General features: G+C 46.0%; 2 long non-coding RNA genes across 2 annotated transcripts; one reads left to right on the top strand and one right to left on the bottom strand.

Moving 5' to 3' along the window:
* Positions 1–11,695: 11,695 nt before the first annotated feature.
* On the bottom strand, positions 11,696–24,393 carry LOC149460071 (uncharacterized). The gene is made up of 2 exons (XR_016313142.1): positions 24,300–24,393; positions 11,696–11,982 (listed from the first exon to the last, which is right to left on the bottom strand). It is a non-coding gene; the product is annotated as an uncharacterized LOC149460071 (long non-coding RNA).
* On the top strand, positions 24,382–35,388 carry LOC149460070 (uncharacterized). The gene is made up of 5 exons (XR_016313141.1): positions 24,382–24,497; positions 27,842–27,874; positions 28,205–28,350; positions 34,370–34,438; positions 34,547–35,388. It is a non-coding gene; the product is annotated as an uncharacterized LOC149460070 (long non-coding RNA).
* Positions 35,389–72,089: the final 36,701 nt, after the last annotated feature.

Here is a 72,089-nt window from a genome sequence, read left to right as displayed (position 1 = left end):
GTCGTGTCCTCCGCGGAGTTACAATACCTCCTGCCGCACTAAACACGCGCTCCGATGCCACGCTACTGGCCGGGCATGACAGCCTTTCAAGGGCAAATTCAGCTAGTTGGGGCCAAAGGTCAAGTTTCGTTGCCCAGTAGTCAAGGGGATTGTCTACCTCGGTTGGCAGGGTGCTGTCCAAGTAGGCCCAAGCCTGTTGTTTGAGGTCCTGCTCCAGGTCCACCTGATGCTGCTGCTGCTGCTGCTGCGGCTGGTTAGTAGTTTCCTCACTGCGGTGGTGAAGAAAGCTACTCATCATCGACTGAAGACTGAGGCAGCCGCTGCTGGTGGAGCTGCCACTGCTCCTACCACCCCACCCCTCCCCTGCTGCCATGGCAGCGGAACGCGAGCGCACAGGGCCCACAGTGTCTGAGGATGGACGTTGGCGCACAAAGGCAGAGACCAACTGACTACATAGGTGGTTTTTATAGTACGTTATTTTGGCCTCCCTCTCAGCAGGTGTGAAAAAGGCCACCATTTTGGAACGGTACCGAGGGTCCAACAAGGTGGACAGCCAAAAGTCATCCCTCTGTCTGATGGTTATTATTCGGCTGTCGCTACGCAAGCAACCGAGCATGCTATGGGCCATTTGTGCCAAGGAATGCGAGGGACTCCCTGCCTCCATCTCCACAGCATACTGCCACGGTGCGTCTGGGTCCTCTGTCTCCTCCTCCTCCTCCTCTACCAGATGCTCCTGCTCCTCCACTCCTGTCCGCTGAGTGGAAAAACCACCCATTTCACTCAATAATTCCTGAGCACAAATGTCCTCCTCTACCTCCTCCTCTTCTTCCTGTCCTGCCCCCACAGGGGTCATGTGGTGTTGAGATCTGTGCGCCACGTCTACCGCACCCTGACCAGCCATTGTTAACAGCATTTGTTCAAGGACGTGCAACAGAGGAATGACGTCGTTCATCCCATAGTCCTGCCGACTCACGAATAGCGTGGCCTCCTCAAAGGGCCTGAGCAAGCGGCAGGTGTCACGCATGAGCTGCCAATGGCTGACATCGAAGTTACACAGGGGAGTACCTTTATCCGCTTGTAACATCAGGAAATCGGTGATGGCCTTTCGCTGCTCGTAAAGGCGGTCTAACATGTGTAGGGTTGAATTCCACCTTGTTGCAACGTCGCAGATCAGGCGATGATGTGGAATTCCGTTCTGCCGCTGCAGCTCAATGAGGGTGTGCTTTGCGGTGTAGGAATGGCTGAAATGCATGCAAAGTTTACGTGACATTTTAAGGATGTCTTGCAGTGGGATGGTGGATTTTAGGAACCGCTTGACAACCAGATTGAACACGTGAGCCATGCATGGCGCATGGCACAACCTTCCTTGACGCAGAGCAGACACCATGTTCTTTCGGTTGTCGGTCAACATGGTTCCGATTCTCAGTTTGCGCGGAGACAGCCATCTGTCGATTTCTCTGTTCATTACACTGAGAAGTTCCTCTCCTGTGTGACTACGTTCGCCAAGGCATACCAGGTGCAGAACAGCGTGACACCGTTGCGCCCTGCACATGTGATATGCCGGTCGGGTAATGAGACTTGGCACGGGGGTGGCGGCTGAGGACACGGCGGAAGAAGAGGTGGTAGAGGCGGACATCTTTTGTGGACCAAGGACGTGCAAACGTGGAGGCAAAAGCGGCGTGACCTGTCCAAGTTGCTGGTGCGGCTGTGACGGCACCACGTTCACCCAGTGGGCCGTAAATGACATGTACTGTCCCTGACCGTAGTTACAGCTCCACACGTCGGCGCTGCCGTGCACTTTGGCAGAGACCGACATGCTCAAAGACTGGCCCACCATGTCTTCTACATGTGAATGCAGGGCTGGCACTGCCTTTTTGGCGAAGAAATGACGGCTTGGCACTCTCCACCGCGGCGCGGCACAAGCCATCATTTCTCGGAAAGGTGCTGAGTCCACCACTTGGAAAGGGAGGGACTGCAGCACCAGCAACTTGGACAGGAGGACGTTCAGCTTTTGCACCGTCGGGTGCGTGCTCGCAAACTGTTGTCTCTTGGAAACGGATTCCAAGAAAGACTGCTGACGGAATCCGTGAAGAGGAGTAGCAGGAGAAGGAGCATCTGAACGAGCGGAAGATGCCAACGAGCGACAACTCCCCTCAGCAGAGGTGTTGGAGCCTTGACTGGCTGATGGAGGGCGATTGACGTCGGGTGACGGAGCAAGTAACGGAGCGGGTGATGGAGCGGGGGCTGGGGCGGGCAGAACCGCCGTATCTTTATCACGGTTTTCCCAGGCCACCAAATGGCGACGCTGCATATGCTGCCGCAACGCTGTAGTCCCAACATGGGCCCCCTGGCCACGCTTGACTTTCTGGCCACATAGTCGACATACGGCTACGTTTACTTCCTCGGGCGGCTTGACGAAAAATTGCCACACCGCCGAGTAGGAAACTTTGCCCCCGATACTCCTCACTGGCTGACTGCTGCTTCCTCCGTGCACACCGGCACCACTACTGGCCGTGGTGGTAGGCTGCAGTGGAGCTGGTGCTCTACTCCGTGGCCGTTTGGCTCCACTGACACTGCTGCGACCCTGCTGCTGTCTCCTGGGCAACCCACCGACTGTTTCGCTCACTGCCAAGCTGCCACCCTCTTCTCCTGATGATGCGGAAGAAATTGCCTGATGACGACGAGGCTGCCAAGTGCGATCAACCTCCTCATCATCAAGTAGGGTCTCCGCCTCACTACTAGCCCCCTCGGCTGCATCTGGGTCAGGAGACAGACCTGTCTCTAGACCGGCTACCGGGCCACTCTCCTCGCCACTACTTCATCGCCTGGCTGCTGAAAAGGCGGATGTCTCCCCCCGTTCCTGACCGCCCTCTGTTAGCTCTTCCTCACTGTACAGTGGGGCTGAGCCCACAGCATGCGATACTTCGCTTGGTGAGGGAACACCAAAGGACAGGGGCAGGTAGAGGACACGTGATTTCAGTGGGCTTGGTCCCGGGCCATGCCAACTAACGGTTGTGTCTGACGTACCCACCGACCGTTGGCTGTAGGTGTCAGAGGTGACCTGGGAAGAGGAAGACGACCGAGCCAACCAATCGATGACGGCAGGGTTGTCGGTGGAGACACGACCGCTGGATGACACCGGGAGCACTGGCCTCTGGCTGCGAATAGTGCTGCCTCGACCCTTTCCTCTGCTGCCACGTCTGCTCGCTCCTAAAACATTGCCTCCTCTGCCACTACTCTGCATGTTGTCTGACATACTCTTTAATTCAACGATTCTGTGTCCCTGAGTAACAATTCTGTGTCCCTGAGTAACAATTCTGTGTCTGTCCCTGAGTAACAATTCTGTGGCCCTAAGTAACGGTTCTGTGTCCCTCAGTAACAATTCTGTGTCCCTCAGTAACAATTCTGTGTCTGTCCCTGAGTAACAATTATGTGGCCCTAAGTAACGTTTCTGTGGCCCTCAGTAACAATTCTGTGTCCCCCTGATTAACGTTTATGTGGCCCTAAGTAACGGTTCTGTGGCCCTCAGTAACAATTCTGTGTCCATCAGTAACAATTCTGTGTCTGTCCCTGATTAACGTTTACGTGGCCCTAAGTAACGGTTCTGTGGCCCTCAGTAACAATTCTGTGTCCCTGATTAACGTTTCTGTGGCCCTAAGTAACGGTTCTGTGGCTCTCAGTAAAAATTCTGTGTCTGTCCGTGAGTAACAATTCTGTGGCCCTAAGTAACAGTTCTGTGGCCCTCAGTAACAATTCTGTGTCCCTGATTAACGTTTATGTGGCCCTAAGTAACGGTTCTGTGGCCCTCAGTAACAATTCTGTGTCCCTGATTAACGTTTATGTGGCCCTAAGTAACGGTTCTGTGGCCCTCAGTAACAATTCTGTGTCCCTGATTAACGTTTCTGTGGCACTAAGTAACGGTTCTGTGGCCCTCAGTAACAATTCTCTGTCCCTGAGTAACAATTCTGTGTCTGTCCGAGTAACAATTCTGTGGCCCTAAGTAACAGTTCTGTGGCCCTCAGTAACAATTCTGTGTCCCTGAGTAACAATTCTGTGGCCCTAAGTAACGGTTTTGTGGCCCTCAGTAACAATTCTGTGTCCCTGATTAACGTTTCTGTGGCCCTAAGTAACGGTTCTGTGGCCCTCAGTAACAATTCTGTGTCCCTCAAGAAACAATTCTGTGTCTGTCCGTGAGTAACAATTCTGTGGCCCTAAGTAACGGTTCTGTGGCCCTCAGTAACAATTCTGTGTCCCTGATTAACGTTTCTGTGGCCCTAAGTAACGGTTCTGTGTCCCTCAGTAACAATTCTGTGTCCCTCAGTAACAATTCTGTGTCTGTCCCTGAGTAACAATTCTGTGGCCCTAAGTAACGGTTCTGTGGCCCTCAGTAACAATTCTGTGTCCCTGATTAACGTTTATGTGGCCCTAAGTAACGGTTCTGTGGCCCTCAGTAACAATTCTGTGTCCCTGATTAACGTTTCTGTGGCACTAAGTAACGGTTCTGTGGCCCTCAGTAACAATTCTGTGTCCCTGAGTAACAATTCTGTGTCTGTCCGAGTAACAATTCTGTGGCCCTAAGTAACAGTTCTGTGGCCCTCAGTAACAATTCTGTGTCCCTGATTAACGTTTATGTGGCCCTAAGTAACGGTTCTGTGGCCCTCAGTAACAATTCTGTGGCCCTCAAGAAACAATTCTGTGTCTGTCCGTGAGTAACAATTCTGTGGCCCTAAGTAACGGTTCTGTGGCCCTCAGTAACAATTCTGTGTCCCTGATTAACGTTTATGTGGCCCTAAGTAACGGTTCTGTGGCCCTCAGTAACAATTCTGTGTCCCTCAGTAACAATTCTGTGTCTGTCCCTGAGTAACAATTCTGTGGCCCTAAGTAACGGTTCTGTGGCCCTCAGTAACAATTCTGTGGCCCTAAGTAACGGTTCTGTGGCCCTCAGTAACAATTCTGTGTCCCTGAGTAACAATTCTGTGGCCCTAAGTAACGGTTGTGGCCCTCAGTAACAATTCTGTGTCCCTCAGTAACAATTCTGTGTCTGTCCCTGAGTAACAATTATGTGGCCCTAAGTAACGGTTATGTGGCCCTCAGTAACAATTCTGTGTCCCTGAGTAACGTTTCTGTGGCCCTAAGTAACGGTTCTGTGGCCCTCAGTAACAATTCTGTGTCCCTGAGTAACAATTCTGTGTCTGTCCCTGAGTAACAATTCTGTGGCCCTAAGTAACGGTTCGGTGGCCCTCAGTAACAATTCTGTGTCCCTGAGTAATGTTTCTGTGGCCCTAAGTAACAGTTCTGTGGCCCTCAGTAACAATTCTGTGTCCCTGAGTAACAATTCTGTGTCTGTCCCTGAGTAACAATTATGTGGCCCTAAGTAACGGTTCTGTGGCCCTCAGTAACAATTCTGTGTCCCTGAGTAATGTTTCTGTGGCCCTAAGTAACAATTCTGTGGCCCTCAGTAACAATTCTGTGTCTGTCCCTGAGTAACAATTCTGTGGCCCTAAGTAACGTTTCTGTGGCCCTAAGTAACAGTTCTGTGGCCCTCAGTAACAATTCTGTGTCTGTCCCTGAGTAACAATTCTGTGGCCCTAACTAACGTTTCTGTGGCCCTAAGTAACAATTCTCTGGCACTCAGTAACAATTCTGTCTGTCCCTGAGTAACAATTCTGTGGCCCTAATAACGTTTCTGTGGCCCTAAGTAACAGTTCTGTGGCCCTCAGTAACAATTCTGTGTCTGTCCCTGAGTAACAATTCTGTGGCCCTAAATAACGTTTCTGTGGCCCTAAGTAAGAATTCTCTGGCACTCAGTAACAATTCTGTCTGTCCCTGAGTAACAATTCTGTGGCCCTAATAACGTTTCTGTGGCCCTAAGTAACAGTTCTGTGGCCCTCAGTAACAATTCTGTGTCTGTCCCTGAGTAACAATTCTGTGGCCCTAAGTAACAATTCTCTGGCACTCAGTAACAATTCTGTCTGTCCCTGAGTAACAATTCTGTGGCCCTAATAACGTTTCTGTGGCCCTAAGTAACAGTTCTGTGGCCCTCAGTAACAATTCTGTGTCTGTCCCTGAGTAACAAATCTGTGGCCCTAAGTAACGTTTCTGTGGCCCTAAGTAACAGTTCTGTGGCCCTAAGTAACAGTTCTGTGTCTGACCCTGAGTAACAATTCTGTGGCCCTAACTAACGTTTCTGTGGCCCTAAGTAACAGTTCTGTGGCCCTCAGTAACAATTCTGTGTCTGTCCCTGAGTAACAATTCTGTGGCCCTAAGTAACGTTTCTGTGGCCCTAAGTAACAGTTCTGTGGCCCTAAGTAACAGTTCTGTGGCCCTAAGTAACAGTTCTGTGGCCCTAAGTAACAGTTCTGTGTCTGACCCTGAGTAACAATTCTGTGGCCCTAACTAACGTTTCTGTGGCCCTAAGTAACAGTTCTGTGGCCCTCAGTAACAATTCTGTGTCTGTCCCTGAGTAACAATTCTGTGGCCCTAAGTAACGTTTCTGTGGCCCTAAGTAACAGTTCTGTGGCCCTAAGTAACAGTTCTGTGTCTGACCCTGAGTAACAATTCTGTGGCCCTAACTAACGTTTCTGTGGCCCTAACTAACGTTTCTGTGGCCCTAAGTAACAATTCTCTGGCACTCAGTAACAATTCTGTCTGTCCCTGAGTAACAATTCTGTGGCCCTAATAACGTTTCTGTGGCCCTAAGTAACAGTTCTGTGGCCCTCAGTAACAATTCTGTGTCTGTCCCTGAGTAACAATTCTGTGGCCCTAAGTAACAATTCTCTGGCACTCAGTAACAATTCTGTCTGTCCCTGAGTAACAATTCTGTGGCCCTAATAACGTTTCTGTGGCCCTAAGTAACAGTTCTCTGGCACTCAGTAACAATTCTGTCTATCCCTGAGTAACAATTCTGTGGCCCTAATAACGTTTCTGTGGCCCTAAGTAACAGTTCTGTGGCCCTCAGTAACAATTCTGTGTCTGTCCCTGAGTAACAATTCTGTGGCCCTAACTAACGTTTCTGTGGCCCTAAGTAACAATTCTCTGGCACTCAGTAACAATTCTGTCTGTCCCTGAGTAACAATTCTGTGGCCCTAACTAGCGTTTCTTTGGCCCTAAGTAACGATTCTGTGGCCCTCATTAACAATTCTGTGTCCCTGAGTAATGTTTCTCTGTCCCTAAGTAACGTTTCTCTGTCCCCAAGTAACGTTTCTGTGGCCCTAACTCTGTCCCTAATACAGAGCGGTCTGCCTCTCTTGAATGACTGGAGGCAAATGAAGAATTCTAAAATGGCCGCTATTTATAGCTCGACCATTACACAGTGCTGGCTGGCTGGCTGTTGATTGGCTAATGCGATCACATGTCATTAAGGAATGCATTATGGGTCAGCGTGCCTTGTCTGCGCGCCTTCCCAGACATCCCCGCTCCGTCGCCGCATATGTCCGCCGCCATTTTAGGAAAAATTTCGATTCGCGCGTCCGAAGTAGGCTATTTTTCGGATTCGGCTCGAATTCCACTTCGCCTACTTCGATTCGCTCATCTCTAGTTAGGACGTATAAATCTGATAAAAATGATAATCGTACCCAAAGTCCTGTATAAATTTCAGATGATCCCAATTAGACTCCCAGAGGCCTTTTTTAAAGAAATTAAAAAGATGATAACAAAATTTATATGGAAAAATAAAAAACCTAGAATATCATATGACCTGATGACTAGAAGTAAAGAGAGAGGGGGATTGGGAGTGTCAGACCTTAAAAGATATTATAATGCTGTAGTTCTAACAAGAATTTATGATTGGACACACAATGTAGAGGGGAAAAGATGGGTCAAGATAGAGGAAGATTTGAGTGGTGTGGATTTGAGTAGAAGCATATGGGCACCTTCACAATACAGAGGTTTAAAAGACACCACGAGTGTATATACACTGAATGTTTTAAAAGTTTGGGATAATTTACATAAATATATGAAATGGGATTTTAATTCACAATTAATGTCACTAAGGAATATGGAATATTTTCCACCAGGTATAGAGGGAAATGTAGGAAAATGGATTAAAAAGGAAGATATTCAATTGAGAGATATTATGGACGGACAGAAATTGAAAACACTGAAGGATTTAAAGAAAGGTGGAGGGGAACTTTTTATTAAGATTGATGAGTGGAAATATCACCAATTAATACACTTTGTAGAAGGGCTTCCGAAACCTATGAGAGGAAAAAAGGAGTGGAATTTGTTTGAGAGGTTGTTGGAATCACGGGGAGATGGGAAACGGGGTACGGCAAAAATCTATAAGATTCTCACTGAGTTAGTCATGGAAGTAAAACCAATCTATATAGATAAATGGGAAAAATACCTGGGGATAGAGATAGATGAAGATAAACAGAGGAAAATATATAGACTTACACATGAAAATGTCAGTATGAGAGAGGTGGAGGTAAATTATAAATGTTTGGCAAGATGGCACATTACACCGAGTGTTGAACATAAAATAGATGTAGAAAAAACACAGGCGTGTTGGCGGGGATGTGGAGGGATTGGTACGTGGTTTCATATGTGGTGGGAGTGTCCAAAAATCCAAAGGTACTGGGAGACAATAGTCAACTTAATAAGGAAAATCTCAGGGATAAAGATAGGACTAGATCCAGAAGCGTGCCTGTTACATAGTACGGATTTACCAGTGAATAAATATAAAGACTTGGGTATATGGTACTATGTGAATGCAGCAAAGGGTTTGATACCTAAATTCTGGCATAGTCCAGAGGTGCCGAGAGAAAAGGATTGGGTAGAGAGAGTAAATCAGATTAGTAGGATGGAGAAATTGTATTATATCCAAGAAGACAAGATGGAGATTTACAATAGGAGATGGAGACAATGGGAAGATTTTATACATCAAACGAGTATATGTGAAGCAATGGGAAGTTATAAGTGAAATTTCTTTTTGACTCTTTAGGAAAGAATGTAAGAGAGGAAAGCTTAGTGGGAGGGTGGCGGGATGTGGTAGGGAATAGGGGTAGAGGGAAGGGAAATAAAAAGGAGGAAATAGAAGGGATAAGAATTGTATATGATATATGAGATTGTTGGGGAAATGTTTTGTCACGTCCTTTTTTCCTTCTTCCCTTTTTATATGTATTTATAAATATGAAAAATCAATAAATATTTGAATTAAAAAAAAAAAAAAAAAAGCACCACCAAAAGACTATATTTGTGTTTTTTAAAAAAATTATATAAATTTAACTTGGGTTTAGTGTTGCATGACCAAGAAATTGCCAGTTAAAGTAGCACAGTGCTGAATAGCAAAAAATGGCCTGGTCAGGAAGGGGGTAAAACCTTCTGAAGGTCAAGTGGTTAAAACCTTTTTATACCCAGGTATATGTGCGCAATTTCACCAGGACTCCTATCAGGACCTTTACTGATATTACCTGTGAGTTAAAGGGATTCTAAAGTTTGAATTTTTTAAAAAATAACATACATGTTATACTTACCTGCTCATTGCAATGGTTTTGCATAGAGCAGCTCTGGTCCTCCTTTTCTCAGGTCCCCCAACAGCGGTCCTGGCTCCTCCCCCCAGCCGAGTGCCCCCAATAGCAAGCCCTCCTGAACCTCACTCCTGTCAATAGACATTGTCTATTCACACACACAGCGCAGTTCAGCCCTACCCCATGCTCTCTCCTCAATGGCTCACTGGCTGTGATTGACAGCAGCAGGAGTCAGTGGTTTCCGCTGTGAGCCAGTAAGGAGGCAAAGACCTGAGAGAGCCGCTGCTCTCATGCACATCGCTGGATCAAGATGGGGCTCTGGTAAGTATAAGGGGAGGGGGAGTTGCACCCAGAAGCTTTTTTTTTACCTTAATGCATAGAATGCATCAAGGTAAAAAAAACCCTTCTGCCTTTAGAACCACTTTAATCTTTTCTTATTTAAAGCTTGTATTTTTTCCATAATGATGCACATGTACATGCTTTTGGTTAATGTTATATGCTGGTTGCTGTAGTTCCTCTGCTCCAAATTTCTTTAACTAGATTATTGGTTAATTTCCTAGAAAGGCAATCCCCTCTGTTCAGAGTCCCTGTCCTTGGTGGAGGGACTGTCGACTTTATTATCAAACCCACTCTTCCACTTAGGTTCTCTTAGAAAGAACAGAGAGGTAAGTGGGAGCTTAAAAACGACTGAGCTGCTGAAAACACCAAAAAGGTACCAAAAGACCCTCCAAAGCATTAATATACAAAATGGGTGCAGCGCTAAATGCAAAACATAATACAAAGTGTCAAAGTGCTAAAATCATAAATAAAATCAATGATGAATATATATATCAATATTCAACTCAAAATAAAGTAACCAGTGACGTGTAACAAAGTGACATTGTAACAACAATAAAGTGACTTTGTGGCAACATACAACCTTGTCACTATATAGTGACCAATGGTGCTTAATAAAGTGCTAGTATAATTATTGCAATGTCCAAAGGAGTGATGTACGGAATATCCAATGATGATCTTTAATTGCTGGTGATCTATAACATCTATCCAATATTATGGTGATGTGTCCGGTAATGGATTGTGCACTCACCAGATGCGCAATCAAATAGCGCATGTAGAGATAACACTCTCAGTAGATTAACTGAAGACCCATCTAAAGGTAAGTATGATCTGGTCAGGAGTTCCCTCACTGCTTCCTCTGCTGTCAGCAATGGCTCTGCCGTTCTCCTAATGCAGCTCTGTGGGTTGTAAAAGCTCACGGAGAGCCCAAAAAAAGGAGGCCAATAGCGTGATACTGCTTAAATGATGTATATTTATTCCAAATATTGCAGATACATAGAGAACAAAAACCACTGACCATGTGTGGAAATCCAAGATGGCCGCCGGGACCCACGTGGTGCTGGCGGCGTGACGTCAAAACGTTGTAGCTTCTCCCTGGCACGTTTCGTGCTATTGCACATAATCATAGGGGGTGTGCCTACAAGGTCCGACGTCTTACAGCTCATATTTATAGTGAAAACGGCGCATGCGGATTTCGCACACGCCATTTTGTTGAAGACCAAAATCTCTGTCCCATGCGCCATTTTGTTGTGGAACAAGTATCCATCGGTGCATGCACCGGTGCCATTTTCACGGAGAATAACAAAGTCAGTGCCATATAGATCACCAGGGAGAAAATATGTATAATAATCACCCGAAATGGGTTACATTCCACATCTCAACTTAAATAGATTACCCATGGGAAATAACCACAGCACGTGTGCGCTGGATCCCAGGTACCTATATAAGTAAGGCTGAATATAAAAAGTGCCTTACATATAAATATAAATCAATCAGTAAATCTTGCATCAAAGTGGATGCATACAAATTTATATAGAGTCAAATAATAATCTATAAAACCGGTGAAAATACTGTCATAGACATTTAAACATTAATGGTGAATATCAAAATGGTCAATATCAATATATATAAAAAAGCAAACACATAAATAATGAATAATAAATGGTCAGATGGATAAAAGTATATACATATATACCACAAAAATAGAGCAGAGAGAAGCCACCTGAAGTGACACAGATAATTTGTGTCCTAGTACTATCTCCGACTCACTTATCATAGAAGTGTAGATTTATAAACCGGAAAATGCATAACAGAAAATATGGTAGTGTGACAAGAGCAACACCACCCAAAAGGAAAGTGGTTACGTAGAAATCCACGCGGAGTAATATAAGTTTAGTAATTACAAAGAGTACTTTATTTGATCACATAGATCATAGGGAGGTTAAGCATAAGCACGGTGAACATATCAAACAAATAAAATCATTTAAAAGCACTTGGCGTCCTCATTTCTGGGTGATTTTGTCACATAGGGAACCATATAGGGCAATGGGGTATTCTCTAGTTATGTGATCCTAGATTTCCATATAATTCAGTCTTGTATTTAGATTAGCCATGTATTTTTCAGATGTATTCTTGGTATAAGCCAGGGTATGTAGAATAGCTTCCTGGTAACTGGAAACTGGAACAAAAAAACATGGTGATAAAAAAGCTTAAATAGTACATAGATCACACCATAGCTGCCCCGTACAGAGATAAACTAGTACTTTAATCACCTTCTCAGTAACTTGGCTGTCATACCAGCATGATGGATGTAGAGACTTCCTAGGTAACCACCCCAGGTGAAACAAAGTCCACAGTAACAAGTGATTCTAGAACAGTGGTTCTTAACCTTTTTGGAGGTACTGAACCCCACCAGTTTCATATGCGCATTCACCGAACCCTTCTTAATTGGAAAAATAAAATATGATTTTTAAAACTCAAAACATAGGTATATATTTATACATAGGTGCACAAAATGAACAAAACCATTAAGAACAAAGAACAAATATAGAGTCTACAAACTAATATATGGTATACAGTATATATTTCAAAACTGATATATATATATATAAATTAGAACTAGACATTCCCAATTATTTAAGATATAAGTGTGAAAAGGTTTGACAATTGAAAATATACATATAGTAATTCATCCCCCATAGTAATTCATCCCCCCTATAGTAATTCATCCCCCATAGTAATTCATCCCCCATATAGTAATTCATCCCCCATAGTAATTCATCCCCCATATAATAATTCATCCCCTATAGTAATTCATCCCCCATAGTACAGTTGCAAGAAAAAGTATGTGAACCCCTTGGGATTACGTGGAGTTTTGCATGAATTGGGCATAAAATGTGCTCTGAACGTCATCTAAGTCACAACAATAGAAAACCACAGTCTGCTGAACATAATACTACACAAACATTAGATGTTGCCATGGTTTAATTGCACATAACATGTAAATATTCACAGTGCAGGGAGGAAAAAGTACGTGAACCTTTGGACTTAATAACTGGTTGACCCTCCTTTGGCAGCAATAACCTCAACCAAACGTTTCCTGTAGTTGCAGATCAGACCTGCACAACGATCTGGAGTAATTTTGGACCACTCCTCTTCATAAAACTGTTTCAGTGTCGCAATATTCTTGGGATGTCTGGTGTGAATCACTCTCTTAAGGTCATGCCACAGCATTTCAATCGGGTTGAGGTCAGGACTCTGACTGAGCCACTCCAGAAGGCGTATTCTGTGCTGTTGCAGCCATTGTTTTGTTGAATTACTTGTATGCTTTGGGTCATTGTCCTGTTGCATCACCCATCCTCTGCGGAGCTTCAGTTGGCGGACAGATGGTCGTACATTTTCCTGCAAAATGTCTTGATAAACTCTGGAATTCATTTTCCCATCAATGACAACAATCCGTCCAGGCCCTGAGGCAGCAAAGCAGCCCCAAACCATGATGCTCCCTCCGCCATGTTTTACAGTGGGGATGAGGTTTTGATGTTGGTGTGCTGTGCCTTTTTTTCTCCACACATAGTGTTGTGTGTTCTTCCCAAACAACTCAATCTTGGTTTCATCTGTCTACAGTATATTTTGCCAGTAGTGCTGTGGAACATCCAGGTGCTCTTTTGCAAACTTCAAACTTGCTGCAATATTCTTTTTGGACAGCAATGGCTTCCTCCGTGGTGTCCTCCCATGTACTCCATTCTTGTTTAATGTTTTCCTTATTGTAGATGTGTCAACAAAAATGTTAGCTTGGGCCAGAGATTTCTGTAGGTCTTTAGCTGACAATCTGGGATTCTTCTTTACCTTATGCAGCATTCTGCACTGTGCTCTTGCAGTCATTTTTACAGGACGACCACGCCTAGGGAGAGTAGCAACAGTGCTAAACTTTCTCCATTTGTAGACAGTCTGTCTTACCGTGGACACATGAACATCAAGGCTTTTGTAACCCTTTCCAGCTTCATGCAAGTCAACAATTCTTGAACGTAGGTCTTCTGAGAGCTCTTTTCTGCGAGTCATGCTTCACATCAGACAGTGCTTCTTGAAACCAGTAAACCCAAAACAGGTGTGTGTTTTTTAAGGGCAGGACAGCTGTCAGCAACACATCCAATATCATCACACTGATTGGAGTCAAGGTTGGCTCATTCCTGGCTCCAATTAGCTCTGGGAGAAGTCATTAAGCTAGGGCTTCACATACTTTTTCCTCCCTGCACTGTGAATGTTTACATGTTATGTGCAATTAAACCATGGCAACATCTAATGTTTGTGTAGTATTATATTCAGCAGACTGTGTTCTTCAATTGTTGTGACTTGAATGACGTTCAGAGCACATTTTATGCCCAATTCATGCAAAACTCCACGTAATCCCAAGGGGTTCACATACTTTTTCTTGCAACTGTAATTCATCCCCCATATAGTAATTCATCCCCCATAGTAATTCATCCCCCATAGTAATTCACCCCCCATAGTAATTCATCCCCCATATAGTAATTCATCCCCCATAGTAATTCATCCCCCATATAGTAATTCATCCCCCATAGTAATTCATCCCCCATATAGTAATTCATCCCCCATATAGTAATTCATCCCCCATAGTAACTCATCCCTCATAGTAATTCATCCCCCATATAGTAATTCATCCCCCATAGTAATTCATCCCCCATATAGTAATTCATCCCCCATATAGTAATTCATCCCCCATAGTAATTCATCCCCCATATAGTAATTCATCCCCCATATAGTAATTCATCCCCCATAGTAATTCATCCCCCATAGTAATTCATCCCCCATAGTAATTCATCCCCCATATAGTAATTCATCCCCCATATAGTAATTCATCCCCCATAGTAATACATCCCCCATATAGTAATTCATCCCCCATAGTAATTCATCCCCCATATAGTAATTCATCCCCCCATAGTAATACATCCCCCATATAGTAATTCATCCCCCATATAGTAATTAATCCCCCCTATAGTAATTCATCCCCCCTATAGTAATTCATCCCCCATATTAATTCATCCCTTATATAGTAGTAGTAAGTAAGTAGCAAGTAGTAAGCCAAGTCCCCCCTGTGTCAATTCACTTACCTTTGCTCCGCGCGTTCCTCTCGCCGTATTCCCGCACCGTTCCGGTCTTCAGGGCGGACTGTGAGAGGAGCCTAGCTCCTCTCACGTTCGTCACACTGCCCCGCCTACACACATCCTGACAGCCAATCACTGGCTATCAGGATGTGAGTGGCAGCGAGACTGGCCAATCATTGCATTTGAGCGCGCTGCCCTGGCTGTTTTTTTTTTTGGATCGCGCTGCAGAGTCCCTGCCGCCCGAGAGGAGGGAGGGGAGCGGGCGCCGGCACACAAGAGCCGCATTAAAGCGTGTAAAGAGCCGCATGTGGCTCGCGAGCCGCGGCTTGCCGACCACTGGGCTAAGCGATGTTGCGTGACCACCTGCAGCCAATGATGGACAAGCGGGGCATGTCATCACGAATCATATGAGTCGGGTGTGGGTCTTCACCTCCGCCGAACCCGCGAGACTGACTCACCGAACCCCTGGGGTTCGATCGAACCCAGGTTAAGAACCACTGTTCTAGAAATATATATAAAAATATATAGATCATAAGCATCAAGCAGAGTCCCTGAATAATAAAAAACAACAAAATAAAGGTATATATTACCATCAGTGAAGATCAAGAGGACACACGTCGACTTGAAATAGGATCAGGTCCTTACTGCTTGTTCAGTAGTGTATATACAGGTGGGAAGCCAGGTAGTCTCAATACATGAATTTCAAAAAGAGTATTATATATATAGCAGGCACTGTATACCTGAATCTATATACCCAATGAAGGGTTTCCAAAAATTGCTCAAACTGAGATAGTAAAGCGGTTCCTTAGGGATAAGTTGTCAGGGCTCCCAGGTATGACCAGAGGTGTGTGACTGATGCAGGGAAACGCAGACTTCAGATATGTGATAAACAATACAATTTATTAACACTAACAATACAAACATAAACGCAGTGCAATACTAAAACATAACACAGTGCAAACAAACCAAACCAACCACCCACAGATAACAGTATATACAAGCAAGCGTCGTCAGGCAGGCCGGGTCAATATCAATAGGGCAGGTAGGTACAGGGGGAGCAAGCAGAGAATGGTCGGGGTCACAGGCCAGGTTCAGCAGGTAGCAAGCAGCGTAGTACAGAGGGTCAAGCAGAGAGATGGTCAGGGTCACAAGCCAGGGATCAGGACAGGTAGCAGAGAATCAGACAGGAACAGAGAGCAGGAACAGGATACAGGGCCAAGAGAAACACAACACCAAGGCAGAGTCTGTGGGTCTGGCCATCCCTTAAATACCCCAGCATCATCAGTTCCAGGTGTTTAGCTGGCTGAAAGGTTGAGTCTCTGATTGCTGGGAGCACCCGCTGGCCAGCCCTGGTACTGCAGATCAAAAGGCAGGTGAGTCCCACCATTGCTGGCCAGTCCATTCCTAACAGTACCCCCCCCCCCCAAGGAGCGGCCTCAGGACGCTCCAAACAGTCCTAGCTGGGCAAAATGTTCCACCGCCCGGGTCTGGTAACTGGCGGGATATCAAAGACTGGCACACCGGGCTGGACTCCGGGCAGAGGCACACCGGGCTGGACTCCGGGCAGAGGCACACCGGGCTGGACTCCGGGCAGAGGCACACCGGGCTGGACTCCGGGCAGAGGCACACCGGGCTGGAATCCGGGCAGAGGCACACCGGGCTGGAATCCGGGCAGAGGCACACCGGGCTGGAATCCGGGCAGAGGCACATCGGGCAGAGGCACATCGGGCAGAGGCACATCGGGCAGGACTCCGGGCAGAGGCACATCGAGCAGAGGCACACCGGGCAGAGGCACACCGGGCAGAGGCACATCGGGCAGAGGCACATCGGGCAGGACTCCGGGCAGAGGCACACCGGGCAGAGGCACATCGGGCAGAGGCACATCGGGCAGGACTCCGGGCAGAGGCACATCGGGCAGGACTCCGGGCAGAGGCACATCGGGCAGGACTCCGGGCAGAGGCACATCGGTTTACCAGGCGAAACAGCAGGCAGCGGGCCACCGGGCGGAGCAGCAGGCACCGGGCCCCCGGGCGGAGCAGCAGGCACCGGGCCCCCGGGCGGAGCAGCAGGCACCGGGCCCCCGGGCGGAGCAGCAGGCACCGGGCCCCCGGGCGGAGCAGCAGGCACCGGGCCCCCGGGCGGAGCAGCAGGCACCGGGCCCCCGGGCGGAGCAGCAGGCGTCGGGCCCCCGGGCGGGGCGACTGGCGTCGGGCCCCCGGGCGGGGCGGCGGGCGCCGGGCCCCCGGGCGGGGCGGCGGGCGCCGGGCCCCCAGGAGGGGCGGCGGGCGCCGGGCCCCCAGGAGGGGCGGCGGGCGCCGGGCCCCCAGGAGGGGCGGCGGGCGCCGGGCCCCCAGGCGGGGCGACAGGCATCGGGCCCCCAGGCGGGGCGACAGGCATCGGGCCCCCAGGCGGGGCGACAGGCATCGGGGCGACAGGCATCGTGCCCCCAGGCGGGGCGACAGGCATCGTGCCCCCAGGCGGGGCGACAGGCATCGTGCCCCCAGGTGGGGCGACAGGCATCGTGCCCCCAGGCGGGGCGACAGGCATCGTGCCCCCAGGCGGGGCGACAGGCATCGGGGCGACAGGCGGGGCGACAGGCATCGTGCCCCCAGGCGGGGCGGCGGGCGCCGGACCCCCAGGCGGAGCGACAGGTCTCGGGCCCTCAGGCGGAGCGGCGGCGCCGGACCCCCCAGATGGAGCGACAGGTCTCGGGCCCTCAGGCGGAGCGGCGGGCGCCGGACCCCCAGGTGGAGCGACAGGTCTCGGGCCCTCAGGCGGAGCGGCGGGCGCCGGACCCCCAGGCGGAGCGACAGGTCTCGGGCCCTCAGGCGGAGCGGCGGGCGCCGGACCCCCAGGTGGAGCGACAGGTCTCGGGCCCTCAGGCGGAGCGGCGGGCGCCGGACCCCCAGGCGGAGCGACAGGTCTCGGGCCCTCAGGCGGAGCGGCGGGCGCCGGACCCCCAGGAGGAGCGACAGGTCTCGGGCCCTCAGGCGGAGCGGCGGGCGCCGGACCCCCAGGAGGAGCGACAGGTCTCGGGCCCTCAAGCGGAGCGGCGGGCGCCGGACCCCCAGGCGGAGCGACAGGTCTCGGACCCTCAGGCGGAGCGGCGGGCGCCGGACCCCCAGGCGGAGCGACAGGTCTCGGGCCCTCAGGCGGAGCGGCGGGCGCCGGACCCCCAGGCGGAGCGACAGGTCTCGGGCCCTCAGGCGGAGCGGCGGGCGCCGGACCCCCAGGAGGAGCGACAGGTCTCGGGCCCTCAAGCGGAGCGGCGGGCGCCGGACCCCCAGGCGGAGCGACAGGTCTCGGACCCTCAGGCGGAGCGGCGGGCGCCGGACCCCCAGATGGAGCGACAGGTCTCGGGCCCTCAGGCGGAGCGGCGGGCGCCGGACCCCCAGGAGGAGCGACAGGTCTCAGGCCCCCAGGCGGGGCGGCGGGCACCGAGTCACCAGGCACAACCGTGGGCTCCGAGTCAACTGGGATGACCGCTGGCATTGGGTCAGACATTGGATCGTCTGGCTGGACAGCGGGCATCGGGTCACCAGGCATCAGGTCATTTGGCTCGACAGCGGGCACCGCGTCATCTGGCAAGGCAGTGGGCTCCGAGTCAACTGGTATGACCGCGGGCACTGGGTCAGACATTGGATCGTCTGGCTGGACAGCGGGCACTGGGTCACCAGGCATCAGGTCATTTGGCTTGACAGCGGGCACCGCGTCATCTGGCAAGGCAGTGGGCTCCGAGTCAACAGGCACGACAGTGAGCACCGGGTCATCAGGTACCGGATTGTCTGGCTCGACAGCGGGCACCGCGTCATCTGGCAAGGCAGTGGGCTCCGAGTCAACTGGTATGACCGCGGGCCCTGGGTCAGACATTGGATCGTCTGGCTGGACAGCGGGCACTGGGTCACCAGGCATCAGGTCATTTGGCTTGACAGCGGGCACCGCGTCATCTGGCAAGGCAGTGGGCTCCGAGTCAACAGGCACGACAGTGAGCACCGGGTCATCAGGTACCGGATCATCTGGATCAACAGCGGGCATCGAGTCAACTGGCCTAATAGGATCGTCAGGCTGGATCAGTTCATCATGCTGGGTAGAGGCATCAGGCCAAGTAGAGGCTTCAGGCCGAGTAGAGGCTTCAGGCCGAGTAGAGGTTTTAGGCCGAGTAGAGGCATCAGGCCGAGTAGAGGCATCAGGCCGAGTAGAGGCTTCAGGCCGAGTAGAGGCATCAGGCCGAGTAGAGGCTTCAGGCCGAGTAGAGGCTTTAGGCCGAGTAGAGGCATCAGGCTGAAGAGAGGCATCAGGCTGCGTACAGGCATCAGGCTGAAGAGAGGCATCAGGCTGCGTACCGGCATCAGGCTGAAGAGAGGCTTCAGGCTGAACCACGGAAGGCAGGCTCACCGGTTTGGATACTGGCAGGATGGTATTGGTTGGAAAGAATTTTCGCTTTTTTCTGGTTTTAACTACTGGAGCACTGCAAGTAAACGCAGGTCTGCAAACGAATGGAGCAGCTGGAGACAGAGAAGAACTGGAGAATGGAACAGGAGAGGGAGCGGTTGCTACAGAGGGCTCTTTTACAGGGTTAAAGGCAGGATAGGTGCAGCGAGTGGGAACAGGGTACTGACATGCGGTAGATAGCAGGGCAGGAGGAGCTGTTGGGAATGCAGGAGTAGAGTTTTGAGGAAATAGATTAGAAGCAGGACTGGGTCTTTGTAAGCTGACTGAGGCTGGGTGCAACAAGTCTGTCCATGTCTGCAGTATGGGTTGAACAAAGCTGAGCTTACACAAAGCCTGTCTGGTCAATGACTGTACTGCGTTTATACAATCTCTTAGTGTCTGTGGTGAACATGTGGAATAACGCTCCAGAAAGTAACCCACATCATCCTCTAATAACCACACCAGGGACTCTACCTGGTCTGCACTAAATGGTGGCAAAAATTCATCCCTGCATTCGGGGGAACCAGATGAAACCAACTCAGCACAAACTTCTATCAAAGGCTGCACCTCAGAGAACTCTGTGCCCTGATCTACTAGAACATGAGCGAGCCGTATACATTCTAGCAGTTCATCCCGGGTATACTCCTTCAGAGTCTGATAAGCATACTCCCTGTCATCAAACACTAGCAGATATAAATATTCAACCTCATCCAGATCCATCCTTCCCATCAACAAGCCAAGATGGCTTCCCTGTGCAGCCACTTCTGGTCAGGATTGGCCTTGGTGTAATGTCAGGGCTCCCAGGTATGACCAGAGGTGTGTGACTGATGCAGGGAAACGCAGACTTCAGATATGTGATAAACAATACAATTTATTAACACTAACAATACAAACATAAACGCAGTGCAATACTAAAACATAACACAGTGCAAACAAACCAACCACCCACAGATAACAGTATATACAAGCAAGCGTCGTCAGGCAGGCCGGGTCAATATCAATAGGGCAGGTAGGTACAGGGGGAGCAAGCAGAGAATGGTCGGGGTCACAGGCCAGGTTCAGCAGGTAGCAAGCAGCGTAGTACAGAGGGTCAAGCAGAGAGATGGTCAGGGTCACAAGCCAGGGATCAGGACAGGTAGCAGAGAATCAGACAGGAACAGAGAGCAGGAACAGGATACAGGGCCAAGAGAAACACAACACCAAGGCAGAGTCTGTGGGTCTGGCCATCCCTTAAATACCCCAGCATCATCAGTTCCAGGTGTTTAGCTGGCTGAAAGGTTGAGTCTCTGATTGCTGGGAGCACCCGCTGGCCAGCCCTGGTACTGCAGATCAAAAGGCAGGTGAGTCCCACCATTGCTGGCCAGTCCATTCCTAACATAAGTCTTGAGGAGTGATATCTTTTCAACACAAGAGGGTGACATGGAGATTTCTCTGTATGCAATTAGTGTACTATATAAGGCAATGGAGTGAAGTCCCCTCCCAGTTCTGACGAAGTCCGCGGTGATTGGCGGACGAAACGCGTCAACGTAATGACGTCACTACGCTCGGCGTCTTCATAGGGTGCGGTGCCCACGAGGAAGGAAGGAGCGGCATTGCTCCAGCTCCATGCTAGGAAGGCACGAGGCTTTGAACAAACTACCATAAGGCTACTATTCCAGCAGTCCGCACATGGCAATCTTAAATAAGAGCATACCTTCCACCGGTGGCAAGTTACTTTTGCTTATTTGGGCTCAGTTAGCGGCAGTTGCTGTTTAGACTTATAGAGCTTATATGGAGTTTATAGGGAATGCTATATGTGCCTAGTACCCCTGTTTTTTCAGGGAATTTTTTGAAAATCCTCTTTAGAGGAATATATATACTCTATGTCACACATGTGCTGTACGCTGTGATATAGTTATATCCCTAAGGAACCGCTTTACTATCTCAGTTTGAGCAATTTTTGCTTTAGCATAATATCCTGTTTGCATATGGTCATTTGTTATCACCCCCCTCAAAAGTGGGTTACACCATATATGTAAACGTAGAGAAGGATATGCATATAAATGTGTAAACAAGTAAGAAATCCATACTCTGCATACTGTACATACAAGGGTTAAATGTGTCTACACCCAGAAACTAAATATATTGCAATTTACCATCCTTAAATGTGATGGCTGCATTATTTTTTTTTTTCCAGGCTCTTCTCCCTTAATTTTCACCTGGCGATATTTATAGTAGCGCACCTGCTGTCCCAGGGTGACACGCTCACTAATAGTACTGTATTAGAAGACAGCACCGTGGCTAAGTAGTTAGCACTTCCGCCTAGCATTAGGGTTGACAGTTCAAATCCCAACCACAACACCACCTGCCTGGAGCTCACATGTTCCCCGTCCCTGCGTGGGTTTCCTCCGGGTATTCCAGTTTCCTTCCACACTCCAAAGACATGCTGGTAGGTAAATTGGCCCTAGTATGTGTATGTATGAATGTGAGTTAGGGACTTTAGACTCCTTGAGGGCAGGGACTGATGTGAATGTACAATATATATGTAAAATGCTGTGTAAATTGATGGCGCTCTATAAGGAACTGTAATACATAAAAAAAATAGGACAGGACTATGGAAGGGCACCATCTCCTATTGTCTGTAAACACTGAGGGCATAGCTTCCAGCTGTCTCTGATTTGGAACCAAGTCCCTCTGTCCCTCATTCCTCCTTACTTGTCCTTCATTTTGGTCAGATCTCTATCGTATATAAAATGCACTGTTTATCTTTCAAAAAGTGTTTTCCAGTGCTAAACCTTTCACTCAATTTGCTATATTTATAAATTTCAAAAGCCAGTAAAAGGGAATAGTAGTTGTAAAAAAAAGTGTGGGTTTAACCATGGGCGGACTGACCATTTGGAAACTCGGACACTGCCCGAGGGCCCGGGGTCAGTAGGGGGCCCCATAAGATGCCCCTGGTACCTTTTTCATAGGCTTTTTTGAGTTTGGGCAAGGACACAGGGGCCCCATGATCCCCTATTGCCCGGGGTCCCCATGAGTTGTCAGTCCACCCCTGGGTTTAACCTCTTCTCGCCGGCCGCACGTAAATGTGCGGCCTTCCGGCATCTGGGCCTTGACGCCGAGCGGCCGCACATTTGGGTGCAATTAAGAAAAACATATGTGCTGAGAGTGTGCACCCTGCACGCTCCCAGCACACATGTCCGGTACTCACGGAAGGTTCCCGATCTCCTCTTTCGATCAGGACCTTTCCCAATCATGTGACCGCTGTGACGGCGAATCACAGCGGTCACATGACCTTAAAACCACACCCCGCCTCCCAGCTTCTGAAACCCTTAAAGGGCCGGGAGGCGCTGGTGCCAAGGGGTTAACTAAGCATTTTTTAAATGTAATTTTCCTTTAAGGGGGCGTGGCAGGGGTGTGTCCTATGCCAACATACTTTTGCTAATAGGTGTCCCTCATTCCCATCTCAAAACGTTGGGAGCTATGTGCAGGGCCAATGCTTCCACTAGGCAGCTGCCTAGGGCACACTGCCACCTGGGGGCAGCGCAGGCTGGCACTCTGTGTGGGACACCGCCACAGCATGAATGATCCTTCAGCTGAGGGGAGGGGTGGCAGAAGGGGAGGAGGAAAGGACAGAGGAAGATGCCGAGTGTCTGGGGTCAGTGTAGCAGCTGAGCTGCAGCTTCTTCCAATATTCCTCTCAGACTCAGTTACTTACTGCAAGCCAACTGGCGGCTGCCGATCACTATGGAGTTTCAGCCCTTCTCTTCCCATTCATCAGTGGAGGCAGAGCTGCGCCTGCAGAGGAAGGTATTGTTTGACTCTGATGTCTTGTGTCTGTGAGTGTGACCCAGCCGCCCAGACATCCAGCACATGTGCAATGTGTCAGTGAGTGATGACATCTTCATGATCTCACAGCCTGCTCTTCTAGGCCCTGCTGATCTGAGTCAGTGTTGGTGGTGTGTTGTGTCAGATTTGTCACTGTGTGGGATCCCTCAGTTCAAGGGGGGGGGGGGGGGTGTTGCCTGTTGTCACAGCATTTTACCTCCCCCTATTACCTGTGGAGTTCCAGCCTGGGATCTGTCGGAGCTATCTTATGGCACTTATTTTTGCAAATTGAAAGAAATGTAAGAGTTTCATGGTTTTTGTTGATTTAATATTTTCTACTGTTTTTAATATTTTATTTTTTTGTGGGGGGGGGGGGGGGGTGCAAGTAGCTGGGCTTGCCTAGGGTGCAAAATAGTCTAGCACCGGCCCTGGGTATGTGAGGGCTGTGGTTCCACACTTCTCAGAGATGGCTGGAAATAACAGAAGTCAGCACAGGAAGTGATCTGCTCACAAGGTTTCTGGTAGGATCAACAGATATTTTCATATACATACATCGAGCTGCAATAACAAAACACTTAATGGTGTATTTAGCAGAATGAAAGGCAGCGAATAAGACAAGTTCTTTGTTAGGGTTACATACACTTCAAAGCTGAACTCCAAGTACAAATTATTCCTCAATAGTGAAAGGAATATAAATCCACCATGTGCACATCAGAAGTTAACGCAAACCCAGATATTACCATATAACAGTAGCAGAAATCTCATCACTGTGCTGTACAAATCCTGAGCAGAAAGCAGAGCTGTGGGAGGGGCCTAGCAGCCTCCATCTACTATGGGTTTTCTGCCGAAACTACAGGAAGGGGTGGACACAAGACCAGTCACCCTGCACAAGGAGAGGAAGCAGCAGTGACTGGTCTGTTTTACAGGGAGAGGTAAAGCTTCACAGATTACTGCACATACGTGGGAAAAATCCACAAGGTACACCACATTCAAGGGAGAGTACATACTGATCATTTAGGCCATATTATGCGTATCCTGGAGTTTACAGCCTCATTTTACTGAATAATATATGTAAACCAGCAGCACTCCCTCCATACAGGTGAGTAATGAGCCTCACTGGCTTCGGTGAACACACCTCACACCACACACCTCCTCCTGAGGTACCGACCCAAGAACCTCCCTCTTCCAGGTCCCGGCACTCCCTGCCTCTTCTGCAATGCACGGCCCCGCCTCCCGGTGAAGTCACTTCCCTTCGTAGCCCCGCCCCACCTTGCGCTGTGCTGGATGACCATGTGGTGGATCGGAGGAAGCCATGATGCTCGGCGGCTATGAGGTGAGGGATCTGCACGGTGTACCCGGAGCAGTGGATATGATGGGGCGGGTTAGCCTTCTCTATAGCTGGGATTCCATGGTGTCATACATACATTGCCATTCCATTGATGAGGCACTAGTGAGGCTGCCTTAACCCCATGGGGTCTGCCTTGTAATGGGATTTAAAGAACTTGTCACCCTTGTCTTATGTAGGGATCTGTGTATTAGAGGAAAGGAGGAATCTAAAACAACCATGTAAACTAAATGAGACAGTCTTTTTTTAACCCTATCGTGCCGTAAAACAAATCATAAATTGGAGCTCCACCCAAAAGGGAAAGTTTGGCTTTAAAGACTGGTCCCCCGCTCCCCATTAAGGATTGGCATCTTTGGGGAGCAGCGGTTACCCAAAATTGACTTGTACCCACTTCCGCTGCGATCGCCTAGGAGAAAGTAGTTCTCCCTCCCCAAAGTCTTGTGGGACATGTGACAGGTCCTAGAAGATTACGGGGCCATTCCGGCAGTGCTTCTCGCACATGTACAGTGGGTACCCGGCTGTGAAGCCGCAAGCTGTCATAGCCAGGTGCCCACATTGAAGATGCCGGTGCCTGGAACACAGAGGATGGCTGGTGAAACAAGCTGTAGGGAGGACACCGCGGGATTGTGGGACAGGTAAGTGGCTGTTTTTTTTGTTTTTTAAAGTCAGCAGCTGCAGTTTTTGTAGCTGCTGACTTCTATTTTTCACAGTGCAACTTGTGTTCAGACATTGAACTCCTCAATGTCTGAACACAATTTAGCAACTTAACATGTTAGTCAAACTGTACATATCACCACAACTACTTTGTACATCCACGTGAATTATAGATAGTTTTTTTTTTTCAGGACAAACTGGGCTTTCATTTGGTGATAAATGGTAATGGATATCTCCTGATTTTTTTTTTTTTTATTACCAAAGAAAAAAAAATGTAGCTGTATATTTCTTGCTACTACCATAACCTACCAACAAAGAACAACCCAAAATAATTTCTCCTGTTCCTGACAATCGCAGTGATACCACATGTATGTATGTTGTTGTTTGTACCCGTGGTGCAGCCCAGAAACTGCACAATTTTTTCTTTTCCTTTTTTTTTTTTTGTTTTAAATCCTGCCACTCATAGTAATTTAAAAAAAGAAAAACCTGACCCTTGACACAAACACTAACCCTCGCACAGACCTAGATCAAACCTTGATCTAGGTATTTTTGTTTAATTTGATTTATTTTTTACACACACTTGTTTATTTTTTTTTCTCTCTGAAAGGACAGAGAGAGATACAAGGTATCTCTCTCCTCCATTCTGAGAGAGAAAACAAGAGGGCGGGTTTCACAGTGACCGCTGTTATAGCCAATCAGAGGCTCTCATAATGATCAGGTGGCCTGGAATCTGGAGTTCCAGTTCCCAATCGTTAGAACAGGACCCAGAGCTCTCAGTGACACCCCGGTCTTTGTGCTGGGAGCGTGCCGTGCGGTATGCTACACGCAGAAAGACAGGTACGCAAATTAGCGACCCCATGGAAAAAAGCCCAGTTCTGTTAGGCCGCTAATTTGCGTGTGGTCAGCATCAAGGGGTTAAAAAAATGTTCTCCTTTTGTCTAGAACTCCTGATTCACACTAGTGCAGGCTGTGTGACCTGCGTTTGCTCGAGCGTGGTGGCCCATTCATTTAAATGAACTGCTGTGTCGCATGTCCAGAAAAAAAAAATGTGCATGCACCTTTTTAAAAACATGGCCACAGGGAAACCACATGGTCTTTTTGACCATGCAGTTCTTGCGATCACACTGTGGGCTGAGATGCACGGGGGTGCCATTCAGAATGAATGAATTGTGTCTAATAGTATAAAGTGCAATAAACTAAGTTGGCTGTAAACAACAAAGTGCAAATATGCCAGATAATGTGATGCTGCGCCTCCCTGAAAATGTGCTCTCCAACCAATATCCAAGTGTTAATTAGAAATGAACCAGGTGATATGTATTGTGTCCTAGGTATTATCACAATTAATTTTCCAATAAAAACAATTCCAAACCAGTTCCATAAGCTCTGAATATATACCATACCACATAAATCGTACAAAAGTTATGAATGAAATAACTCTAAACTGATGTAAGTATAAATATGAAATCATCCACAATCAAGGTGTGTATGAAGTTCTTTCATTGTATCTATTTCACCTCCTGTGTTCACTCCAGATCATGCAACGTGTTTACCACCACCGTTCAGTCCTGCACTCCCTCCTCTTATGAACCTGTGCAGTCGCAAGCACATATGGACTTGTGTAGGTCCATAAGAGGAGGTGAGCTCAGAATTGAACCGTGCTGGTAAACATGCATGATCTGTAGTGAGTACAGGGGGTGGAACACGGATATATTGAAAGAACTTGTACACACACCACAAAGATTGTGGACGATTTCATATTTATACTTATGTCTGTTTATAGTCATTTCATTCATAACTTATGCACGATTTATGTGGTATGGTATATATTCAGAGCTTATGATTGGAACTGGTTTGGTATTTTTATTGGAAAATTAATTGTGATAATACCTAGGACATACATATCATGGGGTTCATTTCTAATTAACACTTGGATATTGGTTTGAGAGCACATTTTCAGGGAGGCGCAGCATGACATTATCTGGCATATTTAAATGTTGATAGGTCTGTGGCAGCTGCAGGTATCCGCCCAGCCAGGAATTACCTGCGATGATTACTGTTGAAAGCGCTTTGTGTGCGTTCAGCAGCGACCGCCACAGGCAGTCATTGGCTGGACAAATAACTGTGGCTACCACAGACCTGTCATCAAAGTGTACAGGGCTCAGCATTGATCTGATGCTGCATCTCTCCCCCGCTGGCTGTACACAGACAACTAAGCCATCACAGATCACTCAGTTGTTGGGTCCACTGTGAGCACAGAGCAGTGGCGGTCAGTCACCACTCTGTGCTCTGTCCCTCCAGCGCTCACTGGACGGCCAGTGGTGGGAGTGGCTTGCTCAGCTTCTCATGTGTGTACCTGCTGACTCCTGTACTTGCTGCCTGGTGAGCACTGTCAACCAACCCTCATTTGCGATTCATCTTCTTACTAGTGCATGGTCGGCACCAAAGGATGGATCAAAACAGAACTGCACTTCGTCCCCTGTGGTGGGGGGAGTTAATAAACCTTTCTTAGTTTTATGATGCCTGTGTCAATGGTTTTGCCATCTGTGCCAGAGGGAGCCTAAACCTGCCTTTTGATGTTCAGGTTTGCAGTAATGTAAACCATAAATATGACAGGGGATGGATGAGGGTGATATGGCATGTTACTTGGTAATCAAATTTTTTTTTTTTTTTCCTTTCAGATTTCTGGGATGGCTTATCAATAGCTTCTGCTGGTAAGAAATGTTAAATTGAACTTTCTTTACATCTGCAGCTATGTACTTTCAGCACACTGTCTTCTTGTAGCCTCCATTATGTCACTGTATTGGGGGTTTTTGCATTGTGTGCTAGAAAAAGTCTCTCCAGACAGCCTGGCATGGCTTTAATGTGTCTGTTCAGGTTCGCAGAGAGAGAAACATATTATCAAGCAGGGAGTGTGTATGGGTAGCTTTCAAGGATATTTTGTAATCAAAGGTGTTCTCTTGATTTTTCAATTTATTTCTATTGTGTTGAGAGCGAACGTTGTACTAATGTTTCTGTTACTAAACTCTTGGAAATGAACACAGAAGCCACGCAGCGTGCACAACATTCAGGAAAAATGTGATCATTGGGATGGAGCTCCATTACCATGAGCTGCTAGCATGAAGCCTGAATCCTACAGAACTTGACACCTTATCAATTCAGCTTCAAGAGATGACTGGAACATCTCCAGGTAAGGTAGAAACCCCTTTTTCCCTTTTCTTGACTTTTGCTGTGATTTCTGCACACTGTCTTCTGAGCACCTCCTTTATTACCATGTTGGGGGTTGTTTAATGTGTGCAAGAGAGAGAGTCTCCCCAGACAGCTTGATGTAGCCTCAATGTGGTTCTTCAGGTTCGCAGAGAGAGAAACATTTCCAGTTACTGGCTTATTTATTATCAGACCTTTCTGGGTCAGATATCAGCACTAGCATTAGAAAGAGGTGGTAAGTTTGGTAGTGCAAATGATTTCTATGTATTTGGTCATTTTGATGCATGTAGGTTATTTTAATTTAACAGTGCATGTTCTGCATTCCCCTTTTATACATAAAAACTGAAATCTTAACCATATGGATTTGTTTTCTATCTATCCAAACCTGAACCCTAGTTATTCATTTTCCTGAATTTTTCAGATCAGTCTCCTGTATTTCCCTGCACAGCAGTACTTGGACTGGGAAAGGATGGGATAACACTCTTCAAGTTCTCATGCTTGGGGTGTGTTCTGATCAAGTAGAATGCAGTGTAGATTGAGAATCTGGCAGAGGTGTCTGGATCACAAAGCTGTGATACATATAGGGGTTTATCTACTCAAGGCAAATACAGTATACTGTGCACTGCAAGCGCACCCGCAAGTTCACTTCGAGTGCAGTTGCTCTACATCTGAGGGGAAGCTCTGCTGATTTATGTCATCCAATCATGTGCAAGCAAAAATGTTTTTATTTTCTTTGTATGTGATTGGGTGTTCTTGGCAAAGTGACGCTTTATCTCATTTACTAAGCTCTGGAGCAACTGCACTTGCAGTGCACAGTATATTTACCTTCAGTAAATAAACTACAACTTAGTAGAGCAGTATTTTGCCATTTAATATGAAAGGTTAACTTTTGTAGGCTCTGCTTGCTACACACATCTCCTATCCTTTATTTTCCCTAATCACCCTCCAGGAGAGCTACTTGAAAGATAATTGGTGTCACCAGCAGAAAACACAAGCGAGGAAGCCGTTAAAAAGCCCTTCCCTGTCATCCTCTTGTTTCCAACCATTCAGGATGACACACTGTTTGTCTTTTCCAGGCTTTGATAATTGTGGTGTTGAGCACCCCCTATCCTCAGTGTAGCCAGATCTTTGTAATAAATGGTGTCCTACCTACTTACCTGAGGGTGTACTTATCTACTTCTGCTGAATCTTGCCACCAGAAGCGGTGTTAGAAGTGACTGGCGGTCCTGCATAGTTGATGTCCCCTCTGACTGTGGAAGTGTATGGAAGGTTGGGAAATTGGTGCTGACAGTGCTTCTCCCTGGGTCCTCCTGGCTTGCAGGAGAGGGTGGCATGTTGGGAACACAAGTATAGCCTGGGAGAGGACCAGGATGGTGACAGGCCCATTTCCGATGCTGGGGAATTGCGCATTTCTGTCACATCAAGTGTGAATTTCAGGCTTGCAAGTTAAGAACGCAGGCATCCCCACTCCCGAAGGAAAGTCCTTGGGGACAAGGAACTGTGCAGGTGGAGTTCAGAGTAGAGGAGTTTGGATGTCTAACTAACACTGGTGGGCATCTTGAGCTTGAAGCATTATTGACCTCATAGGCAGACAACTCAGGTCTTCCACAAAGTCTGGGTCCTCCTTCCAGATTTGCCTTCTGAGATAACCTTATGCTTTAGTATCCTTATTAGTGTCTTAAGGTTACTTATAACTTTTATATACCTTGTCATTTTTGTGTGGGCAAGTCTGTTAGAGTAAGAAAAAAAGTGTGGTAATTGCAAAGCCAAACTCTCATAGTAAACTTTTATCTCATAATGCTTTATAGCATGTTCAGAGTCATCTGTTTGCATGAAAGATTTTATGATGCCTGTGCAAGAGGAAATGGTTTCTTCTTCCAGTCCTGCAGGTCTCTGATCTCATTTAAATCTGTCCCTGAGCAGATTGAGAGGCTTACTAGAACATAAGATTAGAACCTTACATATTCACCAATCCTTCAAGTTGGTTCCTCTTTATAGGGATCAAAAGGAATGACAAGTCCATATTTAAGGAAGTAGCAACTGAAATGCACATTAACACAGCAGAAGCTACATCCCAGGTAGTGAAGGGAAATTTCCTTCTAATTTTCTAAGAGATGGAGGAACAATGTCCTGGCTGAGGTGAAAGGCTGAAAGCGCCTTAGAAAGGAGGCTCTAGGCATAATACTACTTTGTCCTTGAGTGAGCCAAATGGGTTCTTTGCAGGACAAAGCTGCTAGCCTAGACACCAGGCAGAGGTGATGGCCAAAAGAAACATAACCTTGTAAGTGGGAATGGAAAGAAGAATATCATTATTGGGTATAAAAGTTTTTCTTTGAAGTTAAAACAAACTAAATTTAAATCCCATGGTTTTGCAGTTTGTTATAACAAAAGGGGCCACATAAAATGCCCTCTGCAAAAGTCTTGAACAATAAATGGAAGGATAACAATCATTGGAATAAGATTGCAAGAGCTGACATTTGCCTCACTTGTAGTACTCAAGGCCAAATGCTAATTCAGACCCGATTCAAAAGTTAGGACTCCTCTCATGGAGCATTTCCTGGGAGGAAATTTCCTTTCTTAGTACCAAGTGAAGTAAGCCTTCCATATGTGATGTTAGACCTTAAGGGAGGTAGACTTGCTATCTTTTAATAGCATGGGGAGTTACTAAATTGGAGAGACCCCTGTCTCATAAGCTCTTCACTTCAACAAAGGTAACACCTGTGAAACAGTGTGGAAAAGCATTTCTTGAAATAGGGAGGGTTCATCTGGAAGAGCCCATGAGATGTCTGCCAGATGTTTGATAAGGTCAGTGTACCACATCCACCTGGGCCCGTTTGGAGCTTTGAGAATTATCAGAATTCCCATTCACCCTGATCCTGTATAGCGGACAGGAAGGGGTTTAATTAGAAGAAAGGCAAAGATCATGCTTTACTAACCTCATACCAGAGCATCTACTGCTTCCACCAAAGTACCTCTGCATCTGAAGACAAACCTGTCCAGTTTGCTAAACCTGGAAGACAGGAGGTCCACATATTGCAGCTGTAACATGGGTCCTGAAACACTTAAACATGTAGGGACCATTTCCCCAGGTCAGACGCTTCCAGCTCAGGTTGTCAGATGTTTACACCTGTAATGTTAACAGCAGATAAGGCTGGAGTGAAGAATTCTTCCCAGACTAGAATCATCCTTTCTTGCCTTGATAATATTTCTTGTACCTACCTAGTATTAGACATATGCCACTACTGTGGCATTGACCCTTGAAGAATTACTTTCCAGTCAGGAAGTCCAGTGTTGCAGAGACAGCCAAATCAATCAGAGGTCCTGAATGTTGATTGATGAGATTTCTCTGTCGACCAACTACTCTGCACTAACAAGGTGTCTAGGAATCCTCCCTAGTCTTTCAGGTTGGCTTCCATTGTGATGTTCGTCCAAAAGAGTGGAAGGATTTGCTAACTCCAAACCAGGATTCCTGAACCTTTAGGCCAGAGAAAACTTGGTCTGTGGAGTCAAACACGTCAGTTTGTCTTGATACTGAACGAATTTTACCCACAACAGAATATTGTGTTGCAGACCTCAGAGGCCACCATCAGGCTTAGATCTGTAATGCAGAAACTGCTCCTGAACTGTAGAGTCAGTCTGGGAGTGTCAGTAGTTTGTCTTGGGGATGAAAAACGTTTTGGGTTGGGCAGTGTTAAGGATGAAATCCAAACTCCTCTACTCCCAAGTGATGTGTTGGTTACAGAGCTGACTTCTAAAGGTTCTGGATCCAGCCAAATCTTATTTTGCCTTTTGAACTATCAGCATTAGTGTGTGCAAGGAGGTGGCAGAAGAGCAGTGTATACAGTGAGGGAGCAGTGTATACAGACAGGCTCCCTCACTTGCTGCAGCAAAATGTCATTGCTGGTGTTGAAATGCAATTGCCAGCTTTTTTTCTGCACTTTTATAGCTCTGAGAGGGAGCTGTCATTCGCCTAGCTGCTAAAGTAAACAAAGGGGCGGGTTCTCCTTTATTTACTTTAGTGGTGGGGCCAATGACAGCTCCTTGGAGCTATAAAGTGAAGAAAAAAAGCTGGCAATTGCATTTAAAAACCGGTAATGACATTTAGTGGCAGCAAGTGAGGGAGCCTGTCTGTATACACTACTCCTTCTCCTGCCACCTACTTTTTTTTTTTTTTATTGCTGTCCCGCAGACTACCATGTCAGTCAAAGAATTCTCTGCATATTTATAGAGAGGAGACTGTGTATTAAGTAAAATCTCAGACCGTACACCCATCATGATGCAGCTGACATCAGGCACTCCCTCCTGCAGTTAATCACAGAGCCAAAGCCCTTTCACCCAGACTTTAATGGGCTGCAGTATTGAATGAGACGTTGCATAAGTTCTCTAACCCTTTCTACAACCTTACCATCTGTGCTTGTTTCGCAATTTTCTCTCAGGGACATTTGCAGGATAATCACCGATTTAACTAAGTCGCCAGATTTCCCTGTGCATTTGTCTGGAGATGAACAAAACATGCACTGTCGGTGAGACTTGAGGGCAAGTTTAAGAATTGTAGGCATACTTCATCTAGCAACCTATTAGAGAAATATATCTCTGAATATGGGTTAGCAGTGTCTGTGGGCAGTAGTAACAGGTAATCATTTTTAACAATGACAAATAAAAGCAGCGCAAAAAAAAATGTGAAACACATCACGAAGTGGGAATATGATACAAAATATAACACTTCAAATAATATATACACAAATATTTATATCATTTGACAAATCCAACTGAAAAATGAAAATTGTGATGAAGTACAAAGTCCTTATTGATCCACCGAGATCACCACGTGAACAACATAACAATAACTGAATAAATTGCACTCAGATATCACCACGTGCTCTAGAGGAAAACCTCCCCCAATTCAGTGGCACTCACCATATTTTGTGGCCCATCCAAACCTGACAGGCAATAGCGCTTGTGGTGAGTGTCGACGTAGTACAGATCATTAATCAACAAGCCCTTCATCAATTAGAGACTGATATGATGGCGGGACATCCTCCAAACTATTACACTCCGTAATCAGGGAAAGATGTGAAAGGAAACTTATAGTGTGAATCCATTAAAAACCATTTATTGAATAGAGAATATTGCACTCACATAAAATAAATGAAAGTATGCCAAAACATCCACAATAACCGTAAAGGGTATCTGCATATCACATGGAGCGAGCCTCTCGCTCAATCCTCCTCGCTGCTCACGAGCAATAAGTCACTTCTGGCGGGGGATGTTAGGTGAATGTCTCATTCCAGAGTACATCATGTGGCCCGACTCTGACACGTGTTTCGTCACCTGACTTTATCAAATTAACCCTTTGATAATGTTTAACTCTCTATGTAGTAGAGGAAAAAAAACAATTTCAACATTTTATATTTATTAATATTAAATACACTGGCCTAGAAAGGTTTTCCAAAAGCTAGGAGTCTGCTTCAAAGACTTAGGAGCCATCCACAATGTGACTTTGCAGATTTATAAAAAATAATTGTCAGGTCAATCAGATTTTATTAAGGCCTTGTGCATGTGGACATATACAGTATATATGCATAAAATATGCCTAGCAGAAAAATCTGCATTTTCCTGCAGCTGGAGAGCCTGTGACAGAAGTGAATGGCTGTATGCCGCTGTGCTCGGGTGAACGGCAATGCTTTATCGCAATCGCTTTAGTGACATGTTCGGGAAAATACGCTATAGGCCCAAGCGCAGGTTCTCCATAACGTCTGTCATCTGTTTTTTTGTAAACGGCTAAGAAGGAACTCTTAGGCATATGAAGAAGCACTAACACGAAAACCATACAGTATTGAATATTTCATATACAGTGCAGTGATGTTGGATTTATTAAAAATTAATAATTATACAACCTGTCCATAATAGCTTAGCTCTCTTTTAATTTAAAAACTAGCATGCAATCAAGACCATCAAGAATAAAAATAGCTTGGCCAGTAACACTGTTTTTTTTTTCTCAGCTTGTGCAGCTGGAGTGAACATTTGAAGAACGATCCAAGTCCTGAATAACTCCGCAAAAAACATCTGAAGTGAGTACTTATCTGTAAAAAAAAAAAAAAGAGAGAGAAACTTATTTAACATGTTCACTTCTCTGCAATGTTTTCAGATGCTGTAATCTATATGCTCCTCTCCCCCAGGATGCCAGTATGTATGGTCAGAGGATGTTCAACTACATCCAGGAACAAGACTGATGATTTGATACTTCATGTATTTCCAACAGAAAAAGAACTTGTAAAGCAGTGGCTTCAGCAAATGAAGCAAGACTTTGGGGACTTGGAACGCCTGGCAGAAAGAATTGTCAATGGCCCTCGAGGAACTTTTAGAGTGTGTTCCCTTCACTTCATTCGTGATTCTTATGAACTGAGAGGGTCACAGACCTATTTGAAAAAGGATGCCCTTCCAACTGTATTTCCAGAATGTACATCTCAACCGCCAACAAAACGTCGGTGATTTTTAACTGTAGGTCAGACATCCTCAAGTGCTCCAATAACAATTGAATTAGGTACAGCACATGCCATACTTTCAACTTCTGATGTACAAGATCTGGGCAATAAATGACCAGGACATATCTTAAAATTGGCCTGCTGTGTCATCTAAAATACAGAGTATTACAAGACAGATTTCTAGCACATTGATACAACTGGTGTTAACAACTTTAAAAAATGTTTGACATTGTAAGACTCTAGCCCAGTTTTTTTTTTTTTTTTATTGTGGTGAAAAAACCTCTGCTTGAGAAGTTATGTAAGTTTGACAGTTCTTTCCAGCACTAGTTAGTCTACTAAATTGACAAACAGGTTTTAGATCAAACTAAATCATACGGTGTAATCTTGTCAGTTTTTCTTGTCTTGGAAAAAAGTAATGCAAGTGATTAGGAAACGTGTCTGGCTGAATATTTTATAAGTGTGTGTGTGTCAGTGCTATCAGTCCCTCTGTGTTTAATACAAATGTGATGCAAACAAAATAAACCTTATGCACTCAATTCTTATGTGGCATGCATAAATATCATAAAACACCATGTGATATTTATCAAACTCCATATACCGTATTTTTCGCCGTATAAGACGCACTTTTTCTTCCCCAAAACTGGGGGGGAAATGTCAGCGCGTCTTATGGAGCGAATATGGAGCGGCCAGTCCGGTATTTCCACCGTGGCCGTGTCAGAATACCGGGCCGGACGCTCAGCTCTGCAGCGGGACCTTACCTGTTCCTCTATCCAGCGGCGTGCTGTCTTCTGTAGTGTGGGCACTGGGCATGACAGCCGGGTGCCAAGTGCGCATGCGCAAGAAGCGGTGCTTTTTGTGAATGGTAAGGTGGTACCTGGGACACATGACAGATCCCAGAAGCCGCCGGACCAATCACAAAGCGCAAGTACTTCTCGCTCATGCGCACTGGGCACCCGGCTGTCATGCCGAGCGCCATTACAGAAGCCGGGAAGACAGCGCGCAGCTGGATCAAGGAACAGGTAAGATCAAACAAAAACTCTGCGGAAGTAAGAGCGGGTACCTGTCAAATTCAGTTACCCGCTCCCCACCTCCCCAAAGGTCAGCAGTCATCTGTGCTGTCCGCAGTCTCTGGTCATCCCTGTGCTGTCCGCAGTCTCTGGTCATCCCTGTGCTGTCCGCAGTCTCTGGTCATCCCTGTGCTGTCCGCAGTCTCTGGTCATCTCCTGTACTGTCCGCAGTCTCTGGTCATCTCCTGTACTGTCCGCAGTCTCTGGTCATCTCCTGTACTGTCCGCAGTCTCTGGTCATCTCCTGTACTGTCCGCAGTCTCTGGTCATCTCCTGTACTGTCCGCAGTCTCTGGTCATCTCCTGTACTGTCCGCAGTCTCTGGTCATCTCCTGTACTGTGTCTGCAGTCCATTAGTTCAGAATTTTTTTTTCCTATTTTCTGCCTCTAAAACCTAGGTGCGTCTTATGGTCAGGTGCGTCTTATACGGCGAAAAATACGGTACCCATTAAAGTGTCTAGTGCATAAAACGTCCATACGGGAAAGTGTTCAGTGTTTACACAAAACTTGATATGTAAAATCCAATCTTGATCCAAAGTGTGCGCATACCCCTGGGTGTCCACTACCTTCCAAACTGATAGCTCGCCAAAGGTAATGATAAGGCAACTCTTGTATAGAACCATACTACTTCACAGGATTAGCTTTCTTCCACCATACACTGGATCTTCGATCTCATCTCAGATTCTCATTAACTCTCAGGTAATAACAGGTGGAAAGTAAAGAACTAAAAATGGCTCCATTACATAAAACCTTAATTTTTAAAAACTCAACATAAATTGCACTTGCATCAAACAAGTGTCATTCCTGCCACTAAGGAGCAAACCGCATTCAGTTTTAAGCTGTGCCAACTCCAGCCGCAGTACACAGACTGCTAGTGGGCATAAGCTGTATGGGATGACATCACATCCAAAGAGCTTCTCCCTATGCGGTTTATCATTCCCTGAAGATGTTGATCTGACGAAGCGCATAGAGAGGCTTTTTGGATGTGTCGTCATCCCGTACAGCTTGTGCAGGCCAAGCTCTCTAGCGAAAACAAAGAATGAATGGCAAAAACCCATTTTTTTTTTTCTTTTCTCAAAGTTCTGGCCCTGTAAGAATAAGCCAGCTGCTGATGACGTCATAATTGCAGCCTGCGAGTCTAGTAAGAAGTCCCCTTTCACATGAGTGGACTGACTCCGCCTGTCCATTTATCATGTGGACCTGATCAGATGCTCCTTTGCTCTCTGGAGCAGCAGGTGTCAATGGACATGTGTCCGTTTACACCCACCTGCAGCCGATCCAATCCTGTCTGCTAAAAACAGATGGATGGGAATCCGTTCCCCATCCGTCTGGTGGATTGGATGACAGTCGGATGGAAACTGACAGGTAGTCCAAACACTGATGTGAACTATGACATTGACAACCATATAATCTTTCTGTGCGTTTTGGATGCAGAAAAGCACACTGAAATGCATGTAGGTTGAGCTGGCCCTTAGAGTGGACCATTTTCAACCTGACAGAGAAGCAGTTGTGGTAATTTTTACATTTGGTTTCTCAAACAAAATTGATCACAGAGGAAGAAAAACTAAAGTTGGCCATACACTAGTAGATTTTCTGCAAAATATGCAATGCCAACAGAGACTTGATGAATGTCTTCCAACAACTTTTAATTTAGATTTTTGTATGAATAAAATTTCCTGAATGAAAACCACATGCACGGTTAGAAGTTTGTTCAAGCAAAAGTTTTTATCCTGCTTCTTTGAATTTTCTCATCACTACAGTTGAAAACTATCTTGGGTTTGATTCCACTAACTCTTAGAAAACAAACATTTTTGAACAAAATTTGAATTGTGTATCTATGGCTATCTAATACAGGAGGTATGTTACTGGCCAGATCATCAGGTGAAAACTGAGGGAAAAAGCTTAAGAAAAGAAATGTAATGCAGCTGTGATATCTAATAATTTGTAAGCTGCATTATATTACATTTTTTATTTTGAGTTTGCTACCGCTTTCAGTACTTCCTCTGACTTTTTATACTTTGTTTCCACAGTTAATTAAGGGGATAATGGTCCAGCTTCCACGTGGGTACCCTCCCTACTGTTACCTTCTCCTCTTTGTTTCCCTCTACACTTTTCTGCTTTCTCCTGCTTTGTCATTACCGTAGAGTAAGGAATTAAGGGGGCTGAGTCACAATTGCATTTTTTAATTTACTCCTTCGCAGTTTAATGATGATCCAAAAATGTGGTTTAACCTCTCGGCGCCTCCCGGCCCTTTAAGAGTTTCTGAAGTCAGGGGGTTGGTTTTAGGATCATGTGACTGCCGTGATTCGCGATCGAAAGGGGAGGTCGGGACCTTTCCGGGAATAGCGGACATATGTGCTGGAAGCACGCAGGGCGTGCGCTCTCAGCACATATGTATTTTTTAGTTGCACGCAAATATACACCTAGAGGCCACATGTTTTGCGTGCGATCGGCATCAAGGGGTTAAGTTGAGAATGTTTATATTGGAATTTTGTCGCTTTGACCATATGGATGTCATTGGCTCTTCTCACTGATGCTCTTAAAGGGGTTGTAAAAGCTGAATGTTTTTTTACCTTCATGCATTACGTGTATGAAGGTAAAAAAACACCCACCTTGTGTGCTGCTCCCCCCCCAACCCCCCTAATATTCACCTGAGCCATATCTCAATCCAGCCTGGGAGTCTTGGCTGTCCCTGGTCTCTCTCTGCTCATTGGCTGAGACACAATATCAGGAGCCATTGGATTCCACTGCTGTCAATCACAGCCAGTGAGGAGAGAGTGGGGAACGGGGCCGAGTCTCGGCTCTATGTGTTTTATGGATCCATAGAGTAGGGCTTTGGAGTGAGAATAACAGCTTGCTAGTGGGGGCACTAGTCAAGGGGGAGGAGCCAGGAGCACTCGTGGGGGGACCCGAGAAGAAGAGGATCGGGGCTGCTTTGCAAAACCACTGCACAGAGCAGGCAAGTATGACATTTGTTATTATAAAAGAGCAATAAGCTTTAATATCACTTTAAACTAATCTTTGTTCTTTGTATGTGCCTTTATGTTTAAATACTCAATTTTATAATTTAAGGAACTTGGATTTTGTTTTCACTGCACAAGACAATTGTCTTGGTTCTCCTACAACCATACCAGCTGTAAAGCTGGTGGAAGTATTATGGTTTGGGGATGCTTTGCTGCTTTATGGCCTGGGCAGCTGATAAAAATGTGAGGCTGTCTCAAAGTTGAACTACCAAAGGATCTTTGGAAATGATGATTTGAAGCATACTAGCAAATCCACCAAGAAATGGCTCGAGAAGAAATGAAGGGTTGTGGCTTGGCCCTGATTTTAACCCCATTGACAGGTGGGGGATTTAAAAGCGGCAGAACATGCACAGAAACCCACAAACAAATTAAAAGTGTGTTCAAGCATATTGAAAAAAGTCCACCATTTTTATGTGAAGCATTTACTGTTTTACATGAGTGTCTAATCATCTCTGCAAGGATTCAACCTCTGTAGCCCCCTTGTCCTTTGTTATTTTCACCACCAGGCCTGGGAGAAATAAAGCTCCGACACCGAAGTGTGCAAGCGAAATCTCTGAAAGTTTAATGCATGACAACTGTTATACAGAACTCAGTAGGCATTGCTTAATCTCAGGATGACCAATGAAACATTCCATTCTTATCAATATAGTTAAGTGAATAACAGGAGCTGCAAATAGTTGAGGGATACCATAAAAGGTAGTTCCTTTTAGAGAAATGAAACGAGAGAGAAGTTACAAAATCTAAAACTAACTGTTCACACATCTAGAAATGGAGGCATTATACAAAATGGATGCCAGTTAATAAGACCTATTTCCTTACAATCTCACTGAATGAATGACACACATGGCACTCCCTTTTTGCCTGAAAAGGCTTACTACAGTGTGAGGTGGACTGGAGAGGCCTAACACCATCATTTTCTATATGCTGTGTAAACCTTAGAAGCCTTTGTTGTGGCATTGAACTGAGGGAAAGGAATTCCTTTAATCTACTTGTAAAGCCTAAAAAACGTTCCTTAGAATTTTCACATTCTGTAAGACCTTCCAATGTTTTAAATTGACTACACACTTTTACGTTTAGAACTGAACAAACATATCTTGTTTGAATACTGTAACACACCTATACAATGTTTGTAGAAGGGTCTGGGGTCTGCCTTTTACATGTGACACTTGGTTTGGAACCTCGTCCAGCAAGAAATCGAAGACACATGAGGATGAAAAGGAAAGACAATGTTGAAAATGTTTCAGTCAGTTCAAAGGTACGCCAAAAGCTGAAAAGAAAACTACATCTGTATCTTGTTTCCACTTCCTGGATAACATCTGGGCCAAACTTGGAAATAGAAAATTTAGGAAAGCCACTGCTGATCTTAAACTCAAGCTTGTCTGATTATATTTATGGCTAATAAGGATGCACTTCAGGAATGTAACTGCATGTCAGGAAAATCAACATGGGGTGTTTAAAACAAGGTTGTCTACATGCAGTTGTTCCAAAAGTCCAAAACCTCAGAATATTGCCAACCAACTGTCAGAGTACTCACTTTTCTACTTCGGTTGTAGCTGCTTTAGGAAGAAAAGTTGTTAGACCCGTTCACACTGTGTAGTGTAACACCAGGTATTGTGGATAGGCATGTTTTTTGTGCCTTTCTTTTTAATATATATAAATATTTAACTCCAAAATCTTTAAATATTATGTTTAATCAACTTTCATGGTAATAACTGAGTCTTTCCGGGTATGTAGCACTTCGGTCACTATTCAAGAGTGATTTTGCCAAATTCCTCCAAGCAGATGGTAACTGTGTGCACCACGAGAGTTTCAATATTTTACCAGACTCTATATTAACATAACATGTTAAAGCAAAACTTCACTGCATCTGAGCACAACAAACCAAAAATGCTATTTAATAAGGGCTGCTCAGTGGCTAAATGGTTAGCATGTCTGCCTGGCAGTACTAGGGTTGTTGGTTCAAATCCCAGCCAGGGCACCACCTGCCTGGAGTTTGCATGTTCCCTATACCTGCGTGGGTTTCCTCTGGGAACTCCAGTTTCCTCCCACACCCCATAGATATTCTGGTAGGTTAATTGGATCCTGTCTAAATTGGCCCTAGTATGTGTATGCATGAATATACGTTAGGGACCTTAGATTGTACACCCCTGGATGATTAGGGACAGATGTGAATGTACAATATATACCGTATTTTTCGCCGTATAAGACGCACCTGACCATAAGACGCACCTAGGTTTTAGAGGCAGAAAACAGGAAAAAAATAAATTCTGAACTAATGGACTGCAGACACAGTACAGGAGATGACCAGAGACTGCGGACAGCACAGGGATGACCAGAGACTGCGGACAGCACAGGGATGACCAGAGACTGCGGACAGTACAGGAGATGACCAGAGACTGCGGACAGTACAGGAGATGACCAGAGACTGTGGACAGCACAGGGATGACCAGAGACTGCGGACAGTACAGGGGATGACCAGAGACTGCGGACAGCACAGGGATGACCAGAGACTGCGGACAGCACAGGGATGACCAGAGACTGCGGACAGCACAGATGACTGCTGACCTTTGGGGAGGTGGGGAGCGGGTACCTGAATTTGACAGGTACCCGCTCTTACTTCCGCAGAGTTTTTTTCTTATCTTACCTGTTCCTCGATCCAGCCGCGTGCTGTCTTCCCGGCTTCTGTAATGGCGCTCGGCATGACAGCCGGGTGCCCAGTGCGCATGAGCAAGAAGCACTTGCGCTTTGTGATTGGTCCGGTGGCTTCTGGGATCTGTCATGTGTCCCAGGTACCGCCTTACCATTCACAAAGCGCACCGCTTCTCGCGCATGCGCACTGGGCACCCGGCTGTCATGCCCAGTGCCCACACTACAGAAGCCGGGAAGACAGCACGCCGCTGGATAGAGGAACAGGTAAGGTCCCGCTGCAGAGCTGAGTGGCCGGCCCGGTATTCTGACACGGCCGCGGTGGAAATACCGGACCGGCCGCTCCATATTCGCCTTATAAGACGCACTGACATTTCCCCCCCAGTTTTGGGGAAGAAAAAGTGCGTCTTATACGGCGAAAAATACGGTATGTAAAGTGCTGCATAAATTGACAGCACTATATAAGAACCTGTAATAAAATTAATTTTTAACTCCTTCCCACTGGCTGCGCGCATATTTTCAGCCTCTCTGTGGGTCTTAACACTGAGAGGCCGCATATATGCATACTCTCCCCCCCCCCCCCCAAAAAAAAAACAAAAAACTGCCAAGAGCGCAGTTCTTGGCTGCTAACGGAAAACTCCCGATCTCTACTTTTCATTGGGAGCTTTCCATTCATGTGACTGGTGTGCCAGCCAATCATGACAGTCACATGATCACAAACCTTTGCATCTAGAACCCGGTTAAAGGGCCTGGAGGCACTGGCGCAAAGGGGTTAAGACTCAAAGCAAACTCAGCCATCCATTCATGTCACCATGCTTTATTTTGCTTAGAAATCACTTTAAAAAAAAACCCTTAGCATTTTTGGTCATGGCCATCTTGAGTAAGGGCAGAACACTCATGTAGCCTCTACTTCCTGGAATCCATCTGCTCTTAGCTCAGGCAGGGAGGTGCGCTTAGCTGAGAAAACCCTTTCTAAAGACTCCTGAGATGTATGACATCATTTGCCTAGGCCTGGAAACCAAGTAGGAGGAAATGTAAAAAAAAAAAGTTTAACAGAAGTAAATATGATACCTTCCTATATATTTACCAAGGCAAGAAGCATAAAGATTAAAAATAGTCAATGTTTACTGAGAGGGTGAAGTTCCACTTTAAAAAAAACTTTATAACAATAATGTACATCTAAGCAGCAAATTAAAAAAAGCTAATAGAATAATATGATGGCCAATTTTACTGGTATGGATATTGCACCAATACCTTAGGTACTGTGGCAACACGATCTACAAATTGTGAAGTTCTGCAGTGGATCCATAGGAAACAGAAACATTATTGAACTAGTAGCTATGTTTGGTGGTGCTGACATCTTGTGGAAAAAAAGAAGCACAACACTACAAAAATCCTCTTCCGAACTTTCCCTTCCATCTCCTAAATGTATTGATTTGTTTTTCCTCAACAATGCGTAGATCGGAATTGTACTTAATAACCTTAGGTGGTTTCATTATCAGGGCTGAATATAAATGAGCACCTGTGTTCTTGTACAGTTAATATGCAATTATTGTGTGGTACAGAATCCATTAGTCTCAGCAATATGTGTACCCATGAGATACTGACTGTCAGCTTAAAGCAGAGTTCCACTAACCCTGTCAAAAAATAAAAGTCAGCAGCTACAAAAACTGTAGCTGCTGACTTTTAAAAAACAGCCACTTACCCGTCCCTCGATCCCACAGTGTGTCCCCTACAGCCCGTTTCACCGGCCGTCCTGTATTCCAGCAGGCCGGCATCTTCAGTGTGGGCACCCGGCTGTGACAGCTTGCGGCTTCACTGCTGGGTACCCACTGTGCATGCGCGAGATTAACGCTGCGCTTCATGAATGGTCCTGTAGTCTTCTGGGACCTGTCACGTGTCCCAAAAGACTACAGGGAGGGAGGGAGGACACCTTCTGCTTCCAATCGTCTAGGTGATCGGACCGGAAGTGGGAACCTGTCAAATTTGGGTACCCGCTCCCGCACCCAAAGGTGCCAATCCTTAATGGGGAGCAGGGGAGCAGTCCTTAAAGCGGAACTTCCCCTTTTGGGTGGAGCTTTAAATATAGACACATCCGTGACTTACTTCTGGTGCTGTCAGCATTCAGGATTAAATCATGAAGATAGGTCCCAGTGAAGCTGGTTATTGTATACTTGGTATGCATGTAAAAAATGTGCTGTGTACATATCTATGCACTACGTGTTTGCATGTTCTCCCTGTGCCTGCGTGGATTTCCTCCGGGTACTCCGGTTTCCTCCCACACTCCAAAGACATGCTGGTAGGTTAATTGAATCCTGTCTAAATTGGCCCTAATATGTGTATGTATGAATGTAAGTTAGGGACCTTAGATTGTACACCCTTTGAGGGTTAGGGACTGATGTGAATGTACAATATATATATACCGCATAAATTGATGGCGCTATATAAGTACCTGAAATAAATAAATCTATAAGGAGATTTGTCCTAATATACGTGCACAAAAGAGTTGGTCAACTCCGCATATGTTTTTTTTCCTACAATGAATAGATACAGGATTCAAGTTTTATAACATTCTTTACAACCCCTATTATTTATAGAGTGTATATGCCTTTTATTACCAAGGACATGTACACAATGGGGTTGATTTTGTAATGGCAAATAGACTGTGCACTTTGCAAGTGCAGTTGCTCCAGAGCTTAATAAAGGAGGTGAATCTTTGCTGACTTCCATCATCCAATTATGTGCAAGCAAAAATGCTCTTTTTTATTTTCCTTGTATTGGTTTGGGTATTTCTTGTAAATTGAAGCTTTACCACATTTATTAAGCTCCGGAGCAGCTGCACTTGAAGAGTGTGCAGTCTTTTTGCTTTTAGCAAATCAACTCCATTGCTATCCATTGGGGTTGATTTACTAAAACTGAAGGGTGCAAAATCTGGTGCAGCTGCGCATGGTAACAAATCTAACCTAATCTTGTTCAATTAAGCTTTCACACTAAAACCTGGAAGCTGATTGGTTTCTATGCAGAGCTGCACCAGGTTTTGCACTTTCCAATTTTAGTAAATCAATCCTTTTGTGTATGTGCAACTTATATTCAACTAATTGTTAAAGCACTAATGTTTTTTGAGGTATGCACAGTTTTGCAATAGTTATACACTATGTGACTAGTCTGATTTATTAAATATGTAATCCCAACATTTCATATCCCTGATACGTGTTGTACTTGTGTTACAAAGTATTCTCTTCTCTTTGTGTTGCTTCCTTTGTTTGAAATCCTTGGTGTTCCTGACAGTACCTCTGCTTTCCTATTAAAAGTTGACAGCACTAGGCATGAGAGCACAGCATGGTCAGTTCTCTAGCTGGTCAGCATGGTCAGTTCTCAGCCCGCTCTCCTCCTATGATCAGACTTGTGCTGACATGCCTGCCCACACACACACACACAGCCATTCACTTGGGAGATTAGTGTACTGCTGTTTCTGCCCCCCTCTCTATGCAGCTGATATTAGAGGGTATGTGCTCACTTATAAAAAAGGAAAGGCAAGGGTAGTTATAATGTGTGTGTGTGTGTAAAAGAAAAAGATTATATATATATATATATATATATATATATAAAAAATGACAAATAAAAGCAGTGCAAAAAAAAAATTATAAAGCACAATAGCAAACTGAATGGGTTGTTTTGCAAGGTGAGGGTTCACCACATACAGTGGGGCAAAAAAGTATTTAGTCAGTCACCAATTGTGCAAGTTCTCCCACTTAAAAAGATGAGAGAGGCCTGTAATTGGCATCATAGGTAGACCTCAACTATGAGAGACAAAATGAGAAAAAAAATCCAGACAATCACATTGGCTGATTTGGAAAGAATTTATTTGCAAATTATGGTGGAAAATAAGTATTTGGTCACCGACAAACAAGCAAGATTTCTGGCTCTCACAGACCTGTACCTTCTTTAAGAGGCTCCTCTGTCCTGCACTCATTACCTGTATCAATGGCACCTGTTTGAACTTGTTATCAGTATAAAAGACACCTGTCCACAACCTCAAACAGTCACACTCCAAACTCCACTATGGTGAAGACCAAAGAGCTGTCGAAGGACACCAGAAACACAATTGTAGACCTGCACCAGGCTGGGAAGACTGAATCTGTAATAGGCAAACAGCTTGGTGTGAACAAATCAACTGTGGGAGCAATAATTAGAAAATGGAAGACATACAAGACCACTGATAATCTCCCTTGATCTGGGGCTCCACGCAAGATCTCACCCCGTGGGGTCAAAGTGATCACAAGAACGGTGAGCAAAAATCTCAGGGGGGACCTAGTGAATGACCTGCAGAGAGCTGGGACCAACGTAACAAAGGCTACTATCAGTAACACACTACGCCGCCAGGGACTCAGATCCTGCAGTGCCAGACGTGTCCCCCTGCTTAAGCCAGTACATGTACGGGCCCGTCTGAAGTTTGCTAGAGAGCATTTGGATGATCCAGAAGAGGATTGGGAGAATGTCATACAGTAAGATGAAACCAAAATAGAACTGTTTGGTAGAAACACAACTCGTCGTGTTTGGTGGAGAGAGAATGCTGAGTTGCATCCAAAGAACACCATGCCTACTGTGAAGCATGGGGGTGGCAACATCATGCTTTGGGGCTGTTTCTCCGCAAAGGGACCAGGACGACTGATCCATGTACAGGACAGAATAAGTGGGGCCATGTATCGTGAGGTTTTGAGTGCAAACCTCCTTCCATCAGCAAGGGCATTGAAGATGAAACGTTGCTGGGTCTTCCAACATGACAATGATCCCAAACGTACCACACGGGCAACAAAGGAGTGGCTTCGTAAGAAGCATTTCAAGGTCCTGGAGTGGCCTAGCCAGTCTCCAGATCTCAACCCCATAGAAAACCTTTGGAGGGAGTTGAAAGTCCGTGTTGCCCAGCGACAGCCCCAAAACATCACTGCTCTAGAGGAGATCTGCATGGAGGAATGGGCCAACATACCAGCAACAGTGTGTGCCAACCTTGTGAAGACTTACAGGAAACATTTGACCTCTGTCATTGCCAACAAAGGATATATAACAAAGTATTGAGATGAACTTTTGATATTGACCAAATACTTATTTTCCACCATAATTTGCAAATAAATTCTTTCCAAATCAGCCAATGTGATTGTCTGGATTTGTTTTCTCATTTTGTCTCTCACAGTTGAGGTCTACCTATGATGCCAATTACAGGCTTCTCTCATCTTTTTAGGTGGGAGAACTTGCACAATTGATGGCTGACTAAATACTTTTTTGCCCCACTGTATACTTTTAATCTGTCTTAAATACAAATATACATTGTAAGTTGAGAAACGTGCAGGGACAATTTGTAAGACGTCTTGATTTTCATCTAAATGCAAAAATCCTTTTCATTTTTCTTCATTTTAGGACACAGGATTCTGAGACATTTGGGTTATACTGCTGTCTATAGGAGGACTTGGACACTGGGGGAAAAAAAACAAACAGTTTTCTAGCAGGAAGAATATATTTTGTCTGTTTAATTGTTTGACTAGCCATTTTTTCTTTATTTTTCTGCAGTCAAGACTTGAAACTGATTTCTATGCCACTAGGTAGGATGTGGCAAGTGTGCACATTCCACACTCCTTTCTTGCCATGTAGTGTGAAGTAGCACCTTCCTCCCACTGCATGTTATCCCAAGGGACATATGATTTCCCCACTGTTAGACCTTGCTGCCACTTACTGTAACACCTATGGCAATTGAACTCTTCCTGCTTCCAACAGCCAGTTCATAAGTGCTGAAGATTATTACCTTGTTATTTCCTTTTCAACAGGTCAGATCCCAAACATATAAGGAATGAAGGGGATCTCTCCAGCTCACAAACAAACAGTTCCAGGGCAGCCTGCTGAGGAACCTACATCAACAATCTGAAATGTTGTCTCCAGCTTACATTCCTCAGAGTTCTCCTAGGCTCATAGGTGTGGTCACGTACTTAGTTTTAGTCAAGTCGGATTTCACAACAATTATTCAGGATTTTAAGGGCCAAATTGCAATTTTAATTGCTAACTCTGACTGCAGGGGACATAAAAATACCTCAATACCTCCCCCTGCAAAATCATTATCTGATCTGCCTGCAGCTTTAGAAGCTTCTGAGCCTTTAGTTGCATTGGCTCTATCTGATGAAGAGTCTCAGCCTTAGAGAGACCCTTTCACTTTATTTAACATGGTGCATGCCCGCTTAAGGATGGAGGTTCAGCCTATAGAGTCTACTAGCGTTGCTACAAGTCTAGGGTCCAAGCACATGCTATTTTCAGACACTTTGTATGCTGAGTGGAAAACTCCTGACAACCTCCCAAACGGTTTTCAGTTCAATATCCACTTATGAAGGCCTTTACTATCGTAAATACTAATTATATATATATATATTTATTTCAGGTACTTTTATAGCGCCGTCAATTTACGCAGCGCTTTACATATATAGGGAAGCCGCCCTGTCTGCTGATCGCTTGTCCCGGGGACTCAACAGGACCTTGGCTGTGGAGTCTGGTCTCAACACAGCTCCCACACAGCTTACTAGGAACAACATCTGGCTCACGGGGACTCAACGGGACTTTGGCTGTGGAGTCTGGCCTCAGCACAGCTCCCACACAGCTTACTAGGGACAACATCAGGCTCACGGGGACTCAGCGGGACCTTGGCTGTGGAGTCTAGCCTCAGCACAGCTCCCACACAGCTTACAAGAGACAACATCAGGCTCACAGGGACTCAGCGGGACCTTGGCTGTGTAGTCTGGTCTCAACACAGCTCCCACACAGCTTACAATGGACAACATCAGGCTCACGGGGACTCAGCGGGACCTTGGCTGTGGAGTCTGGTCTCAACACAGCTCCCACACAGCTTACTAGGGACAACAGCAGCCTCACGAGGACTCAACAGGACTTTAGCTGTGTGTGGCCTGGCCTCAGCACAGCGCCCACACAGCTTTCTAGGGACGACAGCAGCCTCACGGGGACTCAACGGGTAGCGATGGCTCAAGCACTCAGGGGGGAAGTCCAGGTAGCTATACTCCGGACACGCCATGGGGCAGTTCAAATAAGGGTGGTCTGAGTGCACAGTAAGAACAGTTCATGACAGGGGAGGTCTGAGTGCACAACAGAGGCAGTTCATGACAAGGGGGGTCTGGGCACACAATAGGGGCAATTCATGGCTTCTAGGGACACTCACGATAGGCGTCTTGCAGATGCTCAGCAGCAGGCGGCTTCCAGGGGGGTAGGCGACTTGTGGACACTCAGCAGCAGATGGCTTCCAGGGAGGTAGGCGACTTGCGGATGCTCAGCAGCAGGCAGCAAAGCGATCAACAGACAGGGTAGCTTCCCAGGGGCCCAGCAATCAGCAGACAGGGATGGCTTCCCAGGGATCCTCAGCAACTGACAGCGGCCCTCACAGCAGCCAGCTTTTCAGGGACAGCAGCGATTAGCAGGCAGGGGCCCTCACAGCAGCCAGCTTTTCAGGGACAGCAGCGATTAGCAGGCAGGGGCCCTCACAGCGGCCAGCTTTTCCAGGGACAGCAGCGATTAGCAGGCAGGGGCCCTCACAGCGGCCAGCTTTTCCAGGTACAGCAGTGATTAGCAGGCAGGGGCCTTCACAGCGGCCAGCTTTTCCAGGGACAGCAGCGATTAGCAGGCAGGGGCCCTCCCAGCGGCCAGCTTGTTAGGGACAGCAGGGGGAGTCCTGACTGTGGGATCTGACCTTTGAGGAGGGGGGCTCCTGCAGCGTGCTCAGAGGGGATGGCTGCGGAGGCCCGGTCCCCACCTGGACCTCCCACAACAGCGGTGGCAGGCCGAGAGAGAGGGGCCGAACAGCACAGGAGGAAGAGACCATCCAGCTCCGGCGCCAGCCCAGGTGCTTCCGGGTTGCCCAGGCAACGGCCGGCCCAGCGCTGCGTTGGTGGGGCAATGAGGCACACCCTCTTGACTCGGGCCGCGCTTCTTGTGAGCGCGGCCTTTGTCACTGGTGGTCGCAGAGCACGGGAAGCCCCTGTGCCCACGCTGCATCCACTGGGGCGCGCAGAGACATCTCGGCGGTCTGCCGCTGGGGTCTCCTGGCAAGGGGTCACAGCTCCTCTACCTAGATTGCCGGATGAGCTGTGATCCTCGCCGCAGGGGTCCCCTCTCCTCATCCTGCACAGCCTGGCTTCAGAGGCTGTGTGCAGGATGAGGATGTGGCAAGGGGGGAGGAGGGGGAAGGGTGAAGGCACACCGTGACACCAGGTAGGGGATGTAATATATCAGGCGACCGAATATGTGCTCCATGTTTATGTAATTATGCCCTATTTAAAGATATAAAATTATATGGAAATTATATGGAAAAGTGAGTTTTTAAATGTAAGTCTGTTTTTACAACTACCTGGAATATCTTTCAAACTCAGTGAGGGCTTGGTTTATGGCTTTACGATCCCTTCTCCAGCAAGAGTCTTGCAGACATAGGGTGTCAGCGACGGCAATGGATCTCCTCGAGTCACGGCGGTGCGAGTGCGCAGGCGCGGGAGCATGCGGCTGCACATGCGCGGTAGTGCGGAAGACTCGCGCATGAGCAGTAGCGCACATGTCACATCTGGCGGGCTATTTAAACCTGCTTCATATGGAAATCACTGCCTTCTGGTCTAAATACGTTCCTGCATACACTTCCTGATTCTGATCCTGATACCTGTATTCTGTATACACACCTAAGAAAGAACTCCGCCTGCACCAACCCCGGCTATCCCTGACCATTCTCCTGCCTGCTCCTCTTGTACTTATCTGCCCGCTTGTTACCGACCCGGCCTGCCTGACTCTGCTGTATTACTCTGCCTGCACCTGACCTGTATCCTGTCAGCTACCATATCCACCTACTGCTGCACCCACAGCTCTGCATCTGGCCTACATCTGGACCACCGCCATACCCGTCAGCCACCGCATCTACGCACTGGTGCTCGGTCCCAAGACCCGTACCCTGACTGCCGCCACACCTGCTTGCTGCTGCACCTACATCCCTGCACCCGCACCTGGCTTGTGTCCGGACCTCCTGGGTCCCCAGCTACCTGCTGACAGCTGCAAGATCTACACGGCACTCCTGCCCCTCCTGGCTCTGTGCCCCTGTTCCCACTTTCAGGGGTTCAGAGCGGGAGTTGCAAATGGACGCCCTCTCTCCACTTCAGGCTCCCCAACCAGGTACGTGACAGTACCAGAAGGCCATGTCGGAGCCTGAGAGAGGGGCCTCTCCTCTGGAAGAGATTTGCCAACATATTGCAGCACTGACCCACCACCACCGCCTGGAGGATCGTTTTCAGGCCCTATCTCTACCGGCCTCCGCTGCTAGCACCTCAGCTCCACCCCCGCCAACTGCCACTCCAGGAGCCGTGGCAAGTCCCACTGTGATGATGTTGCCTCCTGAACCTAGGGTACCTACGCCAGAGAGATTTTCTGGCGACCGCCACAAATTCAGAGCCTTTCGGAATAAATGCGGATTATATTTTGCATTGCAACCTCGCACCTTTTCGCTAGAAGCAACCAAAGTGGGATTTGTGATCTCCCTTCTCCAGAGTGAGCCTCAAGCATGGGCCCATCATTTTATGGAAAAAGAAGATGCCAAACTTTCTTCCCTAGAAAGCTTCTGTACGATGACCCCCAATGATCCGCATCTGCAGAAACTGCACTCCACTCTCTCCAGCAGGGTCGTAGGGCAGCTGAGGACTATATAACTGCTACCAGTTGGAATGACGCTGCTCTCCGCTTTCAATTTCGCTTGGGTCTGGCTGAACCCCTGAAAGATGAGCTAGCTCGGGTTGGAGTACCAAGTACCTTAGAGGAACTTATTAAGCTGACTATTCTGATTGACTGCCGACTCAGGGAACGAAGGCTGGAGAGATCCGCAGGTCAAACTCGCCCCACATGGATGCTGCCCAGGGTACCACCTCCAACAAGTATGGCATCAACCAGTTCTACCACACCCAGTTCTGGCAGGTCTGAACCCATGCAAATTGGGTTACTATGTACCACCCTCACTCCGGAAGAGCGGCAACGCCGCCGACAGGGCAACCTATGCCTCTACTGCGGAGAACCTAGGCACTATATGCGAAACTGCCCTGCAAAATCAAGTAAGTCTCTGCCAACCTTGCCTGCTAAAATGCCTGCTGTCAACCCTGCTCAGCTCACCATCTCTGTTTCATTTCAGCTCTTAGGAAGAACCCTACCAGTAACAGCTATTATTGACTCTGGAGCCTGCAGTTGCTTCATTGACACAACATTTGTTCAGGAAACGATGCCACTTCCCGTAATAATATCTCCATCTGGGCACAAGGAACTATTATGCCTAGATGTCATTTTATCCCCGCTATTCCCCGTCATCCTGGGAATTCCATGGTTACAGGCCCATAACCCCGGCATCAATTAAGTATCCGGTAAAGTGGGCTTTAACTCGACCTACTGTCATGAGCACTGCTTCCTTCAAGTTCCTGCTCCATCCGGGCCCCTGCTGTGCGTGGAAAATAATACTGAAGTAGGCCAGTTAGTTCCGGCAGCTTATCACGACTTCTTAGACGTCTTCAGCAAGCGCGGTGCAGACAGCCTTCCACCTCACAGGCCTTACAATTGCCCGACTGAGCTACTACCAGGAGCTGAGATCCCCTTCGGTCGGATTTTTATGCTATCAGAGCGTGAGCTGGAAGCACTAAAGGATTATATTGATGATAATCTCAAAAAGGGGTTCATCCGCCCCTCTACTTCTCCAGTTGAGGCAAGAATCTTTTTTGTCGAAAAGAAAGACCATTCCCTCCGTCCATGTGTGGACTACCTGGAATTAAACAATATCACGGTGAAGAATAGATATCCTCAACCACTAATTCCAGAACTCTTTCAGAGGCTCAGGGCAGCAACCATATTTACCAAATAAGATTTAAGAGGGGCCTACAACCTTGTCAGGATCAGAGAAGGGGACGAATGGAAAACAGCCTTCCATACCAGATTTGGGCATTACGAATATTTAGTTATGCCCTTTGGGCTATGTAATGCTCCAGCAACCTTCCAGCATCTGGTAAACGATATCTTCAGGGATTTTCTAGATGTTTTTGTGATCATCTATCTCGACGATATTCTGATCTTTTCTGCTTCCATCGAGCTTCACCGGGGTCATGTGCAAAAGGTCTTTGGTCGCCTCCGTCTGCATGGACTTTATGCTAAACAAGAGAAATGCAAGTTCGAATGCCAGAGCATCCAGTTCCTGGGGCTAATTATATCCACGGAAGGCTTCAAGATGGATCCTCAGAAAGTTTCTGCCATACTGGAATGGCCTGCACCAGCTGACAAGAAAGCAGTTCAGCATTTCATAGGCTTTGCCAATTTCTATATAAGATTTATTAGAGGGTTCTCGGCCATCATTACACCAATTACACAACTGACCAAACAAGGAGTCCGATTCCATTGGACACCGGAAGCTCAAGGTGCTTTTGAAATGCTAAAGAGACTCTTTACATCAGCACCCATACTAAGCCATCCAGACCCAGTACTACCCTTGGTGGTTGAGGTAGATGCTTCAGAAAATACTGTTGGGGCCGTTCTCTCACAGCGTCAAGGCCTAAAACTTTTGCTTCACCCTTTTGCCTTCTTTTCCAGGAAATTATCCCAGGCATAAAGAAACTACGATGTAGGAGATCGGGAATTATTGGCTATCAAATCCGCCTTGGAAGAATGGAGATACCTGTTGGAAGGCGCGGCACATCCCATCCTAATCTACACGGATCACAAGAATCTGGAATATCTAAAGACGGCAAGATGTCTAAAACCTTGACAAGCCAGGTTGGCGCTCTTCTTTTTCAGATTCAGCTTCCAAAGTACCTACCGGCCAGGCTCCAAGAACGTTAAACCAGATGCGCTGTCCAGAATGTTTGACGATCCAAGGGATCCACCCAGCCCGGATACAGTACTCTCAGCAGGTAACTTCTGCCTCTTGCAACCTGATCCAGCAGGCATCGGTTGGGGCTCCTTCTCTCCCAGGAGTAACCCTGTCCTCCAGAGAAGGATTACTAAGGTCAGGGGACCGAATTTTTGCACCTGAAGCTACCCAACTGTCAATTTTAAGGTTATGTCATGATCATCCGCTGGCAGGACATTTTGGGGTCCACAAGACCCTAGACTTAGTACAGCGTCTGTTATGGTGGCCTGAATGGGAGAAGGATTGCAAGGCCTATGTAAGCTCCTGTCCCACATGCATACGGAATAGGGGCAATAAGAGTAAGGCCTGGGGATTACTGAGGCCTTTACCAGTACCTGACCTTCCCTGGAAGATGATATCGATGGATTTCATTGTGGAGCTACCTCCATCAGAAGGTTATTCAGCTATATGTGTCATAGTGGATCGATTTTCCAAAATGGCCCACTTCATTGCCTTGAAAGGAGTACCCACTGCAGTGGAAATGGCCCAAGTCTTCATTAAGGAAGTGGTGAGACTCCATGGTGTTCCAGGGAACATCGTTTCAGACCGCAGGGTGCAGTTCACCTCAAAATTTTGGAGAGCCCTTTGTGAAAAATTGAGAGTGGGACTCTCGTTCTCTTCTGCCTATCACCCCCAGACTAATGGCCAGACAGAAAGAACCAATCAAACCTTGAAGCAATATATTCAATGTTTTACATCCTTCTCTCAAGACGACTGGGTATCACCCTTACCCTTGGCAGAATTTGCCTATAATAACTCAAGACACTCGGCCACAAGACAATCTCCCTTTTATGAGAACTATGGATATCACCCTGCGTCTATTTCTAATTCAATACCTGAATCAGCAATCCCAGCAGTCCAGGATATCTCTGAATTTATTACAATGAAATAACAAAATACTGCAGGAAACAATATCAAAGGCTCAACTGGATAATAAAAAATTATTTGACAGGAAAAGGAAAGGAGAACTGGTCCTGGAACCGGGACAAGAAGTATGGCTGTCAACAGCCAATCTAAGATTAACTTGTCCTTCAAAGAAGTTAGGCCCAAAATTCATGGGTCCCTTTCCTGTAAAGAGGAGAATCAATGACGTAGCGTATGAGCTCGTATTACCGGATTCCATGAAGATTCATCCTGTATTTCATGTGTCACTACTCAAGATTGCACCCTCTAACACATTCCCGGGTCGGGAAGTGGGGCCACCTGAACCGGTAATTGTTGGCGGCGAAGAAGAATACGAGATTGAAATCATTGTTAACTGCAGGAAGAGGAGGAACCAACTCCAATATTTGATTAAATGGAAAGGGTATGGTCCTGAAGATAATTCTTGAGAGCCGGAGTCTAACATCCATGCCAAAGAGTTAATCGAGGCATTTAAACACAGGCATCCAGAGAAGTTGGCCTAGTTGGGCATCCGAAGGCTGCCCTTAGGGAGGGGGCACTGTCAGGGATCCCATCGCTGTGCAGTAGTGCGACAGCAACGGATCCCCTTGAGTCATGGCGGTGTGAGTGTGCAAGAGCAGTAGCGCGGAAGACTCGCGCATGCGCAGTAGCCAACACGTTACGTCTGGCAGGCTATATAAACCTGCTTCATATGGAAATCACTGCCTTCTGGGCTAAATACATTCCTGCATACATTTCCTGATTATGATCCTGATACCTGTATTCTGTATACCCGCCTAAGAAAGAACTCCACCTGCACCAAACCCGGCTATCCCTGACCATTCTCCTGCCTACTCCTCTAGTACTTATCTGCCCGCTTGTTACCTACCCGGCCTGCTGTATTACTCTGCCTGCACCTGCACCTGACATGCATCCTGTCAGTTACCATATCCACCTACACCCACAGCTCTGCATCTGGCCTACATCCGGACCACCGCCATACCCATCAGCCACGCACTGGTGCTCGGTCCCAAAACCCACACCCTGACTGCTGCCACACCTGCTTGCTGCTGCACCTAAGTCCATGCACCCGCACCTGGCTTGTGTCCGGACCTCCTGGGTCCCCAGCTACCTGCTGACAGCCTCAAGATCTACACGACACTCCTGCCCCTCCTGGCTCTGTGCCCCTGTTCCCACTTCCAGGGGTTCCGAGCGGGAGTTGCAAGAGGACGCCCTCTCTCCACTTCAGGCTCCCCAACCAGGTACGTGACATAGGGGCACCACTAATTGGGGTTTATAGCCATGACGCCCTCCCAGTGAGTTTGCTGCCTGTGATCTCTGTCATCATCCAGACCACGTCACTCAACAGAGAGGGAGGGGGAATGAAGAAAGCTGATTTGGGAGTAGAAATGATACAAGATGGAAGATCCTTTGCCAAAATGGAGGTTCGCATTCATCTCTGTGTGCACGTTGGCTACACTAATTACTGATAGATTTCAGTTGGTGTCTTGCCTTTCCATACCTCCCTTTATTCATGTGTTCAATACTTTTTCCTTGTGTCATTCCATTTTATTACATATAACTTAATTTCTGAACTTATTTGTTTTGGTTTCTTTGTATGTATGGATTGCATGGGTTGTTACCGACATGTGGTGATAATGTCATGTCAATAGCACCTTTACAAATATATTTACAGAGAAAAATTTGTTATTTTGAGGTGACAGCTAATTTACACTGTTATACAAGCTGTACACTCACTACTTTACATTGTAGCAAAGTGTCATTTCTTCAGTGTTGTCACATGAAAAGATATAATAAAATATTTACAAAAAATGTGAGGGGTGTACTCACTTCTGTGAGAGATACTGTATATGTATATATCTCAACATGTACTGTGACATACTGAAGGAGAGCATGAGAGAAAAATAGTGGTTTGTTTAACACTTATTTTACCCACTGTATATATATATATATATATATATATATATACACACATATACAGTTGCAAGAAAAAGTATGTGAACCCCTTGGGATTACGTGGAGTTTTGCATGAATTGGGCATAAAATGTCCTCTGAACGTCATCTAAGTCACAACAATAGAAGAACATAGTCTGCTGAACATAATACTACACAAACATTAGATGTTGCCATGGTTTAATTGCACATAACATGTAAACATTCACAGTGCAGGGAGGAAAAAGTATGTGAACCTTTGGACTTAATAACTGGTTGACCCTCCTTTGGCAGCAATAACCTCAACCAAACGTTTCCTGTAGTTGCAGATCAGACCTGCACAACGATCTGGAGTCATTTTGGACCACTCCTCTTCACAAAACTGTTTCAGTGTAGCAATATTCTTGGGATGTCTGGTGTGAATCGCTCTCTTAAGGTCATACCACAGCATTTCAATCGGGTTGAGGTCAGGACTCTGACTGGGCCACTCCAGAAGGCGTATTCTGTGCTGTTGCAGCCATTGTTTTGTTGAATTACTTGTATGCTTTGGGTCATTGTCCTGTTGCATCACCCATCCTCTGCGGAGCTTCAGTTGACGGATAGATGGTCGTACGTTTTTCCGCAAAATGTCTTGATAAACTCTGGAATTCATTTTCCCATCAATGACAACAATCCGTCCAGGCCCTGAGGCAGCAAAGCAGCCCCAAACCATGATGCTCCCTCCGCCATGTTTTACAGTGGGGATGAGGTTTTGATGTTGGTGTGCTGTGCCTTTTTTTCTCCACACATAGTGTTGTGTGTTCTTCCCAAACAACTCAATCTTGGTTTCATCTGTCCACAGTATATTTTGCCAGTAGTGCTGTGGAACATCCAGGTGCTCTTTTGCAAACTTCAAACGTGCTGCAATATTCTTTTTGGACAGCAATGACTTCCTCCGTGGTGTCCTCCCATGTACTCCATTCTTGTTTAATGTTTTCCTTATTGTAGATGTGTCAACAAAAATGTTAGCATGTGCCAGAGATTTCTGTAGGTCTTTAGCTGACACTCTGGGATTCTTCTTTACCTCATGCAGCATTCTGCGCTGTGCTCTTGCAGTCATTTTTACAGGACGACCACGCCTAGGGAGAGTAGCAACAGTGCTAAACGTTCTCCATTTGTAGACAGTCTGTCTTACCATGGACACATGAACATCAAGGCTTTTGGAGATACTTTTGTAACTCTTTCCAGCTTCATGCAAGTCAACAATTCTTGATCGTAGGTCTTCTGAGAGCTCTTTTCTGCGAGGCATGGTTCACATCAGACAGTGCTTCTTGAAACCAGTAAACCCAAAACAGGTGTGTGTGTTTTTAAGGGCAGGACAGCTGTCAGCAACACATCCAATATCATCACACTGATTGGAGTCAAGGTTGGCTCACTCCTGGCTCCAATTAGCTCTGGGAGAAGTCATTAAGCTAAGGCCTCTTATACTTTTTCCTCCCTGCACTGTATATGTTTACATGTTATGTGCAATTAAACCATGGCAACATCCAATGTTTGTGTAGTATTATGTTCAGCAGACTGTGTTCTTCTATTGTTGTGACTTAGATGACGTTCAGAGCACATTTTATGCCCAATTCATGCAAAATCTCCACGTAATCCCAAGGGGTTCACATACTTTTTCTTGCAACTGTATATACATATACAGTATCTCTCACAGAAGTGAGTACACCCCTCACATTTCTGTATATATTTTATTATATCTTTTCATGTGACAGGCAGTAGTCATCTTGGAGGTGTGTTTGGGGTCGTTATCATGTTGGAAAACTGCCCTGCAGCCCAGTTTCCGAAGGGAGGGGATCATGCTCTCCTTCAGTATGTCACAGTACATGTTGGCATTCATGGTTCCCTCAATGAACTGTAGCATCCCAGTGCCGGTAGCACTCATGCAGCCCCAGACCATGACACTCCAACCACCATGCTTGACTGTAGGCAAGACACACATGTCTTTGTACTCCTCACCTGGTTGCCAACACACACGCTTGACACCATCTGAACCAAATACGTTTATTTTGGTCTCATCAGACGACAGGACATGTGCATCATCTTTAGAAGAGGCTTACTTCTGGGACGACAGCCATACAGACCAATTTGAAGCAGTTTGATATGGTCTGAGAACTGACAGGCTGACCCCCCCACCCCTTCAACCTCTGCAGCAATGCTGGCAGCACTCATACGTCTATTTCCCAAAGACAACCTCTGGATATGATGCTGAGCACGTGCACTCAACTTCTTTGGTCAACCATGGCGAGGCCTGTTCTGAGTGGAACCTGTCCTGTTAAACCGCTGTTTGGTCTTGGTCGCCATGCTGCAACTCAGTTTCAGGATCTTATAGTCTAGGACATATTTATGTAGAGCAACAATTCTTTTTTCCAGATCCTCAGAGATTTCTTTGCCATGAAGTGCCATGTTGAACTTCCAGGGACCAGTATGAGAGAGTGAGAGCCATAACACCAAATTTAACACACCTGCTCCCTATTCACAGCTGAGACCTTGTAACACTAACCAGTCACATGACTCCGGGGAGGGAAAATGACTAATTGGGCCCAGTTTGGACATTTTCACTTAGGGGTGTACTCAGTTTTGTTACCAGCGGTTTAGACATTAATGGCTGTGTGTTGTTATTTTGAGGGGACAGCAAATTTACAATTATACAAGCTGTACACTCACTACTTTACATTGTAGCAAAGTGTCATTTCTTCAGTGTTGTCACATGAAAAGATAGAATGAAATATTTACAAAAATGTGAGGGGTGTGAGATATATATATATATACACACATACATACATACACAGTGAGGAACAGAAGTATTTGAACACCCTGCGATTTTGCAAGTTCTCCCACTTAGAAATCATGGAGGGGTCTGAAATTCACATCGTAGGTGCATTCCCACTCTGAGAGACAGAATTTTAAAACAAAATTCAGGAAATCACATTGTATGGTTTTTAAAGAATTTATTTGTCTTGCACTGCTGAACATAAGTATTTGAACACCTGAGAAAATCAGTGTTAATATTTGGTACAGAAGCCTTTGTTTGCAATTACAGAGGTCAAACGTTTCCTGTAGTTCTTCAGGTTTGCACACACTGCAACAGGGATTTTGGCCCACTCCTCCACACAGATCTCCTCTAGATCTGTCAGGTTTCGGGGCTGTTGCTGAGCAACACGGAGTTTCAGCTCCCTCCAAAGATGTTCTATTGGATTTAGGTCTGGAGACTGGCTAAGCCACTCCAGAACCTTGATATGCTACTTATGGAGCCACTCCTTGGTTATCCTGGCTGTGTGCTTTGGGTCGATGTCTTGTTGAAAGACCCAGCCACGACCCATCTTCAATACTCTGACTGAGGGAAGGAGGTTGTTGCTCAAAATCTCACAATAAGTTGCCCCATTCATCCTCTCCTTAATACAGTGCAGTCGTCCTGTCCCCTTCGCAGAAAAGCACCCCCAAAGCATGATGTTACCACCCCCATGCTTCACAGTAGGGATGGTGTTCTTGGGATGCAACTCATCCTTCTTTTTCCTCCAAACACGACGAGTGAAGTTTAGATCAAAAAGTTCTACTTTGGTCTCATATGACCACATGACTTTCTCCCATGCCTCCTCTGGATCATCCAGATGGTCATTGGCAAACTTCAGACAGGCCTGGACGTGTGATGACTTGAGCAGGGGAACCTTCCTTGCAATGCATGATTTGAAACCATGACGGCGTAGTGTTCTACCGACAGTGACCTTTGAAACTGTGGTCCCAGCTCTCTTCATGTCATTGACCAGCTCCTCCCTTGTAGTTCTGGTCTGATTCCTCACCTTTCTTATCATCAGTGATACCCCACGAGGTGAGATCTTGCATGGAGCCCCAGTCTGAGGGAGACTGACAGTTGTCTTTAGCCTCTTCCATTTTCTAACAATTGCTCCAGCAGTTGATCTATTTCCACCAAGCTGCTTGGCAATTGCCCCGTAGCCCTTTCTAGCCTTGTGGAGGTCCACAATTTTGTCTCTGGTGTCTTATGACAGCTCTTTGGTCTTGCCCATGGTAGTAGTTGGCGTCTGACTGACTGAGGGGTGGACAGGTGTCTTTAAAGAGCTCAGACAGGTGCTACTAAGTTAGATTAATGAGTGGAGTAGAGGTGGACTTTTTAAAGGCACAGTAACAGGTTTTTGAGAGCCACAATTCTTGCTGTTTCTTAGGTGCTCAAATACTTCTGTTCAGCAGTGCAAGACAAATAAATTCTTTAAAAATCATACAATGTGATTTCCTGAATCTTTTTTAAAATTCTGTCTCTCAGAGTGGGAATGCACCTACAATGTGAATTTCAGACCCCTCCACGATTTCTAAGTGGGAGAACTTGCAAAATCGCAGGGTGTTCAAATACTTCTGTTCCTCACTGTGTATATATATATATATATAAATAATTTAGGAGGTTGAACAGCACCAATATAACCACCACTCATATCTCCATTTCTACTGCATGGTGCAGGTTAGTAATTAAAAAGGTCAAGGGTGCCTAAAGTTACTATATTATTATTTTATTACTATAAATTTATGCTCACTATGCTGTAGCCCCTTTGTGTTACATATGCATACACACACATTCTAATATATATACTGTATATATATATCTATATCTATCTATCGATCTATCTATCTATCTATCTATCTATCTATCTATCTATCTATATCTATATATATAGATATATATATATAGAGAGAGAGAGAGAGAGAGAGAGAGACACACACAGACAATCTCAATGCAGTACAGTACATCTTGCTTTATAGTCCCTAAAGGAACTTAAATTGAACTAGCCAGTCTGCCCACCATCAGTCATATAAAGCAACAAAAGATACATACACTATATTGCCAAAAGTATTGGGACACCTGTCTTTACATGCATATGAACTATAGTGGCATCCCAGTCTTAGTCCGTAGGGTTCAATACTGAGTTAGCACACCCTTTGCAGCTATAACAGCTTCAAATCTTATGGGAAGGCTGTCCACAAGGTTTAGGAGTGTGTCTATGGGAATGTTTGACCATTCTTCCAGAAGCACATTTGTGAGGTCAGGCACTGATGTGGAAAGAGAAGGTCTGGCTCACAGTCTCTGCTCTAATTCATCCCAAAGGTGTTCTGTCAGGCTGAGGTCAGGACTCTGTGCTGGCCAGTCAAGTTCCTCCACCCCAAACTCGCTCATCCATGTCTTCATGGACCTTGCTTTGTGCACTGGTGCGCAATCATGTTGGAACAGGAAGGGGCCATCCCCAAACTGTTCCCACAAAGTTGGGAGCATGAAATTGTCCAAAATCACTTGGTATGCTGATGCCTTAAGTGTTCCCTTCACTGGAACTAAGGGGTCAAGCCCAACCCCTGAAAAACAACCCCACACCATAATCTCCCCTTCACCAAACTTTACACAATGCAGTCAGGCAAGTACCGTTCACCTGGAAACCGCCAAACCCAAACACATCCATTGGATTACCAGACAGAGAAGTGTGATTCGCCACTCCAGAGAACATGTCTACACTGCTCTAGAGTCCTGTGGTGGCGTGCTTTATGCCAATGCACTTGTTGATGTAAGGCTTGGATGCAGCTGCTTGGCCATAAAAATCCATTCCATGAAGCTCTCTATGCACTGTTATTGTGCTAATCTGAAGGCCACATGAAATTTGGAGGTCTTTAGCTATTGACTCTGCAAACAGTTGAACCTCTACACACTGTACGCTTCAGCATGCGCTGATGCTGCTCTGTCATTCAACCACTTGGTGGCTGAGTTGCTGTTGTTCCCAGTTGCTTCCACTTTGTTATAATAAAACTAACAGTTGATCGTGGAATATTTAATAGCAAGGAAATTTCATGGATGAACTTATTGAACAGGTACCACACTTTAATTCACTGAACTCCTGAGAGCAACCCATTCTTTCACAAATGTTTGTAGAAGCAGTCTACATGCCTATGTGCTTTATTTTATACACCTGTGGTCATTGTGGTGATTGGAACACCTGAATCCAATGATTTTAAGGGGTGTCCCAATACTTTTGGTAATATAGTGTATATCAGAGTATTTTTTAACATATGGGCACCCTTAAACCATGTTACATGATTTGAAAAAAGTATAGAACAAAAGTACCCATAAATTGGAGCACAGAGGCAAGGAGGGATGAGATTAGATCCCAGTGACCTCATGGAGAGAGGGGCACCTGAAAGAAGCATTTGCATGCTAAAATTACCAAAACATGTAGCCTTGTGCTCTAGGATTGCCCGCAGGGGAGACTCAACCCATCCTCCAATAACCAATCTGAACCTGCCATCATCAAATGTACTTCTAGTTTGCCCCAAGATGCATCATAGATCTAACACTATACGGACAGCACTTTTGTCACATGTACTGTCCACATGGGTAGACATACCAAGGCAGAACGTCTGGCAGGAAGTTTCCAAAGCAAAGTGGTGCCACATGTGCCCCCACACAAGGAAGAAAGCAGAACACTAGAAATGCATCACAGACAAGAATAATATCACAGACAAAGTACAACTCTACCATATGTACCATCCTACACCTAACATACACAACCAAAAATCACAACTAGGTATACAGACAAGAAACACAGATATTCCATAAAAGGAAAAAAGTGGTACAAAACAATGAAAGCAATAAAAAGGAAGAAAGAAATGGAATAAAGAACAAGGAGGTTCACACTATGCTTAACTAACAAATCCTGCTAAAAATATTAAAACATAAAATACAGTATTTTCTGGCGTATAATACTACTTTTTATACTTACAAATATACTCCAAAAATTGGGGGTCGTCTTATACGCGGGGTATAAAATGTGAACCTTGAGTTTGTTTGGGTCAAGCTGGCTGTATGTGCAGTAATGTACATACAGTATAACATGCTGAGCCAAGCTGGCTCAAAACAAATATCCTTATGACAGATTAATCTGTCAGCCCGCTGGATGTGCGGTATATACAGTATACTGTGCTGAGCCAAGCTGTTTCAAAACGTACCGGTACGTCCCTACTATAATCAGCCCGCTGGATGCATGTATGTACGGTAACTGCGGCTACATACAGTATACACTGGGCCAATCACGGCGAGTGATGTATTCTACTAATGAATACAAAGCCTGCTCGGATTGGCTGAGTCAGAGAGGTGGGCTGATGATGTCACAACCTCAGCCAATCTGAGCAGGCTTTGTATTCATTAGTAGAATACATCGCTTGCTGTGATTGGCCCAGTGTATACTGTATGTAGCCGCAGCTATCGTACATACACGCATCCAGCGGGCTGATTACAGCAGGGACGCACCGATACGTTTTGACACAGCTTGGCTCAGTATATTGTATATACCACACATCCAGTGGTAACCATCTGATTTGGAATTTGATCCATATGATGACTGTCTTACAAATGTATCACAAGATGTCATTCATGAACTTATGATGTCTGAGGATGAACATGAGGATTTTGAAGGATTTTAAGTACCGGTAAGTCATAACCATTTCAATTAAAACATCTGATGTTTTTAAATGGTGTTGCTTTGGAAGGGGGGTAGTCTTATACGGCGAGTATAGCCCAAAACTGGAAAACTAGGGGTTCGTCTTATACACCCAGTCGCCTTATATGCCGGAAAATACGGTAAATAAGAGGGAATAATTTTTTAGAATCTGGGATGTTATATCCAACATAAAAATATCACAAGAGTATCTCAGCTTCCATGCCAGTATACACACCAGAGGTGTCAGCCTCAACAGCACCTAGTAAACATAGATTCCAAGAGAGAGTTGAAGTCTGATAGCAGTCCTTCACAGTACTTTATTTGGTAAAAGCTTAGAAATGTGGGACATCCAAACAAAACCAGCAGAATGCTAACACATTTTAGCTGAAGCCTTAGTCATAGTAATTAGTTATGTTTAAGTCTTCGGCTGAAATGTGTTAGAGTTCTGCTGAGTTTATTTCAATGTCCCAGATTGCTTATCTTTTACCAAATAAAGTACTGTGAAGGATTTTTAGCAGATTAGCAGATTTCATTTGTCAAAATCTCCACCCCTCGCATTAAGGTAGATTCTGTCCAAGACAGAAAAATGCAAACCATCTGTTTGGTAATTGTGGTGTGCTGCAAAGTGTCTCCCAATAGGTGTTTGTAAGATCCCATTACACATAACATATGTGTAATCATAGATCCTTTGCCAAAGGGCAAGTTTCATTTTACTTACATAGTAGGCTCCACATTTACATGTCAATAGGTTAAACAACACCAATCATTGTACAATTTGAAAAACGCTGGGACTTATATATTTCCCATTCAGTAACTTAAAGCCTGTAACATCATGTATTTTTAACAGTCCATGATCTATATTTGAAGATGCCAGCATCGGTTCCCTATATTGGGTTCTGATTAAAATCTAGCTTATCCCACAATGAAAACCCATTTTTTTATGATATTGGCACATCATTAAAACATTTAGACATTAACACATAGGGGTATATTTACTAAAGCTGGTTCACTCAGAATCTAGTGCACGTCTGCATTGAAACCAAAGAGCCTCCAGGTTTTATTGGTAAAGCTTAATTGAACAAGCTGAGTTTAGAAGTTGATTGGCTATCATGCACAGCTGCACCAGATTCTGAGTAAACCAGCTTTAGTAAATAAACCCCATACGTTTATACTATATACCAATATCTATTCAGGATCTTCCCTTCCTCACCTCAAGAGCTTGGTAAATAAACTGAGTAATGATGCAGGTTTTTTCAAATATCTGAATATGGCTATCCTGATATAATAGCAGGTGCCTAGGGATAGTTTTTTTGCCCATTTCGGAGTTTTCTTACTATAACCTCACCCTGAAAGTCATATTTAAGATTTTTGGGCTTCTCATTCAAAATCTTATTAAGCCTTGCTCTGTTGATATGCTGTGAATAAGGTATATCAAATAGAAGCTGCTTGAGTGCAAAAAAGCTGTCAGGGCTCCAGGTATGACCAGAGGTGTGTGGACCGACACAGGGAAACACAGACTTCAGGTATAGCGTGTAAAACAATATCATTTATTAAGGGCAACACAAACATAAACGCAGTGCAACAAACCAAACCCAAAACTAACACAAATACGTACAACAAGGTGCAACAAACCCAAACCTTAACTGATATATATATATATATCTATATATATATATAATATGGAGCACAACGTAGTCGGGCGGGCCGAGTCGGTAGCTAACGGGCAGACAAGGTACAAGGAGTAGGCAGAAAATTGGTCAGGAGTAGCCGAGGTCGGTGCAGGCAGAGTTCAAGCAGAGTCAGGATCAGGCAGGAAGCAGACAAGATGCAGGTACAGGGGCTCATGGGAACAATACACCAAGGCCCTGACTGCAGGCCTGGCCATTCCTTAAATACACCTCCTGCAATCAGCCTCAGGTGATGGCTTGATTGCAGGAGTGAGCTTCTGGCTTCTGAGAGCACCCGCTGGCCAGCCCTGGTACTGCAGTCCACAAGGCAGGTGAGTCTCACCAATATTGGCAAGTCCATTCCAGACAGTACCCCCCCCTCTAAAGGAGCGGCCTCAGGATGCTCCAAACAGTCCGTAATGGCACATCAGGCTGGGCAGCGGGCCGAGGCACATCGAGCTGGGCAGCGGGCCGAGGCACATCGGGCTGGGCAGCAGGCAGAGGCACATCAGGCAGAGCAGCGGGCACCGGGCCATCAGGCAAGGCAGCGGGCACTAGGCCATCAGGTGAGGCAGCGGGCACCGAGTCACCAAGCTCGACAGCAAGCACCGAGTCACCAAGCTCGACAGCGGGCACCGAGTCATCTGGCACGACAGCAGGCACCGAGTCATCTGGCATGACAGCGGGCACCGAGTCATCTGGCACGACAGCGGGCACCGGGTCATCAGATAGGACAGAGGTCATCAGGCGAGGCAGCGGGCACCTGGCCATCAGGCGAGGCAGCGGGCACCGAGGCATCAAGCTCGACAGTGGGCACCGGGTCATCTGGCACGACAGCGAACACCGGGTCATCTGGCACGACAGCGTGCACCGGGTCATCAGATATGACAGAAAAGACAGTGGGCACCGGGGCGTCAGGCTGGACCGCGGGCACCGGGGCATCAGGCTGGACCGCGGGCACTGGGCCATAAGGCGAAGCAGCGGGCACCGAGTCATCTGGCACGACAGCGGGGCATCTGGCACAACAGCGGGCGCAGAGTCATCTGGCAGGACAGCGGGCACCGAGTCACCAAGCTCCACTGCGGGCATCGAGTCATCTGGCACGACAGCGGGCACCGGGTCACCAAGCTCGACAGCGGGCGCCGGGTCATCAAGCTCAACAGCGGACGCCGGGTCACCTGGCACGACAGCGGGCACCGAGTCACCTGGCACGACAGCGGGCCCCGAGTCACCTGGCACGACAGCGGGCACCGGGTCATCAGATAGGACAGAAAAGACAGTGGGCACCGGGGCGTCAGGCTGGACCGGGTCATTAGGCTGGATTGGGTCATCAGGCTGCATCGGGTCATCCGGCCGGGTAGGATCATCAGGCCGGGTAGGATGGGTAGGATCATCAGGCTGGGTAGGATCATCCGGCTGGGTAGCGTACAGTGGGTCATCAGGCATCTGGGCATCAGGCTGAACAGCGGGCACCGGGGCACCAGGCTGGATAACAGAAGGCGGGTTCTCAGACCGCAGGCTGACCGGTTTGGATACTGGCAGGATGGTACTGGTTGGAAAGAATTTTCGCTTCTTCTTGGTTTCAGTTACTGGAGCACTGTAAGTAAACGCAGGTCTGTAAACGGAGGGAGCAGCTTCTACAGAGGACTTCTTTACAGGGTTAAAGGCAGGATAGGTGCAGCGAATGGGAACAGGGGACTGACGTGGTAGATAGCAGGGTATACTGGGCTGTCACTGGGGGTGCTATGGGAAATGGAGGAAGAGAGCTTTGAGCAGAGGAATGATTAGAAGCAGGACTGGGTTGTTGCAAGCTGACTGGGGCTGGGTGTAAAAAATCTGACCATGTCTGTGGTACTGGTTGAACAAAACTCAGCTTACACAAAGCCTGACTGACCAAAGACTGCACTGCGTTTATACAATCCACTAGCACCTGTTGTGAACATGCTGAATAATGCTCCAAGAAGCAATCCGCATCATCCTCCAATAACCATACCAGTGACTCTACTTGGTCTGCACTAAATGGCGGAAAAAGTCATCCCTGCTTTCAGGGGTACTAGATGAAGCCAACCCTGCACAAGCCTGGATCAATGGTTGCACCTCAGAGAACTCCGTGCCCTGATCTACTAAGAAATGAGCAATCCATATGCATTCTAGCAGCTTATCCCTGGCATACTCCTTCAGAGTCTGATAGGCATAATCTCTGTCTTCTGAGACTAGCAGAGACAGATACACAACCTCCTCAGGATGCATCCTTCCCAACAACAAGCCAAGATGGCTTCCCTGTGCAGCCACTTCTGGTCAGGACTGGCCTTGGTGTAATGTCAGGGCTCCAGGTATGACCAGAGGTGTGTGGACTGACACAGGGAAACACAGACTTCAGGTATAGCGTGTAAAACAATATAATTTATTAAGGGCAACACAAACATAAACGCAGTGCAACAAACCAAACCCAAAACTAACACAAATACGTACAACAAGGTGCAACAAACCCAAACCTTAACTGATATATATATATATAACATGGAGCACAACATAGGCGGGCCGGTAGCTAACAGGCAGACAAGGTACAAGGAGTAGGCAGAAGATTGGTCAGGAGTAGCCGAGGTCGGTGCAGGCAGAGTTCAAGCAGAGGCAGAAAGCAGGCACAGAGGCTCATGGGAACAATACACCAAAGACCTGACTGCAGGCCTGGCCATTCCTTAAATACACCTCCTGCAATCAGCCTCAGGTGATGGCTTGATTGCAGGAGTGAGCTTCTGGCTGCTGAGAGCACCCGCTGGCCAGCCCTGGTACTGCAGCCCACAAGGCAGGTGAGTCCCACCACCATTGGCAAGTCCATTCCTGACAAAAGCATTGTCCATAGTGGGATATTTGTATGAAGAAATGCCAGTCATATTTTTGCAACCTTGAGGATACAGGAAGATCTAAAAAAAGCCATGGTAAATGAGGGAACAAATGTATAAAAATTGAGGAATATTATAAATTCCTGTTACAGAGGTATATTTTGATATTCTAGTAATGGTACTTTTTTGCCAGCACCCACAATTTAACATATTGTAAGGGTTTCACCTACCCATGTCATCCTGTCTCTATAAGGAGTCCTTTATTAAGAACTGGACTGTTTTAATTGTTGATCCTACAGTTGTGACGATTTTGCGCAATAGAGACATGGATGCTGTACGCAACAGCCATCTTGTTACGGTCACAGCCATGTTGTTTCTCATTTACAATCGTCTCTCCTTTCTTCCCTCCTCCCACCCCTTGAAATGGTATTTGTGGCTATAAGTTGTAACTTCAAAAGAGCCTCTTAACCTAAATAAAACACAATAGATGAAGCTCCAAGAGTTGCAATTAATAGTTAGGCTTGACAGGATGTCTACATTGCAAGACACTTTCCTCTGCCCTATTGTAAAACAATTACTCAGCTGTCACACCTGACCTGTTAGGCCATTAGGGCTCTAGGAATGCAGAGTGTGCCATAAAACATCTTTTCCACATGTAACCATTTCACCGATAGTTCATAGAATTCAACAGGAACTGGGCACATTAATATTAGGTATATATTTGGAAAGGTCCTTTTGCGTCGAGTCAAACGAAGTCATATATGACTATATTAGCACCTAGGAGAAAGAAGAAACAAGGGTACGCTGTGCTTAGTATCCCTGGGTTTGAAATATAATTCTGAATATTAACCTGCCAGTTGCTAGAATACCACCTTCACAAACTGGAAGTTATTAATATTAGTATGAAACTGCAGTTGGGACTTGGTCATTAACTTGGTGGCGGCCTAGCACCCATCCCCAAACTGGATGATTGGTCATTTGTTCTCAGGCAACACCCCTTTAATAGCATAGAAAAAGACTGATAGGCCTGGAGAAGAGAGCTCTCGTTTAACATCAATCAGGAAACATCTAATGGACTTGAGAGCCAAGGCAACCTTTTTGGACTCTGCTTAAACCAGGACTTTGCAAGTATTCTACCTGCTTAACTCCTTTCTTTTATTTCTCTGTTGCGTTATTGTTCTCTTTATGTCTTTGTAACATTTTTTTCTGTAAATATTTTAATTGCACCATTTTGACCTTTTTAGTAACAAATCCTAAGGGTGAACATCTCTTCAGAGCTGCCTTGGACACTCTCATCAAGAATGTTACCGGGGGGGGGGGCAAAAGTACACATCTATTCCAGCAAAACCTGTGAAGAATCATTCCACCTCTTAAGCAGAGTTCCTTTTGTTACTCTCAGGCTTCAGCCTCTAAGGCAAGATCAAAGCCAGGAGGTCAGTTTCACCACAAACCCAGGGCCCCTAAACCCCAAAACCTGCAGACACCTGTGGACATTTGGAAAGACAGTATCTCAATTGCATGTGATAGGCATCCTGGCAAAGAGTACAGGGGCAATTGAAACGCATTGATGCAGAGGTGCTGTTGGTTCCCCCCCAAGTCAGGAGGCGAAGGCAGTTTGATACAGCTGTTCTGTTTAATCACATATAAAAGGGTGATCAAAACCATCTCCAGATAATTAAAGAGGGTGACTGGACATTCTATGGAAGAGATTGTACTGTAAGAGTATGTGGCTAACTGTGACTACAGTGTAGAAAATCTCAGCAGGTTTGCGTCAAGACATGATGTAAGAGATGCATGTTCACATTGTGCATATACTAAATTCTGTGTTTGGAATATATTGCTAGTGGATTGATGATTAAAGAATTATCGTATAATTGTGCAATATAAGATGAAGAAATTAGTAAAATTACTGGATAGCAGATTGTAGTTGAATTTACTCCGATTGTCATCCCTTGATTGATGTTTTGAGATGAGTTGGTGGGAGACCACTTGCACAATATACCTGTGTGAGAAGTAGCTGAAGGAAGCTCTACTCATATATGTGGATTTCATTAACCACTTGCCCTCCAGAGGATTTATCCCCCCTTCCTGATCAGGCCATTTTTTGCATTACGCAGCTTTAACTGACAATTGCACTGTCATGCAATGCTGCTCCCAAATGAAATTTACATCCTTTTTTCCCATGAATAGAGCTTTTTTTCAGTGGTATTTGATCGCCTCAACAAAAGAAAGCACGATGAAGAGGCAGGAGAGGGGGTAGATCTAAACATCCCACGCCCAGAAAAGATGCGGAGACTTTAAATCTTTAATCTATCATCCAAAGTCCTCACTGAGAGTGAGACCACATTACTTCAAAGAGGCCTTAATTTTGCTCCTACTACTCTATCCAACCCCTTTACTCTCTTCAGAGATTTAAATAGATTTGTCAGAAATAGTATGAAGGAAGGGCTTGTGCTAAAGGCTGAAGAAAATGGTCTATGTATAAAGAATAACTGGTGGTAATATTCTCCATGGACGCTACTATCGGATGTCCTAGAGGATTGGAAAGGCGTTTATGTACTTTCAGGAGATGATAAAAATAGGGAATTTTGTAAAACTTCCTATGGAAGAATGCTGATTCTGTTTTGGAGAGTATACCAATTTCTTGTGCCAATTTCTTTTGGATGTTTTACTTTGTTTTAAAAATGACACTCATTATTATACAGTTTTCATTGTGTAGAGTTTGGGTTCTCCCTTAGATTTTAGCTTAGATCATAGTGGAGGCGGTTCTTTCGGTTCCAACCTATCTAGAGCCTTTACAAGTCAATCATTCTGAATATACAATCAGGTCTGAAGAAGAAGCGGCAGCTTCAAAACGTGGTACCACCCACATCTACGGAGTTACGTTTTTCCAGTGACATCACTTCTGGTTCTACACCATCTTGCGGTCCATGCTGGTTCCCGATGCGGTCGTCCACTTTCCACAGTCCTGCTGTCATGCTCCAGCATCAGCACCAGTGAGTTGCCAATTTGCACTTTTAATAAATGGTATTGTTTTTACTGCTGCACTTAGTCTGGTGTCCCTCTGTGTTTTCCTATATACTGTTACAGAGATCCTGCTTCCCTCTGGAGGGTGATGCCAATGGTGTCGCTACCTAACCTGTACCACTTTGGACTTTTAACAGACTCTTTATATGGTTCCACATATCTACAAAGGACTTTAACAATATTTGCTTCTTTAGCACCTAAATCTCTTTTTCATGGTTAGCAAGATACTGGGGACTTTAATATAAGACCACATAGATGAGTTCTTGCTGAAAAAAATATTTTAAGCAACAGACAGCATGGATTCATGAAAGACAGACGTTGTCAAACAAATCTGATTTCTTTTTATGAGGAGGCGAGCAAACCTTGGACAGAGGGGTGGCTATGGATGTGGTATACTTGGATTTTGCAAATCATTTGACACAGTTCCTCACACATGGCTAATGTGTAAGGTAAAGTATACAGGCTTGGAAAATCAGTATGAACATTGATAGAAAACTGGCTAAATGATCGTATTTAGAGAGTACAGGGTAATGATTCATACTCTGAATGATCTAGGGTTGTCAGTGGTGTACCCCAAGGTTCAGTATTGGGACCCTTACTTTTTAATATATTTATAAATGATATAGGGTCTGGGATTAAAAGTACAGTTTCA

Source organism: Staurois parvus, unplaced genomic scaffold, assembly GCF_062004578.1.
Source record: "Staurois parvus isolate SC_StPar_1 unplaced genomic scaffold, SC_StPar_1.0 ptg000235l, whole genome shotgun sequence".
NCBI classification, from domain to species: domain Eukaryota; kingdom Metazoa; phylum Chordata; class Amphibia; order Anura; family Ranidae; genus Staurois; species Staurois parvus.
This window is presented reverse-complemented; position numbering and strand designations above follow the sequence as displayed.